At 40.8% G+C, this 69,394-nt stretch overlaps 2 protein-coding genes across 3 annotated transcripts in view; one reads left to right on the plus strand and one right to left on the minus strand.

Moving 5' to 3' along the window:
* Positions 1-546: 546 nt before the first annotated feature.
* On the plus strand, positions 547-30,500 carry CAPSL (calcyphosine like). Its single transcript, XM_053596458.1, has 5 exons — positions 547-628; positions 16,596-16,732; positions 23,881-24,058; positions 24,365-24,574; positions 30,228-30,500. Exons 2-5 carry the CDS (start codon positions 16,596-16,598, stop codon positions 30,327-30,329), a joined length of 627 nt encoding a protein of 208 aa, XP_053452433.1. The 5' UTR covers positions 547-628; the 3' UTR covers positions 30,330-30,500.
* A 27,872-nt stretch (positions 30,501-58,372) lies between these two features.
* The window catches only part of IL7R (interleukin 7 receptor), a 22,979-nt gene continuing 11,957 nt past the window's right edge, over positions 58,373-69,394 (minus strand). Inside the window, exons 4-8 of one of the 2 annotated variants that reach the window (XM_053592227.1) lie at positions 66,764-66,921; positions 64,624-64,795; positions 63,430-63,523; positions 62,458-62,533; positions 58,373-62,071 (exon numbers count right to left, since the gene is read on the minus strand). In XM_053592227.1, coding sequence (XP_053448202.1) covers positions 61,577-62,071; positions 62,458-62,533; positions 63,430-63,523; positions 64,624-64,795; positions 66,764-66,921 — 995 coding nt within the window. In that variant the 3' untranslated portion in view covers positions 58,373-61,576. Of the gene's footprint in view, positions 62,072-62,453; positions 62,534-63,429; positions 63,524-64,623; positions 64,796-66,763; positions 66,922-69,394 lie in introns of those variants that run through there. The other variant, XM_053592229.1, reaches the window with a different exon arrangement.

A 69,394-nucleotide genomic window follows, 5' to 3' on the forward strand; every position in this document is an offset into this window, starting at 1 on the left:
TACAGTAATTGCCAAGGAATGTGTAAAAAAAAAAAAGAATAAATAAGAAAAGAAGAGAAGAAACCAAGGATAGAAATAGCAGAAATGGCATTCCTTTAGTGTGTGAAGGCAGAGAAAGAAAGAGACTTTTCAATCATGTATAATTATACCTGTCTGCTCCTGAGAGTTGTGATTTTAAGTTTTACCTGGTAATAAGGCACCCTAGCAGTAGACCTTCTGGGGACCACAGAGGGACAGGAAGGGACTGCTTAAAAGAACATAAAACATAGGTGGTTAAGTTTCATGTTGTGCTAGAAACTAAACCATTTTCAGCAAAACTTCCCTCTGGCTGTTCAAACAGCTTGGGATTTCATAGTCACTGGGATTTCCTAGGCAACAAGAGTGTAAACTTGAGAAAAGGCAGGGCCAGAATAAGGACTGACAGTGAGGTAAGCCAATCAGACTGTGAGCCTGCAGCAGTGATCCCAGGCCATCCAATTAGCACTAAGAAGGTGGACCAGAGCATCTGAGAAAGACAGGTGAGAGGGAGGAGGTGAGCGGCAAGGGAGGGACCAGTTTTCCCAGGTGCAGGAGAAAGCGTCCATAGTTTCATTTCCAAGCAACTGGTGGCAACAGGTTAAGATTTAAGGTAAATCAACTTTTTAATCTCTTCTATTGATTTGATCGCTTTTGCTTGTTTTAGCCAAGAAAGTAAGACAGTAGATGTTGTTCTCCAGAAAGAAAACCTAAAATTTGTTGGGAGTTCTTGGACTAGAGAAGCAAGCCATCCCTAGGCCGTCAGTCCGTGGAGGAAATAGCTTGGTTCTGGGAGAGGCTTTTGTAATCTTTGTGAAGAGATGCTCAGGTAAAAATGTACAAAAATAAATTACACCCAGTAAAGGGCAAGGAAATACGCATTATTGAGTGATCACTGTGTACTAAGTGCTTGTGGTTGGGTGAGTTGCTGTAACTATCCTGATGATTATTGATAAAACTGAGCTTCGAGGGGTTCAGCATATCTATGTCATAAAGCACTGAAAAGATTGAGCTGTTATGCATACTGCTTTGTCTGACGTTCAAAGCATGTGTTATTTCTGACATACTCTGCTAAAATAACAATTTAGAACTAGAGTAAGAATCTGCATGCTTCTTAAAGTATACTGACATGGCTTGTTCAAAGTTGTTAGTAAAGGGCAACCCTTTTGACTCAGGTGTTCACCTGCCTTGCCTTCAGTCTGAGGAGTACTTAAATCACACTAAGCAGATGAACTTCTTTCTTGTTTTTCAAGCTCTTATTTTTTCCTCAAAATCTTACAACTATAAAAATATCGTTTTATCGAGAGATGTAAACATTGAGGTTTAAATTATGGCATTCATTTGTATTTATATTCTGATAGCAATTATCTAATAACAGTTGCAATCATCAATTCTAATAGTAATCTAGTAGCATCATGCTAAATGCTGATAATATGATGATAGGAAATACAAAGGACTCAGCCCTTTCTCTTAAGGACTTTACAGTCTAGTAGGACAGGCAGATCTGAAAACAGAGTACTGTGTCATGGTGCACTGTGGTCATGATTTGGATTTTACCATGGTGATTATACAAGGATGGGTAGGACTTTTCTAGGCCAACAAGGGAGAAGGAATATTCCTGAAAACATGGTTACATATACAAAGGCACAGAGATATAGAACACCATGTGTCTTTGAGGAATGTGAGTGGAGATGCAGGATAGATTCTAAATGCATGGAGAATTACTAGAAACAAAGCTAGAGACATAGAAAGGGCCAATGCATAAATCCAATATGAAGAATTTTCACGTTGCCTGCACATGGTGGATTTTATACTAGATGGTGAAGTTTAAGTTTCCACTTTATAGAGATTTCTCTGATAGTCATCTGAAGGATAAGCCAAGAAGGCAAAGTGAGAGGCAGGGAACTAGCTAAAAGACAGTCAAAATAGTGGAAATGAGAGGTTCTGCACTAAGTATCGATGGCAGTAGAGGTGAGGGAACAGAGGCATAGGACATGTCGAAGTACTGAAACTATATAGGATTTAGCTGCTGATTGTATATAGTGAGTGAAGAAGAGTCTAGGATAATGTTCAGTTAATGAGACAGGTAAATGGTGTTGCTCTTTTCTGAGGCAAGGAATAAGGAAGAAAGATAATGAATATGGTTCTGAAACATTAAACTTGAAGTGTCTTTAGTTCATCCAAGTACACATACTCTGTAAGAAATCTGTCTCTGAAGCTCAGGAGAGTCCATTGGTTTGAATAAAGGTTTATTAATTATAATTGTGTCAGTAGATAATGGCTGAGATTGCCATGGAATAGTGAAAGAGTGAGAATAGAATTAGTAACTAAAGCCTGGTATACAGCATTTAAGAAGCAGTCAGTAGACAAGGAAGAAACAAAGTAGGACAGACCCAAGAGGGAGGAGAAGAATCAGAGGAAATTAGATCTATAGATATTGAGAGAAAAGGGTTTTTAAGAAGAAGTAATGATTGATAGAATTAACCGTTGGGAGAACTAGGGACTAATAACTGACAAAGTTGACAATCAGGTTCACAATGAATTATTGAGAGTATGCTTATTAAAATGCAGTAGACTGAAGTGCAAATGGGGCATGAAGAAGGGGAGAAATTGGAGACCCTTTCAAGTAGTCTGACTTTGAAGGGTAGCAGCTAGAAGAAGTCCAGAGCTGAAGGACTACAGAGGATTCATGAACTAAACAGAAGCTAGTGGACAGGAGGAAAAGGGCGGAACCGATGACTGAGAATCCCAGAGGGTTTGGCATCTGTGTTGCAAGTGGGGAGGGTATCTGAAATTGCAGGACATTCAGTATTCCCTCAAGAGGAGGTAGGATGAAGTCAGGATGGTCTTAAAGCTACATCTTTATAGATTTGGAGGAAGGTGGTGTGAGTTTGTTCATATCTGGTGGCTCTGGTTTTTTTCTGTGACTTTTAAGACAGGATGTAGAGAAGAATGACAAAGGTTTGAATTAGCCTCTGAGAAGATTGGAAGAAGAACCTGACCAACATCATATTATAGTTGAGTGTTTCTGAGGGCCTAGTTGTAGTTAAAGAATAAATGCAGTGGCACCAATTTATGCTGGCATGTGAGTTTGTTCAGTTGCAATCCACAATCCGCCTTTAAGGAGGGCAAGCATGGGCAAACTGAGCCAAGTTAGGAGGCATTTGTTTGGGTGGGAGATTGACCAGTGAGGAGTGAAAAAGAGGGTGCTGGTAAGGAGTGGTTGGAATGATGTATGAAATGTGTGGGAGAGGGAAGGAAATTGATCCAGAAGGGAGAATAAAGCTTTTAATGGTTGGAGTGAAAAATACAGGGTCAAGAGAAAGAGATGAGAAGCCCCTTTAGGTCAGTGGTTCTCAACCTTCCTAATGCTGCGAACCTTTAATACAGTCCAAAGGGGTTGTGACCCATAGGTTGACAACTGCTGCTTTAGGTCATAAACAAGTTTGAATAATAGAACTGAATGGTGCATGAAAAGTTAATGCTGAATATCGAACTTTTAGAGACCTATTTTGGCTGATGACAAAACATAAAGCATGGTTTTAGAAGGGAGTTCTAAGACATTGAGCAGTTAAATTTGGTACAAATCAGAGATCTCTAGAAACATTGTGGCTGCCTGCTGGATGGGTTATCCAGATAAGTTCCAAGCGTGCCCAAATTGATGGGGGCACATAGAATGAAGTGGACTTCTCTGAGGCAAGATTTAGTCTTAGTGATTTATAAAATTATAGAGCCAAAGAGGAGCCTAGGAAGTCTTTCCAGTTGGGCTATGCATCAAAGAGGGTTGGGAGAATGGGTCATGATGAGGTCATGAACCTCCTAACCTAATGAGGTTCCTTAATGTTTTGTAGATATCCATTAGGTTCATTTGTTCTAGAGTCCTATTAATTACTGATTTTTCTGCTTTGATGATCTGTCAAGCTCTTTCAGTGAGTTGTTGAAGTCCTCAGCAATTATGACACTGCTGTTTATCTCTTTTCTTTATGGCCCAATATGATTTGCTTTATGAATCGGTGAACTCCTGTGTTAGATGCATATATATTTAGAATTGTTATATCCTCTTGCTGAATTGCTCCTTTTACTATTATATAATGACCATCTTTGTCTTTTTTTTCTTATCTCATTGTTGATTTAAAGTCAATTTTATCTGATATGAGGATAGCCACACCTGCTCTCTTTTGGTTTCTATTTGCATGGTATATTTTTTCCATCCTTTCACTTTGAGTCTATGGGGGTCCTTGTGGGTTAAATGTGTTTCCTGGAAACAGCAGATAGTTGGGTTGTGCTTTCTCATCCATTCAGCCAGTCTATGTCTTTTGAGGGCAGAATCAGACTGTTCATATTCAGTGTTAGTATTGATATGTGGGATGCTGTTCTTTCATCATGTTCGATAATATTTTATTGTTTTGTTTTTCTTTTTGTAGTATTATTTTATTACAGCTGTGAGCTTAAACTTTGGGGTGTTTTTCCACTGTCTTATCTATTGTGCTGTTCTATGTATAATGCAGTTCTGAGTATTTCCTGTAGGGCAGGTTTAGTAGTGACAAATTCCCTTAGTGTTTGCTTGTCTGGAAAAGTATTTATTTCTCCATCAATTATGAAGCTGTTTTTCAGGACACAAAATTCTAGGCTTGTAGTAGTCTGTTTCAGAAGACTAGAAGACTAAAAATGGAGCCCAATCCCTTCTGGCTTGTAAGGTTTCCACTGAAAAGTCTGCTGCTAGTCTGTTTTCCTTTATAGGTTAGTTATTGCTTTCATTTTGCTGCTTGTAGAATTTTCTCCTTCATTTTGACTTTGGCCAGGTTGATGATGATATGTCTTTGTGTCTTGGAGGTATCCTATTTGCTATGAATTTTCTTGGTTTTTGATAACATATTGTATATGGATATCTGAATCTCTGGTGATATCAGGGAAGTACTCCTTAATCATTTTCTTAAATAGATTATCCATGATTTTTGTTTTTTTCCCTCCTTCAGGGATACCTATAATTTTTATATTAGTTTGCTTTGCATAATCCCATATTTTTCTGAGTGATTGTTTATTTTTCTTTATTCTTTGTTCTGTATCTTTAATGGACTGGGTTTGTTCAAGGGCCTTGTCTTCAAGCTCTGAGATTATTTCTTCTGCTTGGTTTAGTTTACTGTTGACACTTTCCGCTGCATCTTGAAATTCCTTAAATGACTTTTTTTCTTTTTTTGCAGTTTTTGGCTGGGGCTGGGTTTGAACCCACCACCTCCGGCATATGGCGCTGGTGCCCTACTCCTTTGAGCCACAGGCACTGCCCTCCTTAAATGATTTTTTAATTTTTTAAAGTTCTATTATATCCTATCTTATGTTGTCTGCCTCTTCAGCAACCTTTTCATTTTTTTTCATGGATGTAGACAATGACTCCAAAAGAAGCATTTGTTCAAAGTAACTGCAGAATAGTTACTAAGTGATTTTTGTGACTTATAATTAGTTATGACCTCAAAAGTTTAGAGACTTATACACACATTAGCCATAGCTGTCGCTTTATCTGAATCTAAAAGGATGACAGAGGATGTAACAGTTGGGTCTTGTCCTTGCAGTGGGCTTGAAATCATTTTCTGAAGCTAAGGCTTCATGGCATCTAAAAAGTGGATATTTCGAAATTACCTGGTTGGTTTTAAGAGTATAGACATTAAAACCAAAAAGTTTGGCAAAAAATTTTTCTTTTCTCTTGATTTTTATCTATTTTGCATTTTATATACAAATCCACCAAATCTTTGATTACATTTGCATAGTTTAGATTTCTTCTTACTTTGTTTCTTTAAGATCTCGCATCTGTCTGGCTTATCTGACTCAGAATAGATTGTAAGTAATTTCCTGGTAAAAATCCCAGGGTCTTAAGGCACAGCAGAGGGAGGAGAGAAACACAGGAGACAGCAAGGAGGTTGCTAATGAGGGAGCTTATGCCTCCTGACATTTCCAGAAGATGCTTATTTTGACAAAGACCTTGTTACCTTGGGGCCTCCTGTTTTATAAACTTGGCTTTTTACCACATTGTTTTAGTTAAGTGAGTTCTTGAATATCATCCTCAGCAGTTTTTTTTTTGTTTTAATTCTTTCATAGTTAAAAGTGCTGGAGAAGCTACTAACTGAAAATAAAAATCTATTACAATTAGAAGTTAGAATGAAGTAACTTTCTCTTTCCTTTGAATTCTCAGGGGGAGCTGAGTCTCTCTTCACTCTGGAATGGTAGTTAAATTTGCCCAGGTAAAGATCTAGAATCAGCCCAAATTCTGTAGGAATGAACTTTTGCCAGTTACATCAATTTAAGTAATAGAAGACCTGACCAACATTCAGTTAAGCAAATAATACAAAGAGATTTTGTTTCTCGTGTGACAGGGATATGGATCCAGGAAGTTTTTCACATTGGTTCATCAGCTTGGGATGGCTGTGATTGCCTTGGCCTTTCTCTCATTATTTCATAGAGGTTGCCAGAGCTCCAGACATTGCATTCTCACTCAAGGCATGAGGAAGGCAAAAGAGATGAGAGAGCTGTCCCAGAGCCCTCAGCAATTTCATTTGGTTCTCTTTGGCCAGAGCTGGTTCTCATGTCCACTTAAAGGAAAGTGGAATGAAGCAGAGAAAAAGGGAAGTGGAATGACATTTGTATCAGTCAGTTGACAGTGTCTAGAAAAATCAGTTGTAATTCAAATTCTATCCCTAAGAATATAAACTTCCAAGGGTCAGAACCTTGATTTTTTCATCTATTACTATTATATGGCACATACTGGGCGTTCAGTAAACATGTTGAAGACTAGGGTGAGACAAGGTAGGTTCTTAGGGTACAATATTTAAGGAGACACACTCAGGCTTGAGCAAGTGTAGGGTGACATTTGCACCATTGTGAGACTGAGTGTCTCCTTAAACATTGCACCTTTACCTTACTTCCCAACTCTGGTTCAGTGAATAAAATGAAATACGAAGAAGTATGAAGTAAACATTTTATAAAAATGATATTTATGGGAGAGATTATTTTTAAAATGTGTCATATGGTAAACAAGTCCTTAAAATAAGGACTTAATTCACATTAAGATCAGCAGAAAGAATTACATACTGTGATTTAGCAGAAATGGGTGCTAGGAACACTTGCCAAGTGACAGTAGTTGCAACATGGATTTGAAACAGAAAACTGGTAAGGTGCCAGACTTCAGTGATGTCTTATTTCCACAGTATGTTTGTATCACTTAGGTATAGATCAAATACTGTCCTACTTTAAGTGGTATGGCATGGAAGTGGATTACACGGAAGATGGTAATCCAAATCAAAAATAGGTGTTTCATATATTCCTACATTGCTGACATAATTTAAAATAATTTGTGAAAAATAGTAAATGATATGAAAGATAATCAAATACAGGAGTTTTAAGTTTAGTTCAAGCTCCCCTACCCTCATATTACTTTATTGAAACAAAGAAACAGACAAAAATCTACTGCTACAGGAAGAGGAGATTAAGTCAAATTGTTCATTTCAACCAGAAGGAGTTGACACTGAGCCTTAAGATTTTAAAAACCCAAGCAGGGACCTGAGGGGGGTGAAGGGTCATGTTTAGGGGCCCACAAGTGGCTTGGCTTGCTCTGCGGTGCTGTCTTCACCCTCTGTTGTGGGGAAATTCTATAGCACTCTAAGGCACTCTTTCCTGAAACATTTCCTTTCCTTCAGCTTGTTGCACAGACCTTCCCTGAGTCCCCAAAGCAATTTATCAGCACCTTGACGCAGCTGTTGAGTGCCGTGACTTAGAACTGTAATTCAACCCCAGCTCTGTCACTCCCTAGTGGCATGTCCTCAGGCAAATGACCTGGGTTCTCTGGGTCTCTGCTGACCTCCAGTGATAGGTCACTGGTACTTGACAGAACCCACCACACGAGTCATGTGTTGATGTGTGCAAAGCCCTTAACTAAGGGCTTGGCCCCAGCACAGTTACAATTACTATTACCTCTTCTTTTCATTTTGTCCCTTTATCTTATCCTATTTTGTTAGTCTTTCTCCCTAAAGTCTTCCTCCTCTTAACTAGAGGGTGACTTTGTATTTCCTATAGCTTATGTTCTCAAAACTCAGGTGTGCATTATAATCAACTGAAAACATTAAAATGCCACCTGCAGCATCCAGACTTAGAGAGTTTAATTTACTGTTTTGTGAGGAGTACAGGCATCTTCATTTTTTTTAACAGTTCATGCTAGTTCCAGGTCCTTCTCAACCTCAGTACTATGGGCATCTTGGACTGGTTAACTCTGTTGCCGGGGGCTGTATTGTGTATTGCAGGATGTTTAGTAACATCCCTGGCCTCTACCCATTAGGTTCTATTAATACTCTACTGCGTTTCCTTTGTAACGAACAAAAGTGTCTCCAGACATCATCAAATGCCTCCTTGAGGACAACCACAGATTGAGCTGGGAACCACTACTCCATAATGTCACCTGAAAAACTGGCATGGTGCCGGGTGTCATTAGTGGAGCTATAAGCATGTTCAGTTGGATTCAGCTCAGATGGGCTTGATGAAATACTCTCACAAAGTCAATAACAGTGACACATGCCTCTTTCTGGGGCTTCTGTGTCCTCTACTGCAAAAACCAAGTCTCCAAACTGAATCTTCAATTTCAGTCAGAGGGTGGAGGGAGGCAATATTTGTTCACTTCCTAGCTACCTGCTAGTCTATTCTCAACACCTGGTCCTATGATTTGAATATTTGAAATTCATGTTGAAACTTAAGAGGTATAGCCTTTAGGAGGCAGTTAAGTCACAAGAGGTCCTCTGGTATGATTGAGATTAAGGCCCTTATAAAAGTGGCTTCACAAAGTGTTCAGCTTTTCCATCTTTTCTGTCATAAGAGGACACAACATTCACCGTCTCTAGAAGATACAGCGTTCAAGGCACTATCCTGAAAGTAGAGAGAGAAGCCCTCATCAGACACTAGGTACTTGTGGCCCTCGGTAGAGTGCCCTGGTGTCACAGCTCACAGCAACCTCCAGTGCTTGGGCTTAAGTGATTCTCTTGCCTCAGCCTCCCAAGTAGCTGGCACCATAGGTGCCCACCACAACACCCGGCTATTTTTTGGTTGCAGTTGTCATTGTTGTTTTAGCTGGCCCAGGCAGGGTTCAAACCCACCAGCCTGGGTGTATGTGGCTGGCACCATAACCACTGTGCTATGGGCACTAAGCAGAGAAGCTACAGCTTTTTGCCATCTACTTGATAGTAATAACTAATTTATTGAATAGACTGGAATCAGTGCAGATGGTCTAATTTTTTCTATCTATTGCCTTCAAACATGATCGGTGCATCTTTCTCCCCATCCCTGAGTGACATTTCAAGTATTAAAAGTTCCACTGAATCTAAATCAAAGTTTCAACCTTAGATCCAGTTTCCAAGTAGAGAGAGAAATAATGAAACCCACATCCTGTTTCCCTTCTCCGTGGAGGATAGGTCTTGATGCTCAGGACCAAGCCTGAGATAGCAACGATGGGGACATTTTCAATTGGGTTGAGACCTTAAGAGAAGACAAATACTGTACACCGCCTCAGAACCAGCTTGAAGCCCTTCAAGTTCAATCAACAGCTGCCTGCTCTTTATTTTGTCTTTCTCCTCTCTACATAGAATTTTAAAAAGTCACACAGAGCTACAGCAACCCCACGTCACTTGCTATTGAAAACAGTTAAGGACACAGTTATTTAACAGCTACAGAAATGCCTAAAAAGTTCTTAAAGCAAAAATCTTTACCTCATCTGGCTGTGGGGAAATGTAGCAGCCTGTATAGCCTATGGCTAGGAGGAGTGAGAGTTATAAGAAATACCTGTATAGCTAAACAATGGAACACCTTGGTTAAAAAAACGGCATGGAGAGGGATTTAGCTCTCCTAAGAAGCTCTAATGAGAGCTTGCCAGATGAGAGCAGTGGTGAATTGCAGTCTCTACACCTGTGGTGTTGAGAGGCGTGAGATCAGCCTTCTATTAGGCTGGAGGAGAAGGTAGTCAGGAGCATGCGCAGTCTATCACGGACGCGCTTACTCTGACTCAGTCTCCTCTCCTGCCTGCGGAACGCCAGCAGGTGTCTCTCTGCTGAAGATTACCAAGCTCTGCTAAAGACTATGATCTATCTATTCTAAGACGACTTCACCCTGTCTAAGACACACTGTCCCTCTCCTGCTAAAGTAGATAGCTCTCAGGCACCTAAGAGCAATTGTTCCTGAGCAAGGTTAGCTTAGCGGTCTGTGTCCAGTACCTAGTTAAGCTGGGCCGAGACCTGGCCAGTCCCGGGCCCTGACAAGCGGTGGCAGCAGTGGGCTGTGACAGGGAAAATGGGCTTGATGGGCACAAGAGGCAGGTTAGGCATTTGGAAAAACTGGACTGCTCTATAGATAATTGCTGCTTCACAGGGCTGGACTTAGATGACACCTTCAAGGACAGCTTCCTCATGGTACACGCTGTCCCCACCTCAGCGCTCCCAGCAGTGGGGTGCAAAGAAAGGATGTCCAGGCAAAACCTGGTCCAGCCATTGGGGCGCACACCTCTTCCAGCAGGGAGCCTGCTTCTGTCCTCAGCACATCTCCCCTCCGTCCCTCTGTGACACTTGTGGTGCCTTACTGTTAACCTAATGCTGTCCTCCCTTCTCCTGAACACAGATTAACTCTTCTCTTCTCCAAAATTCATTCAAGCTGACTAAACCTGCGTGAGTTCCCTTGGCTTTTTCAAGCCAACCTTCCCTTCCTGAAAGAGGAAAACCTGGAGCATAGTTTCAGAGAAACCAAAGGGAGGGCAAGTTTTTAGAAGGGGGGGTGAGTTGTATGTGGACGTCCTTGGTGTTTACAATGTCTGTATCAATGAGAGTAACTTCCTCAGCAATAAGATCCGCCTCTCTGCAGGTTGTTGACTGTAGACTTTTAATCCAGCAAGGAGAGGAATAGAGGAACAGAAAAGGGGGGAGTGGGGCGAGGGGATTATGCAATTCTGATTATAGCCACCAGGTGGCACCAAAGACAGACAAATAGAGTGCTAAATTGTAGGCTGGGGTTTCCGCTTCTAAGGGTCGGCTGAAATCTGTCCCTGAATCCTACCTTAGAACCCAAGAACCATGAAGAGATAGACCTGTATGCATTTTCGACTTTCCACATCCTGTTCTACAAGGATTTCCAAATGTAGGCAGGCCGAGAGCTTTGGTAGTGGCAGGCAAGCAGTTGTGGACAATGGAATGAGGCAGCCTTAGCTGGGACCGGAGCTACCGAGCCTCCTTTGGCTTTGCTGCTGGTGGCTTCACTCAGTCTACGCGCCAAATCTCCGGGCCTATGTGAACGTCCCCTCCCACCCGCCACTGAGAGTAGGGATGGGGGCAGCGGAAAGCCGGGCCCTGGGGGCCAGTCCTTCTCTCTCCCTCACATTGTGCGCCGTCTCCTGCCATCTTGAATGTCTCCATGTACCTCTGTCTCACGGTCCAGCAACATACTTGATCCAACAGTCTCCTGCTGGTCAGCGTGCCCCACCTTCCTATCCACGCCTACACTCGAGGATGCAAACTATCATTCCTTTTTAGAAGGCTAGGGTCTCCTGTTGCTCTCAGTACAAAATCCAGACCTCACCACGGCGCCCCAGGCCCTTCCAGATTCAGTGCTCGCTTACCTGATCAGTTCCATCCCCCCCGCCCCAATTTCCCTTTTCATACTCCCTCCCAATCTTCACTACTTTTCATGTCCCCTCCCCGCTTCTTTCTCTTTTCCAATCATACTAAAATACTTGTATTTTTCTAATTATGCTATTTTCTTTCACTTTGGCCAAAACACTTGGTACATCTTGTTCTAAAATATACGATGTCCTTCCTTTTTTCTCCCCGACGACCCCAGCCTAGATAACTTCCACCTCCCATTAGGATTGAAGTTTAGGCATCGTAGACGTCTTCAGAGCGCCCCTCTCCCAAGCCGGTTAGCTGCGCTCTGTGGTTTGTTGCGGCTCAGTGGACAGTCTGCGCCCCCCGCTCTCAGGCTGTAAGCGACGTCTTGGTCCCTCTTTCACAACTCCCTGCTGCAGTATCCGTTGCTCCCTGAGGCTCACAGGGAATGGACCCCGCACGCCCCGGGCCCTTGTGCGGACGCCGTGCCGACACGTGGTGGCGCTGCGGTCGCGCGCGTCCTGAGCGCCGCACCTCTTGGGCCCCGCGCTGGCCTGGCGGGATGAGGGCTGGTCACCGCGAAGGCTGGGTGCGCAGAGAGGCTCTTCTGGAGTCAGGGACGCTTTGCACAGGGTTGTGATGTCAGGGATGTACGTTTGGGGACAGATTCTTGCCCTGGTGACTTCAGAAGCTGCCCCATCATTCTTCTTCGCCAAGACCCTACCCAATCCTGACTTCCTCAAAACCCCCAGTTCTTGGTAAACTTTGTGTTCTGTTCAGCTTAAATATGATCGTCAGGATTTAAAGTTACTAAGATTCTAAGCTATCCAATGGCTTGATCCTCCTAATTCCTCGCACCCCCAGGCCCTGCCTTGGCACAGTGTCTTCAAATAGTACACAGTGAATGTTACACATTGGCTGTTGAACTGGGCCACTAAGTATTTAAATACAGTGGCAAGTTGACCACACAAGGGACTGTAGCAAACTGGTCAACATATAGGGGAGGTCAACATAAAGAACTAGTGGTGCATGTCTGGTCTATGAAAATAGGTCAACTTGAGGTGGTCGGAGTCGTGAGGTGGCCAACTATGGAGATTATACTGCATTTAAATAATGAAGATGGGTGGTTAATATAGGTGTTTCAAGAACCATGGTAGGGTGGCAGGAGAGAATGCAATTTAGTTTTTTTCCCTTGAATTTAGCAAATTAGACTCAAGAGGTGACTGGGAAGGGTCGGCCTCAGGACTGTTTGGGATATGTGACTCTCCATCCCTGTTTTTCCAGAGTCTGTCCTGCTTTCCTATGGGACAGCTCCATCAAACTGTACTTTGACATTCTCATACGTTATTCACAAGTGTGCTGGGGTAGAAAGAGCCCTGCCTGGGAACCAGAAGCTCTGTGTTTGGTGTTGGCCAGAACTGCTGGGCAAGTCACCTTACCAAACTGATCCTTAGTTTCCAAGTCTGCAAAATCAGGCAATTGCACCGGGTGACCTTCAAGTTTCTTGCTCTGGACAGTGTGTGGATTATTGTGAGCCACGTGGTAGTGTGACCTGCCCAAGTTATCTGACTTCTCTGCATTTCAGTACAAATAATAGTTGTGACTAACTCATGGACTCCTTCCCTCCCTTCTATCCTTCCTTCCTTCCTTCCTTAGCTAACCACCTTGGTAAGATAGATACGTATCTGTAACACTTTTTAATTTATTATTTAAATTGACAGATAAAATTACATAACATGTATTTACCTTGTACAACATACTTTGAAGTACACATAATTGTGGAATGACTAAATCTAGCTAATTAACATTTACTCATGGTTTTTTAAAAAAATTGAGATGAAGTTCACATAACATAAAATTAGTCATTTAAAATATACAAAACATTCACAATATTGACCAACTGCCACTTCTATCAAGTTCCAAAATACTTTTATCAAAGGAAACTATACACCCTTAAAGCAGTCTCTCTCCATTGCCCTCTCAGCCCCAGGCAGCTAGTAATTTGCTTTCTGTCTGTACGAATTTAGTTCTTCTGAATATTTCACAGAAATGAAAGGAAATGAAGCAATGTGTGACAGTTTGTGTTTTGGATCCTTGCACTCAGCCTAACGTGGTTAAGATTCATGCACAATGTAGCAAATATCAATACTTCATTCCTTTTGATGGCTGAATACTATTTCACTGTATGGATATACTAAAATTTGTTTATCCATTCAGCGATGGATGGATATTTGTGTTGTTTCTACCTGTTGGCTGTTGTGAATAAATGCTTCTATAAACACGGGTTTATGCGTATTTGTTTGAGTTCCTGTTTTCAGTTTGGCTCTCAGGGTTTTTGCCAGGACCAGATACATCCTCACCACCAAGAGGCCTTTCATATTCTGAAGGTGTTCAAAGAAGGCCCGGCTCGGAATCTGTCTTGGATCTGGGACCCAGGGCTTACTTTCCTCCTCCTGCTAGTTTTTGGTCTATGTTTCTTTTCGTTCCTCACTAACTATCATGGGTGGTGTGGAAAAACAAGAACAAACGGAGTAGAGTGAACACGGCAGGGGAACCATAGCGGGAAATGAGGCTGGGAGGGGGACGGCTGGGAACCACCAATGGGCAAAGACCACAAGGCGAAGTGAAGGGGCAGGAAGGAAAAACAATGGAGGCCCCAGGATTGCGCGGCCCCGAGTGGGTTCAGAGAATGAGGAAGGCATGCCGTTGGTGCCAGTTTCTGCTTCCATAGCAGGAGGGTGGGGCTAGCACTGCTGCCACTACCAGAATATGGTCAGGGCAGGAGGTGGCTTAGGTGAGGACTAGTAAAGGAGCAGGAGATGGCTGGATGAGTGAATTGTGTCCTTGTACGTGAATACAGGATCCTGGCTTAGCTTAAGGATGTCATGGGCATAGAGTTAGGAATGGAAGCCAGCTGGAGACCAAGTGACAAACCAATAATAAGCAAATGCCAGTTTTGGAAAGCTGATGCTACCAGAAGGCAAACGATCTGGGCTACAGGTATCCTTGCTGGCTGAGAACTGAGCATGCTCTTTGTATGCTCCTGACATGACCAGAGACAGAGGTCTCCAGGAGCAGTGTGTGCTGCCATCTGGAATTCCAGGGAACCTCTGCTGAGGAGCCAGAGAATGCAGAGGAAGGCTCTGTGTAGCTTCAGACAAAGCAATTTTTTTTTCCTAATAAGGAACAAAGTGGCAGAGGTTCAGGTAGGCAAAGGCCTCCTTGGCCCTGGGTCCAAGAGAACTGAGAGGAATTACTCCCTTCTTCACCCATACAGTGGGGATTGAGATGAAGGGCAAGAGGCCGGATCCTGTATGCTGGCTGGGGGAAGGCTGCAAGTGGGCCACGTTAAGGGTATGAGTCCCTCAATTGTCTATTCCAGTTTCATTTTTTGGCTTTAGATTCCCTTTCCCAAAGGTTACTTTTGGGTACTTTGCATGGGAAACCCTTTGACGTGCATTCAGGGAGCAAGAGCTTTGGCACAGGAGAGGCACAAATCTGAGGGTTGCCATCCTTGATGGAACAAATTCATCCTCATGTAGCACTCAGGGGAAGTGCCATGATTTGGCCAGGGAGGTAGCCTTTGACCCAAGAGTGGAACTGTTCTAATATCCCTTTTCAACACTTTGAATTCTGTTCTTTGCCTGTACTTCAAGACCTCTCACTCCTTGGTCTTTCCATTCATAGTTCACATTGAAGTAATGTTCAGGGTCCTCCATTTACCGGAGGACTTGTGAGGATTAGTGTTCTTTGGAGCTGGGATGGAATTTAAAGACCATCTAACTCAATCTTCCCATTTAGCACAGGTGGAGACAAAGGCCTTAAGATCCACTTAGCTGTCACTGGACTAGGGGGTGGGGAAATGGCAGGTGGGACTGAAGAGTCAGGACTAGAACCTGCGACTCCAGGTTCCCAGTCCAGTGCTTTGCCCACTGTTGTGGGAGTTGTGAGAAACTCAAGTCCAGCTGCCGCAGTTGGTACATTCCTCAGGGACCACCTGGGAGGCAGTATTTCATAGTATCCATTCTCTCTCCTGTTTCTTAATGGTTAAAACACAAAAGCCAAAGTGTAGAAAAAAGAGATCTTGTACATATTTGTCAGAAGAGAGAGGATGTCTTTTTTACCATTTTTTTTTCTGTCCTGAGAACTTTGTTGGGTGTTAATGGACACTAACCTGTTAATCAAGAAGATGATACTAATTACTGGTAGTAATCGTTAAGGCCCCAATGTTGAGAATCTCAGTAGAGAAGGGATAGAAATTAATGCTTAGATCAAAGGGGAGAATATTAAATGTGGGGTCAAGAAAATATGTAAAATTCTAAATAGAAGAACATGGCATATAAACTTGACTCAAAAAAGAGACTATAGAAGAACAGACAACATTTCTTTTTTCTTTCTTTCTTTCTTTTTTGTTTTTTGAGACGGATTCTCAAACTGTCACCCTGGGTAGAGTGCTGTGCATAGTTCACAGCAACCTCCAACTCTTGGGCTCAAGTGATTCTCTTGCCTCAGGTTTTTCATTTTTAGTAGAGATTGTGTCTTGCTCTTGCTCAGGCTGGTCTTGAACTTGTGAGCTCAAGCTATCCACCTGCCTCAGCCTCCCAGAGTGTTAGGATTATAGGTGTGAGCCACTATGCCCAACCTAACTTTTTTTTTTTTTTAATAGAGGGAAGAGGTTTCAGAAAGATTAAAGATTATTGGGAAATGGTGGTATATTTAAGACTAATGCCTGGGCTGGAGAAAACAGATGTCGTCAAGACTAGATAAATAAGTAATGGATATGCCAGGTACACAGTTAGTATAGATAAAAATGAGAAATTCTGGGAGATTTGAGGCTGTTCCTGGGAGGTTTGGTGACAGAGTGGGCTGTAAATATTTTTCTCAGTGGGGCTGTTGTCACTTTTTTAGCCAGAGGCAGGCGGTGAGGCCTGAGTTCTGATAACTTGCTGTGAATTCACCCCTCAGATGGCGGGGACAGCACGCCACGACAGAGAGATGGCAATTCAGGCCAAGAAAAAGCTCACCACGGCCACCGACCCCATTGAAAGACTCCGACTACAATGCTTGGCCAGGGGTTCTGCTGGCATCAAAGGACTCGGCAGGTAGGAATGGCCATGCGGTGGCAGGGAGGGGGAAGAGAGGCAGGGCACACGTGGCCTCGTGGGGCTGACGTTGGCTGTGTGGTCTTGGGCTAGTTGTTTCCTCCTAGGGGCTTATTTCTTTATTTGCAAAATGTAGGGTTTGGAGGAATTTATCTCTGAAGTCTCTTGTCACAGTTTTTGGTTCTTAGTCCCAGATTCAGCCCTTCCACCCATGTCTGCTATAAGAGTGTGCAGCTGCTGGGACAATGTGGGGTAAAGGAGAAGTGTGCCCAGTGATGCCCAGGAGGACAATGAGAGAGAAGCTTCCCAAAGCTGTGATAGAAGAGGCGTGTTGGAAAAAGGAGGAACTGCGATTTAGTGATTGCAGGGTTTCGAGTTTTGCGCTCAGGCAGTCATGTCTCACTCACCTCCAGGGTCTCACTCACTGGAATTACTTCTCAGAGAACTGACAGCTCACTGCCACTGGGTTTCTCCCAGCTGGGTAGGTCTTGTTTCTGGCTTTCTGATAGTGCAAGGTCCAAAGTACTGAGAAGCCCAAGGAGCAAGCCTCCCAAGGGCAGTCCTTGTGCATTATAATACTTTATCGAGCTTGCTGTGGGCCTGGACTTGTACACATATCAGGGGATTTGTGGGAGAACAAAGCTTCTTCAGTGCCTGTGAAGGATGTAGACTAAGAAGAGTTAGCATGGAGTAAAGGCCCTCTCAGTGGTGTGGGAAGTTGTATGGTAGGGGAGTACGGGATGCCCATGGGAGGGAAATCAACCTTGCACTCAGAGATTTGGAAGACTTCCCTCCAGTGAGGTACTGAGCATCTGGGATGCCATTTGGAACAGTACAAGTTTCAGACTAAGCCCAGCTCTGTGAGAAGCCCAGGCTGTTTGTATATGGACCCTGGTGGCCAGGCAGTCACAGTCCAAGGGAAAGACCAGCCAGCTTCCCCTTAATATTGTGTCAACTTCAACCTCATCTGGTTTTGTCCTGGATCCACATAATTGCGCTTGGCACAATCTCTGGAGGGAAATTGCCCTCCCTTACACGCCCTGGTCTGCTCAAGCGGATCCCTCCTGCTGGCTGTGCCATCCCCACCCGACACCCTCTGAACCCTGCAGCTACACCAGCCCTTCCACCGTGAACCAGTGTATTGTGAACAGACACCATCTCATCCTCAGCCTTTGGCTTGAATGAGCCCTCTGCCTGCATTACTGGCCTTGTCTTTCCCCAAGTCTCTTCTCAACTCTAGGGGGACTGCTCTTTCCCCTCTACCCCTGCCTTGGAGTCAGTTAAACCCTAAACACCCTTTTTCAGTAAAACCTGACCCCGAGTAATATCCACACCTCCTGTCCCTTTGTTCATTTACCCTTTCCCCCATGAATCCTGCCATTGAAGGACATTGCTTCAGGACTGGCTCTACCACCTGTTCATTGCCAGGATACTTGACATTCTGTGAAGTGTTGGCTGCTGGAACTATCTTTCCACCTTTTTTTTCTTTTTTAAGTTCATCCATTCCAGTTTTTTTTTTTTTTTTTAATTTCAGGTTAATGTGAGGGCATAAACAACCAGGTCACAATATTTGAATTGTTAGGTAGAATCCATCTTGTACTTGTGTCCCATGTCCAGAAGGTGTGCCATGTACCCCTGCATTGTGCCCATTAAGTGAGGACGCACCCGTCCCCCTGCTGCTTCCCTTCTTCCCCCGTCTTGACTTGAATTGAGTTTTACTCCTGTGTGGGTATGTATTAGATCATCTACTGGCTTCAGATTAGTATTGAGTACACTGAGTATTTGCTTTTCTATTCTTGTGATACTTTACTAAGAAAAATGTGCTTCACCTCCATCCAGGTTAATACAAAGATGTAAAGTCCCCATATTTTTTTATGATGGAATAGTGTTCCATGGTATACATATACCAGAGTTTATTAATCTGTTTCTGAGTTGATGGGAATTTAGATTGTTTCCACATCTTGGCAAATGTAAATTTAGCTGTGATAAACAATCCAGTGCAAATGCTTTCATGATAACATGATTTTTTTTCCTTCTGGGTAGATGCCTAGCACTGGCATTGCAGGGTCAAATGGGAGATCTGATTTGAGTTCATTGAGGATTCTTCACTTCTTTCCAAAGATGCTGTATGAGTTTATAATCCCACCACCAGTGTAAAAGCAATTCCCTCTCTCTACATCAATGCCAACATCTACCACTTTGGGATTTTGTGATGTGGGGTAATCTTACTGAGGTCAGGTGATATCTCAGAATGGTTTTGATTTGCATTTCTCTGATGGTCAGGGACAATGAGCATTTTTTTCATATTATTTGCCTCTTCATTTTAGGCATTCATCTGTCTTCTTCAGAAGATTCTGTTCATGTCTCTTGCCCAGTGATAGATGGGATTGTTTGTTCTTTTTTTGTTGATTAATTTGAGTTCTCTGTAGATCCTGGTTATCAAGCCTTTGTCAGATTTGTAACATGCAAATGTTTTTTCTCATTCTGAAGGTTGTCTATTTCCTTTCATTGTTGTGTCCTTAGCTGTGCAGAAGCTTTTCGGCTTATTTAAGTTCCATTTGTTTATTTTTATTGTTGCTGCTGATTTTTATTTTTCCTGCAATTTCTGCTGAAGCCTTCTTCATAAAATATTTCCTTAGGCCAACATCCTCAAGAGTTTTACCAAACTTTTCTTCTAGGATTTTTTTTCCAGTTCTTAAAAGTATGATTTTTTTCTTTTGCAGTTTTTGTGTGGGGCCAGGTTTGAACCCTCCATATCTGGTATATAGGGCCAGTGTCCTACTCCTTTGAGCTACAGGCACCACCCTATGATGTTGGTATTTTAATGGGGATTGCATTGAATCTGGAGATTGCTTTAGGTAGTATAAACATTTTAATTTTAGTTATTTATTTTCTTCTGCTAGGCTTGGGGTTGGATTGCTCTTTCTTTTCCATTTCCTTAAGATGATTCATAGGTTGTTGATGTGCTCTCTTTCTGTTTTTTAGATGTATGCACCTAATGCAATAAATTTCCTTCTAAGGATTGCTTTTGCAGTATTCTACAAGTTTTGGTAACTTATAGATTCATTGTCGTTATGTTCAAGAAATTTAACAATTTCCTCCTTTATCTCTTCCTTGATCCAAATGTCATTCAGCATAAAGTTGTTTAATTTACGTGCTTTTGTGTGGGGATGAAAATTTTTGTTTGAGTTGAGTTTCACCTTTCTTGCTTTGTAGTCCGAGAAGATACAAGGTATAATTTCAATTCTTTTCATTTCATTGATGTTTGATTTGTATCCTAGGATATGATCTATTTTGGAGTATGTTCCATGGGCTGCTGAGAAGAACATATATTCCTTAGCTTTGGGATGGTGTATTCTGTGTTTGACTATTAATTCCATTTGTTCTAGGGTCACGTTTAAATCCCTTATGCTTTTGTTTAGTTTCTATTTAGAGGATTTGTCTAGTTTTTCCAGAAGGGTGTTTAAATGACCAGCTATTATGATGTTATAGGGTATCACATTGTTCAGAGCAATCACGGTCTGTTTCATGAATCTGAGAGCATTTAAGTTGGGTACATACATATTTAGAATTAAAATGTCCTCTTATATTGTTACTTTGATCAGAATGAAGTGAACATCTTTATCTTTCTTAACTTTAGTTGCTTTAAATCCACTTGTATCTGAAAATAGGATTGCGGCTTCTCCTTTCTTCTGATTTCCATTTGCTCAAAATATTGTTTTCCATTCCTGGACCTTGAATCTCTTTTTTTCCTTCAAGGTTAAGTGTGTTTCCTGGAGATAGCATATAGATAACTTGTGATTTTTTTTACCCAATCTGTTAGCCTGTTCCTCTTCAGTGGAGAATCCAAGTCATTAACATTTAGTGAGAGAATTGATAAGTATGGTTGAGCTCTATCCATTTTATATTGTGAAAGTCTGTTGCTTAGTTTTATTCTTTGTGCCACCGTGGAAACTGTTTTGTCCTTTGGTTTCTGAGTGTTTACTTTGCTGGTGTTGCATTGTGATGATTAGTGTGGAGAATAGATCTAAGTATTTTCTCTAGAGCTGGTCATGTTAAGGTGAATTTCCTCAATGTTTGCCTATCAGTAAAAGATTTGATTTCTCTATTCTTAGGAGGCACATTGAACAGTGCCTCCGACAACAACATGGCCTTCCAAGGGGTGCAGGGTCTGCTCTACTCACCCCAAGGATGCTTGCCCAAGCTCAACAAGTGTGCCAGATTTGGCCATGCACTAGGAGCCTGAGAACTTTCTCTGGTGGAATCTTCCCATGATAGTGGTGCCCAGTTAGTAGCCAAGCTTTTGGGAGATCCACCCTGCCTGGCATTCACTCTTGGTTGTTGGATGCTATTCAAGTCACCACTCTTGTCGAAGTGTTTTAAACTGCTTCCTGGACGTGTTCAGTCCAAAATCAATAAACTGCATGTGGGTTGGTCCCCTGGCCCCTGCCTGTACATAAGCACTTGCCTTCTGTGACAGCTGTCCTCATCTCCAGACAGCCTCCTTAGCTCCTGGAGTTCACCACTGCTTCACTGTGTCCTAGAAGTGATGTTCCTGTGTAAGTTTCCCCAGCCAAAGGTGGCTGGAGTTCTGGTTCCCCTGTCCCACTGTGAATGGCTAGTACGGAGCTCTTTCTAATCTGCCATCTTTTTCCTCCCTCTCTCCACTTTGTCTTGAGTCCTTATCCTGGGTTAGATTGGGATGACTTTATATTTTCCTTGATATCTTCATTTTTAACACCAAATTCTGGTGGTTTCAATAGTATTAATGTTCTTTCTCAGTCATTTCCAATTATCTTGTAAATATAAATATTGTTCAAGATTCTACTGTCAGTCTCTTTAATTCACCATTCCACTCTTAAATTAAGTCATCTTTACCTTGGCCCCTTGCTTCATTCTTGCTGAGTTCTCTCCTGAGTGCCAAAGTTATTTTACAATTTATTCTTTTCTTTTATCTGTAAGGACTCTAGGTAACTAACCAACCATCCAGTAAATTCCTCTATGTAGTTGGATTACTAGTCAAGACAAAACAAAAATCATCATCCTGTCTTGCAAACAGAGCTTCCCCGAAAGCCCTTACTCTTTTAACGATATCTCCATTTTTGCACATAGTGCCTTGGGTTGGAAACTTTATAACTATCTTTGTTAATCCACCCCATTGACTCCTCTTTTCTTACAATATCTTGCAATCTCTTTTCTTATTTTCATTTCCACTGATCAAGTATAGAAACTCAGCATTTTTTCCTTTGACTCTTGTTAAAGGATTCTTTTTTAATGTTTAATTTGTTTCATGTACATTTAAAAAAATTTCAGATTAATGTGGGGATATAAACAATTAGGTTACAATGTTTGCATTTGTTAGGCAGAATTCCTCTTGTAGTTGTTTCCCACATCTAAGAGATGTGTCATATACCCTTACATTGTGCTCATCAAGTGGGAGCACATCCATCAACTTCCCTCCTCCCATGGTGACTTGAGTTTTTCTCTGGTGTTGGGTGTGTATTAGATGGTCCCCTGGCTTCATATTAGTATTGAATACATTGAATACTTGCTTTTCCATTCTTGTTATACTTTACTAAGAAGACTGTGTTCCAACTCCATCCAGGTTAATGTGAAAGATATAACTTCTCCATCTGTTTTTATGGATGAATAGTATTCCATGGTTTACATATATCACAGTTTGTTAATCCTTTCCTGAGTTGATGGGCAATTAGATTGTTTCTACATCATGGCAATTGTAAATTGAACTGTGATAAACAATCTAGTGCAAATGCCTTTATGATAAAATGATTTTCTTTTCTTCTGGGTAGATGCCTGGTAATGGGATTGTAGGATCACATGGAAGGTCTATTTTGAATTCTTTGAGGATTCTTACTTTGCCTCCAAGTAAGGTTCCTTTGCCTTCAAACTGTCAGTTCTTAAGTCGTTCAATCCACAATTGCTAAAGCTTACTTAAACTGTTATTCTGATAATATCTCTTTTCCTGAAAACCATTTAAATGATTTCCAAAAAATTTATGAGAAAGCTTATACTTTTTAGCATTTTAGCACACTTAAAATTCTTTAGATAATGCCATTTACCCCACTTTTCATCTTATTTTTAAAATTTCGGATGAATATAAGGATACATATAATTAGGTTACATTGTTTGTGTTTGTTAGGTAAACTCCAAGTTGCAGTTGAGCCTGTGACCCCCCCAACATTGTTCCTGATAGGTGAAAGCTTACTACACCCCCCTCCAACATTTTTATCTTAATTTCATTATTTCTCTCTTTGGAACAGTCCTCCAGCTTTCTCACATGCCCCAAGAGTTTCCTAGAAACTGGTATCAGGTATTGGTCTGAAATGAGTTGTTTCTTCATTCAGTCAAAACCACTGATCATTTTTCTTAGTGTCTCTTCTGTCTCTCTCAGTCTCTTATCTCTCTCTCTCTCTCAACTCATTTCCAAAGTTATTTGAATCAGCACCTTTCCCTCCCATTTCTTTCAGTGAGGTTGTTTCATACTTTTGTGATATAGTGAGATTCTCTTGTCACAATGTGCATTCCTTCCTTGGATCCCCTGACTCCCCGTTGTTTTTAAATTCATGTATATTAAAGTTTATTCTTTGTGCTGTAAAGTTCTATGGGTTTTGGCAGACACATGTCAGTATCCACCATCAGAGAATAGTTTCATTGCCACATGTAGATTATGTGAAGACTTTTGTTTTTGCTAATTAGATTTTCTTAGTGTTTGTGTATTTAATGTGTGCCCCCACCCCCAATTCTTCTTTTTCCAGTGTGGTGCAGAGAAGCCAAAAGGCTGGACACCCCTGCCTGCACTTTACCAGTTCAACTCTCTCCTCTCCCCCTCATCTTTGTACTATCTTCATAGTTTAGTTTTACCATTTTCAGAATGTTGCGTAATTAGAATCATATTTTTTTTGTGTGTGTGTATGTGTTTAGAAGTTTATTTTCCTTTATGATAGGCTGGGAAGAGGCTCTTCCATTTTGGAAGGAATGGTGCAGAGAAGAATCCAAGACTTTTGTACATTACTTAGGAAAATATTGAGAGTAGTTTTCTTTTTAAATCTTTACAGTTATACCTTGTTCTTTGTGAGTTTCTTCCTTGTATGTGTGTGTTTTTGTCTTTTTTTAAAAATTTTCTCCAGAGTGTTTCGAATTATGGATGACAATAATAACCGAACTCTTGATTTCAAAGAATTTGTGAAGGGGTTAAATGATTATGCTGTGGTCATGGAAAAAGAAGAGGCAGAAGAGCTTTTCCGGAGGTTTGATAGAGATGGAAATGGAACAATAGACTTCAATGAATTTCTTCTCACACTAAGAGTAAGTGGCCTCCTGAATCAGTGCATCTGCTGAGTTTGGCTTTCATGTGTTTTGGGTTGGCTATTATGAGGTTTTGTTGTCAGAAGTTGTTAGTGCATTGCTGGGGGGATGAGCAGAAGACTGTGAACAGGTTTAGGGTTTTTTTAAAGCATTCATAATGCACATTATTTATTGAGTGGGACATAATTTCTCATCTTTGAGGGGAAAAAGATTTTTCATGATATATAATATCAAAAAAACCACACTTGACTGTGTATGTTTCTATGTGTTTTTTTCTGTTTATCTGTTTATTTTCTGTTTATCTAGCCTCCAATGTCCAGAGCCAGAAAAGAGGTAATTATGCAAGCTTTTAGAAAGTTAGACAAGACTGGAGATGGTGTTATAACAATTGAAGACCTTCGCGAGGTGTATAACGTCAAACACCATCCAAAATACCAAAATGGGGAGTGGACCGAGGAGCAAGTATTCAGGAAATTTCTGGATAACTTTGATTCACCCTATGACAAAGATGGAGTAGTAAGTAAAAGAGTTTAATCTAAGAGATTTTTTTTTTTCTATTCAGGTTGAAGTTATAAATGGGAAAGAGGTTCCAAACCTTAACAATCTCTACATGTCGTTAGTACATTTGTTATAAATAAATAACAAAAATAGAAGCAAAATATTCTTTAGGAACCATCTGCAAAGTTGAAAACTGAAGTAATAAAATATGTATGTGTGTGCTCACACAGTCATATAATGAGTCTATGTTGGTATGAGGTCCACACAAGCTGACTACCTAGCATCTAGGCAACGTGGCATTTCGTAAATACCATATGCATAACACTCAGCTAGTCACGTTTCAATGAACTAGACTATAATAAAGCACATTTACCCTCAAATGGGTTATAATTCAGTTTTTGGGAACAGATTTACAAAGCCTCTGCATTCATTCCTCTGAGCATCATTTGTCATCACACTTCATTCTGTGGAAATGCCATTTAAAAGTAGCTTTTGACAAGGGAACACCAGATTGCAGAAGTTACTCTGATTTATTCTTTAGTGTACTTTGAGGTTAATTTACAATTCTAAAGTGAGCTTGAAAACAAAAGCAACCACTTTATCTCCATTAAGTTTTCCCTTCAAGTTATATACAAATGTATAGCTTGGTAGGGTTTAAGAATTTTATTTCCATGACTGTGTCTAGGCTAAGATGAAAATGTCATCTGTTTTTTATCAACAGCCATAAATGGATTTTTTTTTTTTAACCCAGGGCCAGCTCTGCTCTTAGAAGACCTAAGTAAGGGTTTTGTGATAAGGGAAGAGGATGTCTCCTTGGCGACAGTAGGCAGCAGCAGAACCCCAGGGTTTGTTATCTTCCATCTCATTTGCCACACAGGAAGAGATTAGTGGAACAGTGGAAGGGAATGAGAGGGTGGTTATGGGAAGAGAAAATAAACCTTCCCCTTTGGAAGGAAGGGATTTTCCCTCAATTGTTTTCATGAAACTTTACGATGCACCCTGTAAGAAGGGGTAGGGGACAGGAAGGGAACCTTTCTTTCCTTCCTGCTGACATCCTTCAGTCAGGGATGGAGAAATGTCGTCTGGGGCTAAGGGATGTGCAGGTAGATTTAAAGACGGCGTCCTAAATTCTGCAGGGCAGCCAAATGCTTGGGGCCAGAAATAACAGAACTTCATGTTTTCTTTCGGTATTGCTGGCCTTTGATCTCTCAGATGTCAGTGGAAAAATAGCCAACTGCCATTTCCCCAAATTAGCCCAACTCTACATGAATCCCAGAGTATCTTTGCTTTCTTTCTGCAGGTGGTTCCTCCTCATTGCCAGGGGAAACCTCAGCTGCCATTGTCTCTAACCCAAGTCACAGTGGCCAGGGGTTGTGATTCAGCTCATTTAAAATCCCCACTTCGCCTCTTTTGACATTTATCTTAATAAGGCACATTAAGCTCTCAAGTACTCATAAAGGTTATCGAGATTTTTAGCAAAGATATTTGATGATACCTGAATATCATAGATCTTGTATTGACACCCAACTCTGGCTGTTCATGACCATCATCATACATATTAGTATTAATAATGCAGATTGCTAGCCACATTGTAGATCTGCAGAGTCTGAAGTTTTTTTTTTTTTGGGGGGGGTGGAGCTCGAGGGTTTACATTTTTAATAAGTATGCCAGAAGACTTATACACATTCATAATTGAGGTCTTTAGCTTTAAAAGATTCAAAAGTGCCTATTTTCAATTACTAAATATAATATACATGTGAACCTCATTTAACATAATATTAAATCTGTGCAACATTTGTTGAGTACCTATTGACCGGGCATTGTGCTAAGGTTTAGCAGGAATATCTCATTTCATGGAAATAAAAATGTTTCTGAAAAGTGACATGTGATTCAAACATTTGTACGTTGAGTCATATTGTAAGTGTAAAGAAGTAAATTCTTTTATGAAGAGAATAATTAGCTCTTAACTTACCTTTCGGAAATTGAGTTATTTTGTATATGACAATTTCTATGGTGAAACGTGGTTATTCTTAGAAGCCAGTGTGCTCATTTATGGTTAAAAAATACCCAAACAAGACAGAATTTAGAATAATGCAAAATATTAGCATGGTCCCTAGCCAAGGATGATATTCAAATTTATGAACTTTTAATAATCTAGGCTAAGCTCTCAACTACTCATTAAGGTTCTAGGGTTTACAGCAGTCATGAAATTTGATCTCATAAACACTGTATTAATGCCCCACACAGCTCCCATGGCAGTCTGTGCATCTGAAGATGTTTGGGTGGAGGTATGAAAGCAGTCAAATAAGGCGTGAAACAGACCTTCCTCACCCTTATGCTACCCTTAACCCCACTTCTTATCTTTTTAAATATCTATATTGTGAATTTTTCATGGGTATATATTGTAATCACATTTAAAAATGTCTCTTAGAACTTTAGCATTTCAGAGGATATGAGTCTTACAGCCTCATCCATCTCATATAAGATTTTTAGGTAGGTAAATATATTTTAGGTATTTTACTGAGCATATGTAGTAACCTACACTTGTTTTAGGATTCTGCTAATGAGTCTAGAGCTGAGAAAAAGGGACTGAATTGTGACTTAGATATTTCCATTGACCTTCCCCTCTACTAACATAAACCTTTTCAAATAAATGGAATAGCTTAGTCAGGAGGCCTACTAAAAGAAGGAGTTCTTTCATTCTTTCATTATTCTAATGTCAAATAAAATAAGTAATAATAGCAATTATTGATGAATAGTAATTTTCTATGATGAAGACAAACATACAGGAGATTAGAGATTTTCTGATTTAGGCCATTCCCAATATAAGTTGAGTCTCAGGAAAAAGACACCTAGGTTAACTGGTGGCTTTTTCAGTAACGATGTAATACGTTAGTTCTAACTTCTGGTTTGATGTGGTCTGACTTGCAGGTGAGGTTTGCTGCTGCCCTTATCTTTTTCCCTTCTTGGATGCCTTCTCCATTCTCCCTTCAGAGCCAACTCACGATCAGGTCACCCCAACCCACTGAGGGAGTTTGGGATTGAGGGATGGGGTGACAATATCCTTCGGAAATGTATCTCAGTGTATCAGTTAGGGTTTGCAGTCAATTGAAAGTAATAATGGAAAATCTTATTAAACCGTGGAATAAATGAATTAGGTTTTTTTTTAATTCTACATAATGTCCTAAGTCAAGTGGTTAAAGAATAGAAGACTTGAGGTCTCTGTGTTTCTCTTGGCCTTTCCTTCATTATCTCAAGATTACTGCTTAACTTCTGGCAGCACGTCTGAGTTTTAGGCAGCAGAACAAAGGGAGGGAGGAGAAAACATTGAGAAAGAAGCAGATACTCTGTCAAGAAAGTAAAGGATTCCCTAGAAATTCCTATCAGATTTCTGGTTGTATCTTATTGGTGAAGAGTCTATTACTTGACCATCCTTAGCTGTAGCTTGAAGAGAGTCTGAGAAAGTGAATCTTTTATTTTTCAACTCTAGTAGTAGGAAAAGCCAGGTGCAGGAGTATTTCAATGGATGTGATGTAGGTCTCATTCAATGTCTGCCCATTGGTAAATAAATGATAATAACAACAAAATATTAGGAGTTTGATAATTTTTGAATTTTAGCTATAGAAAGTGTTCCTCAAATTGTCAAGTTGAAGGGCACCATCAAAATGGCTCATGGGTCTGTGCATGACTCTATCACTGTACTTGATATTTACTTTTGGAATTATCCATTACATGCTCTAGTCTACACCAACCTATGAGCTCTTTGAGGACTAAGACTATCTTAATTATCTTTGATATTCCCAAACATTGGTGTGCCCAGTAATTAATTAGGGTGTTGAATTAAAAAAATACATTTTACCCCCACTTGCTTCATAGAATCTAATTCACTAGGTGGTGGGCATGGCCTGGGAATCTGCATTTATGTCAGTATGTCAGGTGATTCTGACACACCTGGTGTGGACTTCCCTGAGAAACATTGCCCTGGGACCTCACACTGCACTAGAAATATAGGAAGAAGGCAATAATTATACATAGAACTTTATGACTTGCTAGGGGAATTTAGAAAACAGAGGTCAGAGGCTGAGGAATCCAAAGGAGGAAAAGAATAAAGAAATTCAAGAAAGGAGAACACTATCTGTATTCTAATTTTAACAAAAGCTCTGTGGATGTATTATTTATTTGTATCTTAGACTCTACTAACTACAGTTCAACTCTTAGCTCAGTCCAAACGCATTTCTACTACTGCCTTTTGTTGTTGTTGTTGTTTTTTCCTGGGAAAAGGTGCAAAAGAGAACTGTAGATCCTGTGGACTATTTTTCCTGTTTACTTATAATTTAATCAAAAAGACAAGTGGCTCATTAAAGGGGTCTGGTGGTGTACCCAAAGATGAGACTGGAAGAATTTCAGGACAAGTTTAATGAAAGGAGACTAAGAGCTGCCCTGGCAAAGGTGGTGGCTGTACTGAGAGTGGTTGGGGGCTTGTTTTTATACTATGCATAGGGGAAGAAGATTCCACAGGTTGCTGGAAGGTTTTGGTGGACAAGGATCTTTCTGGGGGAACTTTTGTTCTGGGAGGGGAGGAGGGAGATGGGGTTAGGCCTCTAACAGGGTTAGGATTTATGAGCTGAGTTCATAATTCAGTTCATGGATTCTTGAAGGGCATAGATATGTTCCCAAAGACTTGCTGGGAGAAGAGTTTGCTGTCATGGACTAGAAGGAGGTTTTGAATTATGTGTGGATTTCCCTCCTTACGATGTTCTTAATCCCTCATAGGCACTGAAAATTGAGGGATCTCCCAAATGGCCCTCATCATTGCATGTGTGCCCCCCTATATAAGCAGAGCCATACTCTGGGCTATATTGCCTGGCTTAGAAACCAGTTAAATAAGAGGATGATTCTTTCTCTGTTACCAAGTAAACATGACAGCCAATATAGTTAAACTGAAGTGTATATATCATCTACTAAAAAAGAAGACTAATAACTGCTTTTCTTCTTTCCAAAAGGAAAGTAATATGAAATCCTAGCATAGATAAACACATCAGTTGAAATCCCACAGAAGACAGTCCTAGTTATAAAGTGGAGAGAGAACATGGGGTGGGAGGGAGGCGTGGAGCTGAGGGTCACTTTTTACTCACTCTGGGCTTTTAATGAATATTTTGTATCTTAGAAAATCTTTCAACCCAGGAGTGCTTATCTGGAAATCTGTTTCTTTACCCACAGGACAGAACTCCAGTTTTTGAAAGATAAAACATCACTAATCTTGACAAAAGAACATGACATGCTGTTTCTGATGTGTCACAGAAAGACAGAATTAACTGCAGTTAAAGAACACTTGCTTCTTTCTCAGGGTTTCATTCTCTCTTATCAGAACCCACCAGCTCCTGCTCTCAAGGACAAGATGACAACCTGTGTCTCACTTTCCATTTAGGTTGGCTTGGAAATTTGCGTGCCTTTCTTCCTCTCTTCCCCTGTGCCACCCTCCCTGACATCCCCAGCTTTACTTTTTCTCTTGTTTTAGCCCCATTGCTTTCCACAAAACAAAACAAATGAAGAAACAAAATTCAAGACATCCCCCAAAGCCCTCTTGACTGACATTTCCCTTCTATTGCAGGCCTCTATTGAAGGGGCGAGATGCAAAGTTTTGTTTTTGTTTCTAACTTTTCCCCTGCAGGTGACCCCTGAGGAGTTTATGAACTACTATGCGGGTGTGAGTGCGTCCATTGACACCGATGTGTACTTCATCATCATGATGAGAACCGCTTGGAAGCTCTAAGAGTAGGATCTGGGGACCTGGGGGCAGCCATGTAGCTCCGAATGATTACATCTCAGCTCATAAACCAGGATTATATTTGAATTCATGTTCATCTCAGTGTTTCTTTCAGATCAGCGTACTGTATTTTCTAAGGCTAAAAAACAGACAGAAATAAAGACACTAAGTGGTCAACTGTGAGCTTCCATTCTCTGAGGCTTTTTTTTTTTTTTGCTCTAAAACAGGAATTAAATAAATGAGATTTTCAAAGCTCTTCCAGCTTTGTTTGATAGACTTATGTATCTAAACAATTTCAGGTTTTCTTCTTGACCACTAATGAAAGTTTAAATATTTAGTTGTAACATTCATTCATGCACCCACAATCTGTCTTCACTTCTTTTTAGATGGTCCATTTGTAGTGGGAGAATTTATCTATTTTTATGACTTACTATAAATCTTAACATTTTTCAGTTCTAATTTGGGGCCCAGAAGGAGAACATGTATTAGCCTCAATTTCTACAACTAAAGCATGAGTTTCATTGTCCAGGGTTTAGGGCAGTAATTTTCAACCCATGTACCGTGATACACCGATGTGCCTAGAGAGGATCTAAGCTGTACTGCAAAATTTTAAAAGATCATTAATTAAATTATTTTTGGAAGAAGTTCAAAGCACAGTATATGTATTCTTCTTCTTTTTCTTTTTCTTTTCTTTTTTTTTTTTTTTGAGCAACATAATTTAATTGTGCTATGGAACTTTACCTATATGTTCAAGTGTGCCATGAGATAAAAAATAGGTTGACCACCACTCTGGTTTAGGGGAAACTTCACTTACCTTGGCAAATAGGTTAAAAATGACATTTTTCTCTTTGTTGTCATTTTAAAGATTGGTGTGAGTAGAGGTCATTTGTTTGAGGAGTCGCTCCATGACTGTTCAAAGTATTTCTGTAGCTAAAGTTTTGAGGCTTGTCTGTGCTTTCTGGTTTCACATAGGCCATCTTGCCCCGTGAGTGGCCAGACCATAACCATAAGCTTTCACCAGGTGGAATGTTCATCTCTTCCCTTCCTGCTTCCAGCCAATCATGTTGAAGTTCCTACCATCACAAGGAGGTTGGGTGTGTCATGGAATAGGATCACAGGCATATTCCAAAGCAGATTTTCCTTCTTGACACATACTTCATGTTTCAAAGCCTATATTTCCAATCATTAAGCTTTGTCTTCATATTGCTGCTGTGGGAATCTCCCCATGAAAGGCAACTAGAAGCAAAGGCACCCCCAGCTGCTGGGGAATAGTGAAACTACAGCTCTGCTAGGTGTCTGGGCCAGAGCTAGAACACAGTGACTGGCCTCTGGTTATGGTGCTGGAGGCAATGCCCACCCTGTCTTATTGCTGAGGAACATCCCTTTTTGCATCCTCTGATCCAGACTGCATTCATTCCCCCTGCTTTGGGGACATGAATTGGGTTAATGGTCTCTTTTTAAGATCTGATGTGTATAAGTGGCTCTGACTCAAAGTCTGCACACACTTTGCCATGTTTTGTACCAGTTATTTTGTAGACTTGGAAGTTCATATCAGGATATGTATTGATTGAAAAATTGTAGAAACATCTGCTGCCAGATCAGAATTATAGATGTCATTGAATAAGGCACTGTGCCTTGTTTCAAGCTCAACTCTCCCTTATTCTGGCAACAGGATAGACAAGGGGCCCTTTTGTGTTGGGAAAATATATAGTCAATTTAAAGAAAATGATATATCAAGGCAATGCATCCTCATATCATAGGAAACTAATATTTTTTAATTATATAAGTCTAGTTTTTATTGGATTCATTATCTAGGCTGATATAGAGGTTGGTGGGCCAAGGATACTAAGTATTATGAAGACATATATAGAAATTTTGTAGAAAGCCAGAAGAAATTATAAAGAAATGCATAGGAAAAAAATCCATGTTTTTTTGCAGCCTTACACCTTGCAGATTGTGGTGTAAGAGAGCTCCCCTGAAGAGAGCTCCCCTGCTTCCTGGGCACGGTGGGTTTCAAGCCTCTTGCTCTAGATAGATCTGTGTCTTTGATTCTGGGTATGACTCATGCCTCTGCTTAACTGGGGCCATGGAATAGCATGTGATTCTGAGTGAGGGCTGGGTTACATTTATCAGCTTGGTCTTCCTCAGGGGCACTTAACTTCCCATCTAAAGAGGGCACAGGGCACAGCTCTCCGATTGCAGGTAACCCATGCCCTGCTGTGTATTTGGTTGCATCTAAGTTGTAACCCACTTAGCAGTTTGGGTTCTGGGCCCATCAGCAAGATTCCACCAGGCCCTTTCACCCTCTGGAAACAAACCCTCAGTAACCTGATGGTCAAGGATCCTTCCACTCCTATTCCCAGTCTCTTCTGTGGTTTCAGGCATAGCCAGGAGTCACTCATTTAGCTCTACTCCCAACAGCAGTAGGAGGCACGGAGATGAGTCATTAAAGAAAAAGTCATTTGCTAACACTCTTCTGGGTATACTTTCTGTTTATTTAACTTAAAGATTTTAAACCTTTCTCAGTTTACAAATTTAAAAGTAAGCACTTAGGTCAGGAGAAAAAACAATAAAAAGCTTTCAAAGCTCACTCGCTGGGTGTGCATCCCAGATAGTAAATTAAACAGACAAGTAAACCCAGGAAAAGAGGATGGAATCAGTAGCTTTTTAATGAAGCAGGAATGATGTGTGAAAACATTCTAAGAATCAGGGTTTGTCAGAACAAGCCAACCGTGCAATACTGAGCCTGAGTTTGAGGCGAACCTGTGCAAGAGCGGCCCAGGACCCTACTCAGCCCCTGCCCAGCGATGCTGCACATCGTATTGAATCACGTGGACTCATTCACAGCACACACAAGAAACCCAAGATGTGCGAGCTGAATGGTAGACTTACAGGATTCTCCTCACCAGTCTGTGGGGGTGGTTTTTATAGTCATCCAAGCCTTGATGAGACCTTCCACAGCCCAGATGGCACCCTGGAGGACGACGTACTTGTTCTTTGTGAGCTGGCAGTGGGCGTGGAGTCACGTTGCACATCCTCAGGGCAGCTTTTTAAGGTACAACTGGGTGTTCTCTATGTTGGCTGCAGATTGAGTTGGCACACCTCAGAGTTTGAGGGTGGAAATACATCCCATTAATATTTATTGAGGTGTCTGCCATTTCCTAGACTGTGGGGATAGAGCAGTAAATTAGAATAAATTCAAATAAAACCATTGGCTTTCCAACTAAAATAGAAAGGCACAGTTTAGAGAGAAGAAGGGGAAACCCCTCCTCCCGGCATCTTACTCACTCATGGCACTGTGTTGGGGAACTACGTAGCAAATTTGATGAACACAGTCTGTCAAGGCAATGCAAGGAAAAACCCCTCTGTGTCTGGAGGCAGAGAACTGTCTTGGCTCATCAGTTCTCTCGGCCAATGTAGATTGTCTCACTGACTCATGAGAATAAACCAGTCCACCCCTCACTAAGCTGCCCACCCATGCAGTCCGCTATGCTGAGAGAGTAACCGAATCTTTCTCATCTCCTGTATGTACGTGGGCCACTTCCACTGTACTTCCACTGCAGCTTCGTGAAATTCTGTTTACATCTTCTGAGTGGTTTACCTTTTTGGACTTATGTATATGTATTTTGAATACAGAATGAAGGCCCTTGCAACCTCCAGTTTTCCAAACTGGTCAACAAACTTGCTTCCCTGGAAATGATCAGTTGTTCTTTTAAATGAAGTTCTTATTGAATGAAGCAGCAACATTTTAAATCTTAGAAATACTTATGACTCAAAAGAAAAACAGCAGTGCCAAAAGGTCTGATAGATTCTCATAAAAACTTAATAATTTTCATGTAATTGATTCTTTTGAAAGCCAGTGTTTCTCAGCATGGTTTTTCTCCTCCAAGTCATGTGTATGAAAACCATATAACCTTGATAGGTGTAGCTAGTTATTCTATTGTTAAAAAAAAAGTAAAGCCCCTGCAGTCATTCCCTAAAATTATTTGTTTTGTTCTAAAACAGATGGCAGGTGAATTCTGTTGAAAGAAACACAAACAAATGATTGATGGGGGTTCTGAGAACACCACTGTGTGAGAATTCTTTTTGCCATCTCAGTTGGTGTGGTGGGACGTTGTGGTGAAACAGCTCTTCCTCTCTGAGAATAGCATAACCTTCTTGTTGAATTCTCACACCTGCATTGTCAAAGCCAGTTTTTTTTTTCCTCAGCAAAATACAGTGGAAGATCCTCTGAAACCCACTGAAAAAGTGAGTTACCAACCAGTAGCTGAGGTTTTCATAATGGACCTTGACACTACCAGAAATGTTATAGTGCATCAGGGAAAGAAAAATCTCAAAGTGCAAGGACTTTCTTACTTTGGATCAGTTTCTTCTCCCAATTCTTCATAACGGAATTTATCTATTGTTTCTCTGAAGTATTGTAAACCTCCCAGCAGCCACTGGACGGTGCTGATGCAACTTGAGTTTTACCCAAGTCCTGGTGAGCACCATAGGCTTCCAGCTCTGTCTCTTGCTGCAAACACTAGAGGTGCCGAGGGCCACACCTGGTTTTTACCTTATGCGACCCATGTAACTATCACTCATTTCCAATTTCATTCTTTTCCAGACCCTGTAATAAATTTTCCACAATTCAAGCACTTGAGATTTGAATCAAGATCTGAGTATGTAGTGGTTTGTTATCCTGTCATCAAAGATTTAAGTAACTTTTCCCTCACTGACCTGAATGCTTGGCATTCAGGGACTAATATTGACTTGGGAACATCTTGATCTTGAGTTTGAAAGGTTTGAGCTGCTGGTCTCCTAGAAACGTTCAGGCCACATGCGGTGCTGATGGCCCTAAGCACTCAGAGAGAGCCTTGGAATGGATCAGGGACCTGGAATTGAGAGAAAAAGACAGATGGCAGAGTGGCTGGCTCCTTCCAGGGTTATAGTCAGTTTCAGAGTGCTTCCACATTGATGAGATAAAGTGCTGCACAAACGCAGGCTATTATCAAATATTAGCCATTATCTGACCAAACCCAGATCACTCTTTTAGTTTCCAAGGGAATGGGGAAATAGAGTACCATTCCATGAGGTTTGTTTAAGGTTAATCATGCCTTAGATCTCATTTGGTGATATCACTCAAAATCCATTCACTTAAGATTATTACTGAAGCTGCAAAGTATGGATAGTAATCACCATGAATTAAGACTCTACTAATCGAGGTCTTTTATATGGAGTTTGAGTGTAAATTTATTTCATCTATACAAGAAAAAAATGGATGGAGGTTAAGTCAGTTAGTAATATAAAGAAGATTATAGGGACTGTGCCTACCTATATTTATATATGTTTTGTAGGTACTTGGGGGTACCTATTTGCATATCAATGTATTTAGTTTGCTAGTCATAGAAAGTTCTCATATATCTTTTAAAAGACTCCCAGGTTAATTGCTAGTTGACAACATTTCATTGTACAACTTAACTATAGCTCAAACTATTTTCTAGTGAGGTGTTTGTATATGCAAATCCTATGTTGATAGTGTTTTAAAATAGAAACTGAATAGAAATTAAGGATCAAGGGCGGCGCCTGTGGCTCAGTGAGTAGGGCGCCGGCCCCATATGCCGAGGTTGGCGGGTTCAAACCCAGCCCCGGCCAAATTGCAACAAAAAAATAGCCGGGCGTTGTGGCAGGCGCCTGTAGTCCCAGCTGCTCGGGAGGCTGAGGCAAGAGAATCGCGTAAACCCAAGAGTTAGAGGTTGCTGTGAGCTGTGTGATGCCACGGCACTCTACCTGAGGGCGGTATGTGAGAAACTGTGTCTCTACAAAAAAAAAAAAAAAGAAATTAAGGATCAAAATAACATTCTGTTTTATAAAGAAGAATTTGCATGCTATTTGTGACACAAATTTTAAAATTATTTAAGAAGCTATAGATACTTCTGGTGGTAAATTGTATGTGCTTTGAAAACAAGAACTTTTCTTAATGGCAATAGTTGGGATATCATTTCTAGGAATAAGAAATTGAGAAGTTTTTGAGTCGCAGCTTTAGTTATGGTTTACTTTATAATACCAAATTTGTCATTTTATTACATTACCAGACTGTGCCTTGTCACAAGCATGGTTCTGATTTAATTGAATTTCTTTACTTGAAGGCTTCAAACATTAGCAATATTTGAATATTGCCACCTCATGTTATAATAAAAGGGTACATCTAGCTTTTGTTTTTCAGTTTTAAAGTGTTCCCAAAAGATATTTCTCCTTATTAGCTAACATGTTATATTTCATGCTTCCTTAAACATTTACTTCCCTGATGGTGCTTTTGATTCATTCAAAAATACCATTGGTGTGATGTTTCTGTTATAGGTGATGAAATTTCCTCTTTGCAAATGATAAGGCCCTCTTCACATTGTATTAATACTTTCTCATGCTCTTAAAAGAACAAAACGTAATTACTCATAAAACTGTTATTTTGACAGGCAAGAATGAAAGCTTGAAAATTTGATGTTAATATCCCTTTTTCTACAGGAATGAACTACTTCCATCTAGCTGGTCGAGCAAGTTCCTGGAGTGTCCAGCCTCTAAGTGGTGCTTCTAGAACTCTGGGGGATAGTATTACTCTGTGGCTGGTATTAAGGAATGGGGGATGTGGAGAAGGGGAAGAGATAGATGGAATTTAGGGGCTGATTCAAGCTCTTTAATCTTTGTTCTTAACTTCATTGTCCAGCATAGGAAGAATAGGTCTAACCCTGAAATACTACCATATATCTTGGCCAAACTGAGAATTCAGGAGAATTGGCTTCCCAACACTCCCCCCACCCCATGGCTAGTTTCTTTGCCTTCTGCCCTTGAGTGTCAGGCATAGTGTAATTCTGGGTGTCCAAGATCCTGGGATGTTCCCCATTGTTTAATTCCATCCCTACTTACCTGTGTGTTGTTTCCAGATGCCTTTCCCAAAAGTACCCCCCACCTTTTTTTTTTGAGACAGAAAAAAAGTATGCCCTGGGTAGAGTGCCATGGCATACTAGCTCACAAACAACCTCAAAGTCTTGGGCTCAAGCAATCCTCTTGCCTCAGCCTTCTGAGTAGCTGGGACTACAGGTACCCACTGTAACACTGGCTATTTTTAGAAATGGGGTCTTGCTCTAGCTCAGGCTGGTCTCAAACTCCTGAGCTCAGGTGATCCAGATGCCTGGCCTTCCTGAGTGCTGGGATACAGGTGTGAGCCACTGTGCCCAGCTCAAAAGAACTTTTTATCTTTTCATTTATGCTATAAATTTCTCTATCCTAAAGTAATAATACAATGCGTCCTCTAGAGCAGTCCTGTCCCATAAAAGTTTGTGTGGTGATGGAAATGTTCTATGTCTGTGTTCTCCAACATGGCAGCCACTAGCCACATATGATTAATGCGCAGTTAAAATGTGGCTAGTATGACAAAGAAAAGTGATTTTTTTATTGTACTTATTTTTAAAATTTTTATTCATTTAGTTCATTATACTTAATTTCATTGAGTATAAATTTAAATAATCACATGCAGCCAGTGGCTACCATATTGGATAGTGAGGTAGGGATGTAGCGATCTTACCTTAATGCAAAAAAATGATGGCATTAGGGGAACTGTGGCTGGACAGTGGGCAGGTGAACCTGTGGGCTATCCTTGCAGGTATCCCTTCTCAGAGAGCCACCTTAGAAGGGAAAGTTAAGTAGGCTCTCCCTGTGTAACTTCTTGATCGACAATTAAAATCACTCTTAATAGAAAATATTTCAGGAAGAAAGTAAAATGCTATACTGTGACTCACGTATTTTGACACAATTTCCATGTTCTCTGCCTATTTTTTCCTTCAGGTTTCCAAAGATGATTTTTTGAACTACTATGCAGGTGTTAGCGCTTCTATTGACACTGATGCCTATTTCATTTTGATGATGAGAAAATCTTGGAGATTATGAATTTTGACTATTCATTCTTTTGGAAATCAGGGACTCACAGAGCATGGAATAAGTTTGAAAGAAATCCCAATGCTATGGATTTTGATAAGGTATACACCGAAGTTTCTGAATGATCTGGAATTTTACAAGCAATAGATCTTTGGTCATCTTACTTAATTACCTGAGAATTTATTTTTAAATTAGAAAGGAAGGAAGAAGGAAGAAAAAAAGAAAGGAAACCAATGAAGCGAGACTGGAAAGTGATTCTTAAGTAAAATAATGTACTTGTTCTTATAGGTGTTCCCATGATGGGTGTAAATGTAGCTGTTTCTTCACATCTTCACTTAATCTACTGTCTTGGAACTCTTTAGCAGATGGTGATAATATAATAAAAGAATTGGAGAACCTTCTACTGTGTAAAATGCCCTGGGATTATTTATTTTATTCTTTCTCTTGGTGAATACTCTAAATAAAAGAAAATGAATTTTATTCTGTAATTTATGAATCTTTTTCTATTTTTATATTTTAATGCAGGGATTTAAACTCAGCAAATTCCCACACCTGCATGAGCAGGGACATAAGTGTCTCTGGTGAGGAAAGAAAGGTGAGCTCAGCTGGCCCACTTGGTTAAAGGCTGTATTTTTATAGAGTAGGCTCACATGTTGGATCAGCCAGCTAGGATGAAAGACAGTGAAAAGCAAAGAAGTGTCTGTGACAAGCCTTGGGGGCTTTCTGAAGATTCAGGGTAAATTGAAGAGGATGACTTTAAATTTGTTTTGGGGGATTCATCTTTTTGAACCCACTTCCAGGCTCCTGTACAAGGCAGATGATGTGAGGTTTCCTGTCTGATTATCTCCTAATAACTGCTTCACAGCTGACAAATACAGGTATAGGTTGATTGCACATACCCGTAGGCCCTTCTCCTTGGAAAGAGGTAGAAGTGAGGGTGGGAGAAGCTATGGAAAGTAAAAGTTATACTTCACAAACTTACTGAACCCATAGATCATTTGGGATCTTGTTAGCATGCTAATAGTGATGCAGAAGTCTGGGCTAGGCAGTGAACTTTTGCCTAACATACTTACCTACCTGTGTGATGTTCATGACTCTGGTCTTCAGATAGCACTTTGAGAAGTGAGGGGTAAAGAGAAACCAGCTTGTATATTTCCAGTATGTTTGGTTTATTATTTTGCCCACTTTTCATTGACCATCATAGTTTGTGATTTTTTGCTGCTGAACCATTCTTTCCTTGCCTTTAAAGTCATGAAAGTACAAGGGAAATATCTAAATAGCAAAGAAATCATGTCTGCCTCCAAGGTATGTGCAGGAGAAAAATAACATTTCCAGCTGAAGAATTTCTCATAGTTCAGGACTGAGTCCTGCCTCAAAGATTTGAATCTGTCAGAGTAGATCCATCTCTTAAAAGAGACCTACATTGAGCAAGCTCATACCCATTGATAGTAAAACTAGAAGGCCAAGCCATTGATCTACCATGGAGAATATAATCCTCATTTGCTGACTAGATTGAAGAATCTCATCTGAGTTTGAGGCTGTGAGAGAATGACAGCTTAGCTCTCAGTTCAGGGATGTTTTTAGTAGTTTATCCTCAGACACTACAAAGCTGTACAGAGGATATTAGGATAAGGCTAGTTAACAAATGCATCCTTGAATGTATAAAAACTCAAACACAATGTATTATAAACAGTATCTCCATGTAGTGATTTTGGTTCTCAGAACTCCATTTTTTTTTTTGTGGTTCTGTTGTTTTCTAGAACTTCACAGTCACAACAATATCCATGTGACTGTAGAGGATGAGGGTGCTGAGAAGGCTGAAGCTTTTCAGCCTGAAAATAACACAGGTTATATGTCTTGAATTCCATTTGATGACAACTGGTCATGTGATTACATTTAAAACCAATGAGGCTAAGAAATGTAGTCTTTGCAAGGAAACATCTTGCCAGTGAAAATATACTTAATAGGAGGAGAATATAAATGTTGGCAGCTATTTTGTCCTAGCTTTCTCTGCCACTTGAAGTAGTAGTCGTCATTGTTTTTCTTTCTTTCTTTTTTGGCTGGGGCTGGGCTTGAACCCCTCCCCCCCCACCTCCAGCATATGGGGCCGGTGCCCTACTCCTTTGAGCCACAGGCACTGCTGTACCCATTGCTTTTCATTTTATCTTGGAGGTATACTTGGTGGTCACAGGAGTCCATGTGGAGTAAGACTCCTGCCAGGTTGTTGGAGGATAGTAGAAATGATGTCTTTCTATCCTCAGCCATGATAGGAGCCAAGAAAACAACCTATACAACCATTATAAGGCAATGATTCTCTAATCAGAAAGCCCTGTCACCTGGGCCTCAAGGTCTTATTCAAGGCCTTGAAATTTATGCCACAACAACTCATCCTTTATCTATCTCATAACATGAGGCCTAGGAAATTCCCATCTATGTCCACGTAGGGACTTTCTGTGGGAAGTTGAAGCTATGTTCTGTCATGTATATTGGAACCAAGTTATTTATTCACATTGGTAAATGAACAAAAAATTTATCCTAAAGGCATATCTCTTCTTGGGATTGTAATTATAATTTTGAGGCTATTTTGTCATTGAAATCAAAACATGGGGCATGAAGACTGGATGTTTAATGAAATTGTATGACAGTTTAATGCGTTCATCTTGCCATTGAGATCACAATATTTTTTTCACAAAATTCCTGGAGAGGACTAAAAAAGATGTCCTCTCCAACCTTTCTTTTCCAATGCTTCATAGTTGAGGGACATACTCTTTACTTTAAATTTGTTAATTATACATTTTAGTGGAATCACTCAGGATCTGGGTTTGATGTTTGTTTCTTTAGGATGCTTTTATATGTCTCTTGCTATGGTCTGAATGTTTGTGTCCCCCCCCAAGATTCACATGGTGAACTCCTAGCCTCCAAGGTGATAGCCTAAGAGGTGGGGCTTTCGGGAGGTGATAGGGGATGGGGGTAGAGCCCTCATGAATGAGATCAGTGTCCTTATAAAATAGGCCCAAGGAAGCTTATTTTACTCTGTGATGTCACAGTGAGACTAGGAAGTGCACCTTCAATAGGTACCAAACTCGTCAATGCCTTGATCTTGGACTTCCCAGCCTCCAGAAATGAGAATCAATTTCTGCTATTTATAAGCCACCCAGACCTCCCATTCGATCCTGCAATCCCATTACTGGGCATCTACCCAGAAGGAAAAAAATCCTTTTATCATAAGGACACTTGTACTAGACTGTTTATTGCAGCTCAATTTACCATTGCCAAAATGTGGAAACAGCCTAAATGCCCACCAACCCAGGAATGGATTAACAAGCTGTGGTATATGTATACCATGGAATACTATTCAGCTATTAAAAAAAATGGAGACTTTACATCCTTCGTATTAACCTGGATGGAAGTGGAAGACATTATTCTTAGTAAAGCATCACAAAAATGGAGAAGCATGAATCCTATGTACTCAATCTTGATATGAGGACAATTAATGACAATTATGGTTATGGGGGGGGAAGCAGAAAGAGGGATGGAGGGAGGAGGGTGGGGCCTTAGTGTGTGTCACACTTTATGGGGGCAAGACATGATTGCAAGAGGGACTTTACCTAACAATTGCAATCAGTGTAACTGGCTTATTGTACCCTCAATGAATCCCCAACAATAAAAAAAAAAATAAATAAAATAAAGAGGCAAAAAAAAAAAATCATAATAATGGAAAAGAAAACTAAGACTTATGCATGTTATGTATGATTATGACTTTCTGGACATATTAAAATTAATCTTTATTACAGTGGATGAATATATAATACACAAAATTACTTTAGAATAAGGTGGATACAATGAAAATATATCCAAAGAATAATATTTTACATGCTGAGTGCATTTTATGTTTTGTTTTTAATCCAAATTTTTGTAGAATTATTCAAGAATACTTTAAAAATTAAACTACTTGTAAAGAATACAAATTACAGGCGGTGCCTGTGGTTCAAGGAGTAGGGTGCTGGCCCCATATACCGGGGGTGGCAGGTTCAAACCCAGCCCTGGCCAAAACTGCAAAAAAAAAAAAAAAAAAAAGAATACAAATTACAGTCATTCTCAGGATTTGTTTTAAAAAGAGATCATTACAGCTTAAATAAGTTTCATGTGAAAAAATATCAATGACAATTCAAAAGGCAAAAGAAAGTATTGAGAAAACAATCTCAGTGTGATATAAGCAGATATATTTTACTTCTGAACCTGAGATAAAATGTCAAATGAAATTATCTTTTTAAAGTATGAACTTTTATGAGATTATTTTTAAATTAGTTGACTTCTTAAACCTCCGTTTCTCATCTGTTAAGTGGAGATAAAATAGTGACTACATAATAGGATGAAGATTAAAAATGTTAATGTATGGAAAGATCTTAGAACTATACCTTGAACTAAATTGGCTCTGTAGAAGTGTTTGCTGTTATGTAATGTCACTTTACAGAGTCAGCTGATTGTGTTTGTGAATGAGCTTTCTTTCCCTCCCATTGTACAGGTTCAGTTCACTTACTTCATAAATAGAAAAGGTCCCTGCATGATTCCCCTGCCTACATTTTTGTATCTTCTAACCAATCTTTCACACTAACTCCAGAATGACATTTTCTATGCCTCACTTCTAAAGACATTCAATAGCTCCCTAACCCTCACTAAAATGTTCAGACATCTTAACATGGCATTTAAAACATCCACATTATTCCCTGACCTATACTTCCAGACAGATCTCTCATGACATTCTTCAAATTTCCCATGCTTTGCATATATAAGTGTGGAGTGATAAAGAATCTGGAGAGCTTGGATGGCTGAAGAAGCAAGGTTCTGCAGTGGGAGGGAGGGTTAGAGTTAAGGGCATTAATGGTTGGTTTGGTCTTGTGCAGTTGGAGGGTCATCTTATTCTTAGGCGGGGGGTATCGTTTGTAGGGATTTATGGATGTTCTGGGATTTGAAGAGAAAGATAGGAAATAGAGGAAACATGAGTTATCACCCCAATTTTTTTTCAAAGTATAGGCAAAATCATATGCTTGGAAAAAGACAGGCTGAGATTCAATGGAGGACTCGAAGCAAAAGGTGGAGGTTTGACAGTAATCATTGAAGACCTTGGGAAAGGGTGCTGCCAAACATAATAAAGGAAAGAACAAATTTATATGGACATCATTTGGCAAAATTATGTAATTTTTCACCTATAGTTTAGCAGGTAGGTTGCAGAAGCAGAGATGTTAATTGTGGGACCTGCTGTATCATCTTGTCCCATAGCAAGTTGCACATAAGAGGTGCTGAGGAAACTGATGAAATTTAACAGTTATTTAAAAAATGGGAGGATAGAGAATCTCGAATGTACCATTGTATTGTCCATATCACAAGGGAGATATCAGATTATGACTCCAGAAAATCAAAATCACAGTATCAAGGTAATTCTACTATAGATTATATAGAAAAAAAAGTTAATGTTAATTCCAAGCAAGAATTACATTAAAAATATTTTATTTTCTTATTAGTTTATACTGTATAAGGATAATAATACATACATACTCCCTCCATGCTCCCCCAAATGGAAAAAAAGTCAAAAGAATAAAAAAGTCCACCAACCTGCCCATTCTTCTCCATAATAATAACCACTAAACATTTTGAGTACTGTCTTGGAATTTTTTTAAAGCAGGTTCTCATTCTAACATTCTCTCTTTGTCTTTCTAATTACAAAAAATTATTCTTTTAGCTAATACTTTTGTTTGCTTCTCCAATGTCCTTTATTTCCTTTGTTCTTTGTCTTCCTTATTTTGACCAGGTGCTCATTTCATCCCCAATTCTGGAGAAATTGAGCAATTTCTACACCAGTTGGTACATGATGTTCTTCTAATGAATATTATTGGCCTGAAGACATGCACACAGTTTCGATTGGATTAATCATGCTAAAGAGGAAAGCTACCATTTCATGTTTAGAAGAGTAATATTTCTTTTTCTAAATTTACAACAATTTATGTAAGAAGTGGTGACTTTTTTGCCAGATTTTTAGATTAAAAAATCTTTTAGATTAAAAGATCCGTAAATATCAAAAAACCTTCATGAACCAACTAATTTCATTTTCTTCCCCAAAGGTTTTCTGTACAGGTGTAGACAAACATTATTTCACTAAGCAATGGAAAGAAGATAGTTATAGTCCCACCACAGTATGATGACATATGGAGAGCTTTTTTTGATAGGGGCAACATCTGTGTTCTGCAAATGTGGCTTGAGACATCCTCTTATCTGACTGTAGGAGATTCCATTAATAGCTTAATTCTCTTTCCATCCTGTCCACATACTTTACTATGTGATTTGGAGTTCTCACACAAGGGGGTGGTATATTTCTTCACTCTTTGATTCTGGATTTTGGTAATTTTATCTGCTTGGGCAATAAAATGAGGTGGAACCTGACTGATGGGGCAGCCTGGCACTTTTCTACTTGCCCTTTTGTGCCTCTGCCATGAAAAGAACAAGATAGATTAGTTTGCTAGTCTCAGGAGAAAGACAGGAAATTCTTGGGACAAAGGTATTCCCAGTTGAAGCCAGGTGACACCAGCTGACTTCCCTCCAGTTTCAGATTCCTGAGTCATCTTAGCTGATAGCAGAACCACCCAGCAAAGCACAATATAAATCATTCAACTCCCATACAGCAGACAATTTGTGAGAATAAATGTTTCTTAAAGCCACTGAGTTTTGGTCTGGTTTGTTTTTTGAGCATCAGTGTAGAAATAGCTAATGGAAACAATGAACAAATTGGCATTTTCTCCCCCTGGAAGTGATAGGTGAAGGAGTAAGAAAGGGGAAGAGGAGAGTTTCCTTTTCTTAGAAACTTTTGACAAAAATGGCATAGATATTCTTCTTTATCAGTACATGTAGTACTCCCGTAGTTCTTTTAATGACTTTATTAGTATTCTGTAGTATGGATATACTACAATTTATCTAAATTTGTAATTTTTCTCAAATACAAGCAAAAGTGTCTACACATTTTAATACATATATTTTAGTTCCTTATGAGATTATTTCCATACGAAATTCTTGAAAATGGGATTTCTGGATACACACATTTAAATTTTAGCTACATATTTCCAAATTGCCCTCTTAAAAGTTTGTACTAATCTATACTTCTACTAACAGTATTTGAGAAAGCCTATTTTCCCATACCGTTTTTGGCATCAAAGTTTAATAATCTTTTTAATCTTCACAATTTTGTAGGCAACTTCACATTCAAATCTATGAAAGTTTATTATTATGTGAAAAATAGACTTTACGATATGTTTATCAGTCTCACGGTATAGCATTTACTGAACCTCTGTCTAATTAAACTAATGATTCCTTAGTTTCTAAAAGTAGTATTTTAGTCTATCAGGGAATAAACTTAATATTAAAATATTTTCTGATTATTGCATTTTTTTCCTAAGGAGTAGTGCAGTTAACAATTTGCAGCAACAATTAATACTTTGACATAAAAATGTTCTTGTCAGTCTGTTCAAGTTCTTCTGCATGTCTTGATGAGAAATCTTTAAATTTATGGTTGAGGGGTCTTCCATATTAACTCAAATGTTTCATCACAATTCAGCATTTAAACTTTATTTTTCAAACCTCAGGGGCTTTGCATGTTAGTTCACATTCGGTTTTTACCAGCATCTTGAGGAGCGTTACTTGTTCCTTGAGCCTAAAAGATTTTATACATCACATTTTCTTGGTTTAACAGCTGTGTCATTGCAAGCTAAGCACGAATGCCACAAACCATTGTAATTTAGAAGTTAGGATAGACTTTAATGTGGATCTAAACCAAACTAATAAATCAACAAACAAAATTAAAGGCAGATATTTATCAGAGAAATGAAGCTTTGGAAAATTGTCTCCCTGCCCCACCGGCCTATTGTTTCCCCACTTCTGAGGTTATGGTGGTTAGGCATGCAGCTGGGGAGGTAACTGTGAATGGGGAAGGCAACTGACTTCTTACACGTGGCTGCCCAGATGTGCTTTTCTCCCCAGGGCAGTGCTGCCTGTGTCTGAACAGTCTATCTTGGCAATCTTCTGTCCTGAACAGTGATGAGGAAACAATTTGACTAATACAACATCATTCACTCGTATGTTTATTCATTCATGTTTATGAGTGAACTCATAAATTTTAGGTACCATGTTTCGTACAAGACCCAGGAGTCATAGTCCTCTATGCCAGAATACTAGAAAGGCTATAGAGGAGTCTGACAAATCACGTAATTACAAATAAGTGTGGTGACAACAGGAATCAGCCTATGGTGTTACTAGGAATATTTGGATGAACTGTATCCTAGCCTGTGAGAGGATGTCTTCCCAGAAGTGGTAACGCCTGAGGCTAGTCTAGAGGGTCTAGGATGAGTTAGCCAGGTTATGGCTGTAGTAAGTGCAAAGGCCAGTGATTGGGACCTGTGGGTGAGAGTGAGCAAGGCAAGGAGCTAAGAAAGAAGGTAAGGCAGAAAATAGGGAAATGAAGCTGAACTATCCTCCCACCCACAAAGGACATCCACTTCTGATCTGGGGAACATATGTTGCTTTACATGGTAAAAGGGACTTGGTAGATGTAATTATGTACAGATATTGGGATGGAGAGATTATCCTTGACTATCAGGGTGGACCCAGGTTGGATGGTTAGAGTGAAAGAAGGCATTGTGATGACAGAAAGAGAGGTTGGGATGATCCACTTTGGAGATGGAGGAAGGGGCCATGAGGTAGGGAATATTGGTGGCCTCTAGTTGGTGAGAAAAGCAAGGACATAGATTCTCTCCTGCAGCCTCCAGAAGTAGTGCAGCCCTGCTGGCACCAAGACTCATTTCCAACTTCTGACCGCCTAATCAATGTGTGTTATTTTAAGTCACTATATTTGTGATAATTTGTTACAGCAGCCACAAGAAACTAATATGCTACATCATCAAGAGCCTTCCATATCATGTTGGAAAGACACAAAGGATTTTAGTTAGGAAAGTGGCTTGATTAGATTTCCTTGTTAGAATGATGCCCTTAGGGGGGTTGGAGAATAGATCAGATCTATTCTATTGTGACCTCTCTAACTGCTTAGGGATGCCACAACCTGGTCCAAAGTGAGCCTGAGGCTAAGATAAAGTAGGTCTCTGCACCAAGTTTCTCTCCTTTTCAGCAAAGCTCCCTCTTCCACCATTCATCTACTAGAACTTACTAACTACCCATTTTATTCCAAGAATAAAAAAGATAATGGAATTTGCGCAGACTTGTATTTTAGAATTGGAGAGAGATAATAACAACAATCAACAAAAAACAAGTGAGGTAATTAATGTTGCGAAGGGCTTGTGGAGGGAATACACAGGGAAACATGGTAGACAGTGAGAGGAGGGTCTTGCCCTCATCACTGCTCTTGTGAGGAGGCAGCAGAGAAGACAGGATCTGGGGAAGAAGAAGGAGCTGGTCACACAAAGATCTAGGGAAATCACATTTCAGGCAGAGAGAATAACAAGTGCAAAGGTTGGGAAAACTTTTAACACTTGAAGAATAGGAGGTGATTTTTTATGCAGACCAAAGTCTGAGAACCATTTTTTAAACATTATCTTTTTTTTGTTAGCACTGTGAAAAGGCTGATTACTTGATGAATGGTTTGCAAATTAATGATTCACATGCTGAGTATGCTCTGTTTCTTATCTGTGCCCACAGAAATTCAGCATTTGAACCAAGAAGGATTTTCTAGGTACCACCATAAATTTGATGAATGTTGCTGAAATTTCCCACATATGGTCAAATTGGAGGAAATACCTAACCTTTGTCAAAGTGGTTCTCAAGTGTGACTGTACATATGAGTAACCTGGAGGATTTTTAAAAATAATATACATACTCAGGGTCCATACCAGATCAATTAAATCAGACTCCTAAGAATGGGGCTAGGGGACCATAGCAGAAAAGAAAAGAAAAAGCAGGAGGAGGTTGGAAGAGGAAAGATGGCCAAGAAATGTGCAGTGGGGACTCTTGGACAACACCCCACACACCCACGCCACACACATACACCTCACACATGTCCAATTAGTGTTTGATGCTAGGTACACGGAAGGCACTGATGGCCAGTTAGTGTTAACCAGAGAAGCAATGACAATCAATGAAAACTCAATGAACCTAAATCAAAGAATAAGGAGAAGGATGTGGGGGAGGGGAAGGAGAATGAATGGGGGATGGGAAAGCGGGAGGAGAAAGAGGCTTTGAGCCTCAAGGAGCATAGTACCTAGGCACTAGAGCAGCAGCAACTGAGGAATGGACCTGGGCATTCTTAGATATTCCAGGGCATTTCTGAGTGATACTCCTGAGGCTATCAGCATAATGTTCCCATAATTCCAAGGACAGAGAGGTCTGGAGAATGAAAGAGGCTTCATGGACAACACACGTAGACCCAGTTGACAGGCAGTACGTGGATTATCCAAGTTAGAAGAAACACGATTTGACCTTGTACTTTAGCAGCAGACACAATAGAGGACATCATCCAAAAACCAGGCAGGATACGGCCACCTCAGGGGAGTCCAGAGATGTCACATTACCCCAGACACCCCTCCCCCAGCACCATGCAAATTAGTTTTCTAAGGCTGCCATAACAAAGTACCACAAAATGGATGGCTTGAACAAGAGAAATGTATTGTTTCACAGTTCTGGAAGCAGGATATTAGCCATGTTGGATTGGGGTCTGCCCTAATGACCTCACTTGAACTTGATTAGCTCCACAAGAAACCTGGCTCCAAAAAGATCACCTTCTGAGTTATTGGGTATTAAGAATTCAACATATGGGGGTGGCGCCCATGGCTCAGTCGGTAAGGCGCCGGCCCCATATACCGAGGGTGGCGGGTTCAACCCGGCCCCGGCTGAACTGCAACCAAAAAATAGCCGGGCGTTGTGGCGGGCGCCTGTAGTCCCAGCTACTCAGGAGGCTGAGGCAAGAGAATCGCTTAAGCCCAGGAGTTGGAGGTTGCTGTGAGCTATGTGATGTCATGGCACTCTAGAGGGCCATAAAGTGAGACTGTCTCTACAAAAAGAAAAAAAAAAAAAGGAATTCTACATATGAATTTTGGACGAGACAATTCAACTTATAATGCCATGTCTATAAAACTCTAGGGAGAATAGAAGAAAAAGAAATCTGACTTCGACTGGAGTTAACTAAGAGACTGAGTTGAAACTGGCACAATTGTGTTACCTTGCATACCCAACATGCTTTAACATGGCCACATGATCCCCACCTCCTGATAATCATGTCTTCATATAGTCTCTTTCCCTTGAGTGTGGGCAGGACCTCTGACTTACTTCTAACCAATACAATTTGGCAAAGGTGATGGGCTCTCCCTCCTGGGACCATATCACTTGCACATGACTCCATCTTGCCAGTAAACTCTGCCTCCTCGATGGCTCTGAGGCAGCAAACTGCCAGGTGGTAGGGAGCTTATGGCGAGGCTGCATAGGAGCTATGTGTGTAGGGGTGTCAGGAGCTGAGCATGACGGCCAGTAAGAAGACAGAGCTCTCAGTCTTACAGCCTCAAGGAAATGGATTCTGCCACAACCTTGGCCAGCCCCCTGAGTGCAGCCTTGAAGAAGAATTGGCAAAACTACGCCCAGACTTCTACCCACAGACACTGTGAGATAAGGAGTGTGTGTTGTAAATCTGTCCAAAAAGGAAAGGGAGTGGAAGAGAAAAAAAAACGGAGATGGAGAAGGAGTGGGAGGATGGGGCCAGGAGCAGGAGGAGAAGGGGAGATGTAGAGAAAACAGAAGCTATTATCTTTCTTTTTTTCTAAGTCCCTCTTGCCACAAACCAACGATGGAGAAGTGTGTGGCTCTGATTCAAATATGAGACTGCATTTTTAAACAAGATTGAGTTAAATTTTGGCCCTAGAAAGGACCATGAATGAACTCATGAATGGGTGTTCAACAGAGTACCTCTGGAGATGAATAATTAGAGAAATACCAAACATGTTTCATATTAATATCCTACTGAATTAAGACTCCTTCCTAAAACCTGATACACCCATACATCAAATTTATTATGCTACATTCATAATTGAAATTTTGCCACATTCCCTCCACCTTTTGCAGATTAGGTCCCAACTTCTTAGACTGGAATATCAAATGCTTAACCATTGCTCCCCATCAATTCTGCCAAGCCTCATTGGTAGCCACTACTCTGCAGACTTTCTGGACTAGGAATGCTTAGTTAAATGAATTTGTGCAGACAGCTTCCACCAAACCATCTGCTGAATGAACTGGCACTCTCCATTCTCTTGATTAAGTATGTTGACACCCACATTGAGATAGCCCTTGGCTTTCCTCTAATGTCTATACTTCTGCTCCCACTAAGTAACATGTAAACTCACAACTGACTCGAGTCAGTTGTATGTGTCTCCAGACTTATCTAAGCTCATAGGACATGTTTTTGTAATTATTTTATACAATCTTATAGAATATGGATGTGCAAAGAAAGAGAGCTATTGGATCTATGGAAACTACTTTGGTTTGAAAAGACTTAATAATGATAGGTTGAAAGAATATTGCCATAAATTGGTGAGTCCCAGCTACTCGGGAGGCTGAGGCAAGAGAATCGCTTAAGCCCAGGAGTTGGAGGTTGCTGTGAGCTGTGTGATGCCATGGCACTCTACTGAGGGCCATAAAGTGAGACTCTGTCTCTACAAAAAAAAAAAAAATAATAATAAAATAAAATGTTTAAAAAAATAAAATGTTTAAAAAATAAATAAATAAATAAAAATAAAGATCTGGAAACAGAAAAATCTTTAAAAAGCTAGACCTATTGTACCCTCAATGAATCCCCAACAATAAAAAAAAAAAAAAAAGCTAGACCTGTTCTTTTAGGTTTTTTTTTGCAAGAATTCTAAAGTCCTTTCTCATCTTAAAAAAAAACAAAACAAAACTAGAAAGAGTAGATGGTGTGTTATTGGTGTGTGTTACCTAAAAAAGACAAAGTGTATCTGTAATCAATAATCCCACCACACTCAAAAGAATGGCCTTGGCCTTATAACATGCCATGGTCTGAATGTTTCAGACCCATTCATATGGTTGAAACTCTCAAGGTGGTGGTATTAGGAGGTGGGACTCCAGGGAGGTGATTAGTGCGTGAGAGGAGAGCCCTCATAAATGAGACTAGACCTCCTTTATCCCTTCCACCATGTATAGGACCCAAGAGAAGTTGGAAGTCTGCAACCTGGAAAAGGTCCTCACCCAAACCCAACCACGCTGACACCGTGAGCTGGGACTTCCCAGCTTCCAGCACTGTGAGAAACATATTTGTGCTGTAAGTTATAAGTTAGCCAGTATATGGTATTTTTTCAGAACAGCCAGGATGGACTATAATGGATGCTGATGTAACAAATGAATGGTGAATGAATACATAGCTGTAAGTTTAAAATTGAAGTCAACTATTCAAGGTAAGCACATGTGTTTTTTAAATGAAAGCACCCTTTATCTGCTCCAACAATTACTGTTCCCAATTGAGACAGGCAAGGAGGTGACTCCCCGACATTCCACCTGCTCTCATAACTCCATTACTTAAAATGTGCACTTCCTCTGCCAGCAGATGCCCTCCCCTACTCCAGGCTCTGTTACCTGGCACAGTCTGGCTTATCCTGTGCTATCATGTCAATTATGACTTCCTTCACATTGCCCTGTCTTGGCATTTCCCCGTACTGCATCTTTCAGCTGTTTTTGTCCTTTTTTCCCCTCACACAGCAGGTGAACCTCTTTCCTATGTTTCAGGTATGTCCCACTCCAAGAGACAGTGCCTCCCTCATCCACAGAAGAGTTACTCTTTTCACTTCTCATTGCGAAGCCCAGGCGTGCCAGCTAGGTATTATTGCCACCAGCCTCAGGTGCAGCCAGGGGTGTGAAGTCCCCAGGCACTGCTGCTAAGACTACCTGGGCTGGGCAGGTGCAAAAGGGGTGGTGCCAATGGCAGGGACATGGAGACTGGTTGTTTGACCTTTCCAGATACTCTGTGACCCCCTAAAACCCTTTATTAAATTCTTTTTCTGCACAAAATAGCCAAAATTGATTTCTCTTGTTGAAAGCTAAAAATCCTGGCTGATATTTTTCCTTAAAACAATGGTATGACATTTGTAATTATTCCTACATGTGTTTTTCCCCATAGGATTTTAAGCTGGAAGTGTCCCACTTCATCTCTGTAACCCCAATGCCCGACATAGAGCATAATAGTGCAAAACGGATCCTCAAAAAGTTGGTATTAATTAATTTGCTAATTAACTACTTAATTCATAGGCAAAAAAGACTCCTCTGACTTTCCAAGCCCTAAAAGTGAAAGCAAAATTATTGTTGCATCCCCAGGAGGACCTAGGCGCCTCAGTTGTAGCCTTTGTCACAGCTGTTGTCTCTGTCACAGACTTTGTCTCTCTGACCTGCTGGTACTGGGAGATCTGAAGGAAGGACATCGGGACACCCCAGAAACTGGGAAATGGGACTGTTGACATTCAAGAACATGTCTATAGAATTCTCCATGGATGAGTGGGCCTGCCTGAACCCTGCTCAGCAGAATTTGTATCAGGATGTCATGTTGGAGACCTAGAGAAACCTGGTCTTCCTAGGGCTTGCTGTCTCTAAGCCAGACATCATCACCTGTCTGGAGCAAAGCAAAAAACCCTGCAATGTGAAGACACACCAGACAGTAGTCAAGCACACAGCACCAACATTCTGGCATAGTTGGCAGGATAGCAGACGTGGACCGAAGGGGAATATCACTCTGAATTCTAAAAGATCAGGGAGGAGACAAGATGGCTGACTGAAGCCGGCTTTCCACAGAGGCTCCCATTCAGAAGGAGAGTTAAAGGACAGAAATTTAGCAAGTAACCTGGTGGATTAGAGCTGCACCAAGAGAGAAGGTTGAAGAACGCACATCAACCCTGCTGAGGTGAGCTGCGACCCCAAGGATACAAACAAAAGGTACAAAATCCATCACCAAGTGGACGGGAGTCCCCTCCCCCATGAGAATGGCTTGGAGTGCCCCACAAACAAATGAACAGAGTTCAAAGGTCCTCACACTACACTCCATAGGAGACACCCTCTAAAAACTGGACCTATGTCCCCTACTAGGGTGCTATGGCATTTTACTGCCAGGCATAAAACTGTATAAAACTGTATATATTCTCTACCTGTAATTCTGAGCTCCCAGCACTCCCCTCCACTCTCACTCTGAGGTCTGGAGGCCTGTCCCCCAGGAGTCCAGATTCCTGGGTGATTTCTCCAGGGGTGTGGAAAGGGCCTGAACTGCAGCTGGTCTAATGCTGATTCTGTGGCACGGGAGTGAGGAGAGGATAGTCGGCTGAGAGGGAACCATGACAGAGTGGTGGAGCCCTGAGGTACAGAGCAGCAGCCATTATTGGTAACAATAGGGCTCACCCCCAGATATTCCAAAGTCACACCCCCGTCTCTCTGGGCAACCAGAGGAGGCCAGGCATCTTCTCAGGTGGCAACTACCGGGGAACAGATCTGGGACGGAAATGCAGGCCCCGTGAGTAAAGGGTTTGCCTGAGGTAGTACTGGCCTAGGTGGAGTGCAGGGACTAGAAAACACACGCGCAATGCCGGCTGACTCCCAGGATGAGGCTGACCCAGAGGACTGCTTTACTTAGGCTAAGACGCACCCGGCCCTCAGGGGATCGTCAGCCTAGACAAAGGAGTGCAGGAGGCTAGAACTGACAGTTAACCGAGCTGCGAATACAAACCTTGCAGTAGCAAAGGCAGGGCCTGAGGCACAGGTTCTGTGTACTCAAAACAGTTTCTCTTCTGCAGGGGAATTTAGCTGGGACAGAAACAAATTCCACAAAGTTGTTCTGTTCAGTCAGTAACATCAATCAGGGGTGGGGCTGGAACTGAGTGAACACCCCGCAGCTTTCATCAAGCGCCCGAGGTTATCAGGCCTCACCACCCACTGCTGGATAGAGGCAGAGAGCAGTGGCCTGGTTGAGCAGATATAGATTTCCTTGTGATTCTGGCAGGTGCAAACCCCTGGAGTATCTGCTCATGGGAGGCAACTGGGTCACAGCCCTGCAGGGCTATCAGTGACTGAGTGTGACAGAGGTGCAAGGTGGGGAAGGAGGCATCAACCTTCCCAGACTAATCTATTTGCTGGATGGGTCCTCCTGACTTCACAGAGCACTGCAGCAAGTTATACTTGAGTTGTCAGCTGATCCCTGCGATCTAGTTGCCAGAGACCTTTTAAACTCTCCCACCTGAGACAGGTGCTGATTGAGACAATTGATTTGGACCTTTTGAACTGAGCCAATTGTCCGAGGACTATCCAAGTGGTGCTCTGGGTGTGTGGTTGTTGGAAGGTTTGATTTTTCTTTTCCAATTGTTGCCTGTGGGGGGCAGGGTGACTTAATTGCTGGTATTTCTCCACAGCTGAGACTTCAACACAGAGTAACTGTTTCACTAGGGTCGGACAGATACCAGCTGAAAACAAGACAGAACCACTTAGCCCCACCACACCAAATAGGCCCCAGTTTCTCAGGCCGTAGAGCTGTACAGGTCCTCAACAAAGCATACAAGAGTCATATCTTACCTTAAAAGATAAACATAGACTCAGGGTGAAAGGATGGTCGTCCATATTTCAGGCAAATGAAAAAATCAGAAAAAAGCAGGTGTTGCAATTCTATTTGCAGATACAATAGGCTTTAAACCAACAAAAGTAAGGAAGGATAAGAATGGTCATTTCATATTTGTTAAGAGTAATACTCAATACGATGAGATTTCAATTATGACTATTATGCACCCAACCAGAATGTGCCTCAATTTATAAGAGAAACTCTAACAGACGTGAGCAACTTGATCTCCTCCAGCTCCATAATAGTTGGAAATTTCAATACTCCTTTGGCAGTGTTGGATCAATCCTCCAATAAGAAGCTGAGCAAAGAAATATTAGATTTAAACCTAACCATCCAACATTTGGATTTAGCATACATCTACAGAACATTTCATCCCAACAAAACTGAATACATCAGCTCATGGAACATACTCCAAAATCGATCACATCTTAGGTCACAAGTCTAACCTCAGTAAATTTAAAGGAATGGAAATTATTCCATGCATCTTCTTGGACCACCATGAAATAAAAGTTGAACTCAGTAACAACAAGAATCTGCATACTCATACAAAAACATGGAAGTTAAATAACCTTATGCTGAATGATAGCTGGGTCAGAGATGAGATTAAGAAGGAAATTGCCAAATTTTTGGAACAAAACGACAATGAAGACATGAATTATCAGAACCTGTGGGATACCGCAAAGGCAGTCCTAAGAGGGAAATTTATAGCACTGCAAGCCTTCCTCAAGAGAGCGGAAAGTGAGGAAGTTAACAACTTAATGGGACATCTCAAGCAACTGGAAAAGGAAGAATAACCAAAATTAGAGCAGAATTAAATGAAATTGAAAACAAAAGAATTATACAACATATCAATAAATCAAAAAGTTGGTTTTTTGATAAGGTCAATAACACAGATAAACCTTTAGCTAACCTAACCAGGAAAAAAAGAGTAAAATCTCTAATCTCATCAATCAGAAACGACAAAGATGAAATAACAACAGACTCCTCAGAAATTCAAAAAATCCTTAATGAATATTGCAAGAAACTTTATTCTCAGAAATATGAAAATCTGGAGGTAATTGACCAATACTTGGAAGCACGTCACCTTCCAACACTTAGCCAGAATTGAGTGGAAATGTTGAACAGGCCAATATCAAGTTCTGAAATAGCATCAACCATACAAAATCTCTGTAAAAACAAAAGCCTGGGACCAGATGGCTTCATGTCAGAATTCTACCAAACCTTTAACGAGGAACTAGTACCTATATTACTCAACCTGTTCCAAAGTATAGAAAAAGAAGAAATAATACACAACACATTCTATGAAGCAAACATCACCCTGATCCCCAAACCAGGAAAAAACCCAACAAGAAAAGAAAATTGTAGACCAATATCACTAATGAATATAGATGCAAAAATATTCAACAAGATCCTAAAAAACAGAATCCAGCATCATATCAAACAAATTATACATCATGACCAAGTCAGTTTTATCCCAGGGTCACAAAGCTGGTTCAATATACGTAAATCTGTAAGTATAATTCAGCACATAAACAAATTAAAAAACAAAGACCATATGATTCTCTCAGTTGATGCAGAAAAAGCTTTTGATAATATCCAGCATTCCTTCATGATCAGAACACTTTAGAAAATTGGTATAGAAGGGACATTTCTTAAACTGATAGAAGCCATCTACAGCAAACCCACAGCCAATATCTTATTAAATGGAGTTAAATTGAAATCATTTCCCCTCAGATCAGGAACCAGACAAGGCTGCCCATTGTCTCCACTGCTTTTTAACATTGTAATGGAAGTTTTAGCCACCGCAATTAGGGAAGAAAAGGCGATCAAGGGTATCCATATAGGGTCAGAAGAGATCAAACTTTTGCTCTTCGCAGATGATATGATTGTATATCTGGAAAACACCAGGGATTCTACCACAAAACTCTTAGAAGTGATCAAGGAATACAGCAGCATCTCAGGTTACAAAATCAACATTCATAAATCGGTAGCCTTTATATATACCAACAATAGTCAAGTTGAAAAAACAGTTAAGGACTCTATTCCATTCACAGTAGTGCCAAAGAAGATGAAATATTTCGGAGTTTTTCTAACAAAGGACATGAAAGATCTCTATAAAGAGAACTATGAAACTCTAAGAAAAGAAATAGCTGAAAATGTTAACAAATGGAAAAATATACCATGCTCATGGCTGGGAAGAATCAACATTGTTAAAATGTCCATATTACCCCAAGAAATATACAATTTTAATGCAATTCCTATTAAAGCTCCACTGTCATACTTTAAAGATCTTGAAAAATAATACTTTGTTTTACATGGAATCAGAAAAAACCTCGAATAGCCAAGACATTACTCAGAAATAAAAACAAAGCAGGAGGACTCACGCTACTGGACCTCAGACTACACTATAAATCGATAGTGATCAAAACAGCATGGTACTGGCACAAAAACAGAGAGGCAGATGTATGGAACAGAATAGAGATCCAAGAGATGAATCTAGCTACTTACCATTATTTGATCTTTGACAAGCGAGTTAAAAACATTCAGTGGGGAAAAGATTCACTATTTAACAAATGGTGGTGAACTGGCTGGCAACCTGTAGAAGACTGAAACTGGACCCACACCTTTCACCATTAACTAAGATAGACTCTCACTGGATTAAAGATTTAAACTTAAGACATGAAACTATAAAAATACTAGAAGAGAGTGCAGGGAAAACCCTTGAAGAAATCACCCTGGGTGAGTATTTTATGAGGAGGAACCCCCGGGCAATTGAAGCAGCTTCAAAAATACGCTATTGAGACTTGATCAAACTAAAAAGCTTCTGCACAGCCAAGAACACAGTAAGTAAAGCAAGCAAACAGCCCTCAGAATGGGAGAAGATATTTGCAGTTTATGTCTCCGATAAAGGTTTAATAACCAGAATCCACAGAGAACTCAAATGTATAATCAAGAAAAGAACAAGTGATCCCATATCACAGGCTGGGCAAGGGACTTCTGAAGAAGACAGGCGCACGGCCTACAGACATATGAAAAAATGCTCATCATCCTTAATCATCAGAGAAATGCAAATCAAAGCTACTTTGAGATATCATCTAACTCTAGTAAGATTAGCCCATATCACAAAATCCCAAGACCAGAGATGTTGGTGTGGATGTGGAGAAAAGGGAACATTTCTATACTGCTGGTGGGAATGCAAATTAATACATTCCTTTTGGAAAGATGTTTGAAGAACATTTAGAGATCTAAAAATAGATCTGCCATTCAATCCTATAATTCCTCTACTAGGTATATACTCAGAAGACCAAAAATCACATTATAACAAAGATATTTGTACCATAATGTTTATTGCAGCCCAATTCATAATTACTAAGTCATGGAAAAAGCCCAAGTGCCCGGCGATCCACGAATGGATTAATAAATTGTGGTATATATACACCATGGAATATTATGCAGCCTTAAAGAAAGATGGAGACTTTACCTCTTTCATGTTTACATGGATGGAGCTGGAACATATTCTTCTTAGTAAAGTATCTCAAGAATGGAAGAAAAAGGATCCAATGTACTCAGCCCTGCTATGAAACTAATTTATGGCTTTCATATGAGAACTATAACTCAGTTATAACCTAAGAATAGTGGGAGAGGGAGGGGAGCAAGGGGGGAGGATGGCTGGAGGGAGGGTGATTGGTGGGATTACACCTGCAGTGCATCTTACAAGGGTATAGGTGAAACTTAGTAAGTGTAGAATATAAATGTCTTAACACAGTAACTAAGAAAATGCCAGGAAGGCTATGTTAACCAGTGTGATGAAAATGTGTCAAATGGTCTATAAAACCAGTGTATGGTGCCCTATGATTGCATTAATGTACACAGCTATGATTTAGTAAAAAAAAAAAAGTGAAAGCAAATGACATCAGCCTGTCTCCAGTGGCTGAGGAGACGTGTGGTCCATTCTGAGGATCCCTCTACCCACAGTTGTCACAGAAGACAAGGACAGTCATGAAGAGTTTTGGAGCATTTAATTAAATATGAGATGGTAACACACATCATATACTTATATACTTAGCAGCTCTGCAAAATGTTTGTAATGCATGTGGAAAGTACGCAGTCAAATCAGAGACCTCCCTGTAGTGAATGATGGATATTTTTAGGAACAACCCCTAAGAGAAACCACCAAGCTGGTGAAAATGCCACCTGATCTAAATCATTTCCATGCTCTTTACCATGAATTTTTCCTGGCCAGTTGCAAGTCTTGTGGCCTCTCCAGAAGAACTGAGAAAACACAAGTATGCACGTCTGAAACAGGCCATGCTGGCTTTTCTGTTGCTAATTCCTACAAAAACCACATTAAAGGAAAAGGCAAAGGCAGATAGAAAATGAACCGAATCAGCGAGGGTGCCCCAGGCACAGACATGGCTGCTTGACCAAACTAGCTGCCAATTTCTGTTGTCTTTTCCTTTCATGCTATACAGAAATGGCAATTTACATCTCTGATTTATACATGGTCTCTGGCCAGTTTTTCTTTCTTAATAAGATCCAGTAAGGGCTTAGGCAGAACCAATTTGTAATCTTACATTACACATTGTCCTTAAGTACATAATGAAGCATTAGGAGCAGTTATGGTGACAAGAGTATAATGTGTGGATTTTAAATGCCTCCAATACAGATAGACACTAAATTTCAGCGATGACATCTGTCAGACAGCACAGAAGCAGAGGATTTTAGAGCTGGAGGGACCTCGATGTTTCTTCCTCTATAGTCATCTGTCTGTTTACATCGGGGATAGGAAATTATGGCTCCCAATTCAGACTTCATGTGAAGTTGATCACTTTACCTGTCCTCTCTGGGTCCAAAATTTCCCAAAGATAATAATAAAATGTTTAAAAGAACCTCTGTGAATGAGGTACCAGGGACAGTGGTTGGGCAGGAGATCTTTTGTAACCTTCTCTTTGAGACCTATTTCCCACCTGTTGGAAATGTCTTCTGCTACTTCACACCAAGAAGGTTCTTTTCCTCCAGGCAAATCTGTGTTATTTAGTGGTATTTTTCGTGACTATCTCCAACAGGGCACTTTCAATATACTTCTGTTATAGCATCTTGTATTATGATGATAACTTGTTTACAAAGCTGTCACTTTATGAGGCAGGGTGCCATCCTTATCTATCTTTAGATCTCCTGTGCCTAACACTATGGCTGGCACATAGCAGGCTTTTCATAAATACCAACCAAGGAGATGGAAAAGAATGCTTAGGGAAGTACTTTAGAAATCACAAAAGCCCTAAGCAAATCTAAGGAATTATGATGTTGTGCTTGTTACTACTGATGCAGAGGAGAGCACTTTGGAAAGTGAAACATTCATTGAAGAACAACATGGCCTGATTGCCAACAGACAAGGCCCATTAGTCTGCAAATTAAAACCCTATTCACACACAGCACAAAACAAAACAAATAACAAAATTAAAATATTGAAAACATTGTCTTTCTAAAGAAGAAGATTTAACATAAAAACAATGACAACCCCCAAACAAAACCCTGGAAGAACCTTTCTTCAGTTCTGTGAACAGCCAGGGTCTGGGGGATGAGGGAGTAGGGGTCAATTATACTCCCCCGAGATGACTTTGCTCAGCTGCCTTGACTTGGTTTGAGCTAGTCACTAGAAATCATCTAGACCAAGGAAGGTAAGAAGACAAATCTCAAATGTTCATAATGCATCTCTTCTCTGTATCTCAGTAACACGGTCTCAGTGGGTTCTCTCATTGCATATATAACTCCTTATCCCTGAGGTTTGTGGTAACATCTAGGGCTGTTAGAACTTAGGAAAATTTGGGGATACATTGAATTGGGGAAATGTCTATAAACATGTGAAGGATTAGTCCCCCCTCATTGTTCAAAAGTGCCAGTGTGGTGGCAGGAAGACGAGTGTGGTCTTGAAAACTAGCAAGAGAAATACTGGGCTTCTAATTTATTCCCTCTTGAACTTGTTTTCAGACAAATGAAATCAAATGGGCTTTGTGGCTTCTCCTTGCCTTCTTTTCACATAGCTAGCTATAATACTTTCACACCTAGTTTGGATAATAAATTATGTGATCACCCTGTGTACTCACAAATGGGGTAATGCCTAGTGAAGAGGAAGGGTCGTGGCTCAGGGAACTGCAGCTGGACTCTCAGCCATCAGATCTTGGCTCTATCCCCTGCCAAGTGAGCAATATAGGTGAGTTACTTAATCCCTTAATTCTCAATTTCTTTATCTATTAAAAGAGAATAAGAATTGCCTCCACTTCCCAGGACTATGGTGATGATGAAGACAGATAAGGCGTGTAGAGCACTTGCATAGCACTGGGGAGATGGCAAGTCCTAATAATGGCAACTATCATTCTCATTTCCCTTTCCTGCTTTTGTCTTGCCTTCCTCACCCTTCCATTTTTTCCTTGGCTCTTCTCTTTCTTGCTTTTTTTTTTTTTTTTTAAATAACTGAATCACTGAGTCACCTTGTGACCAAATCAACAAGATAGAAGCAGGATGTTTCTTGTCATGTTGAAGGTCACTAAACCAGGCTGGCATGGTCAAAGCTATGTTTCAGAGTCCTCTAGACCATCCAGTGGGGTTTTGTCAATTTTCTCTTCTTTGTGCTGTGAGGGAGAGTGGGAGTTCTAGAACTCGCAGTCACCTTTGTTGGTCATGGTGGGCTCAGTCTTGTCTTCTCACAACTTATTTACTGGTTTTGGTAGAAACTGGACATGGTGACATAGGCTTCTTCTGGACTTGGTCCCAGGGAAGTGAGGACGGGTTGCCCCTGAACGATTGGGTTCAATGTCAGGATTCCAGACTGGAGAGGAAATGGAGGGGTTAGGCAGCTGTTTGTAGTCCCAGGGCTAAGCAGGAGCCCCTGGTACACATGAGGCCCATTCTGGCCAGTCTCTGGGGACCTGGAGGAGGGGAGTACAGGGGCATCACATGCACTGCCATTCCCGGCCAGGCACCCAAGGGGTGACTCTCCTCTAACAGTTTCTGGAGTGATGACTGTATGCTCAGATGGCCAGCAGGGGCCCTGCACACCCCCTCCAAACCTCTGCTTCTCAGACTCCTCTAGCTGTGGAGAAAACACTTCTTGTAGAAAGCTTTCTGCCTCATCTCTAGACTGAATGCCATCCACCTTGTGAATCTGACAGTCCAGGAAACTTTCAGGATTGAAACTCACATTCAAATTCTGCACAGAAAAAGAGAGAAGGCATTTAGACGGTACAAGAGAGAGATGGATCACCAAATGTCCAGTTCAGGAAAAGGACTAGACACCTTCAGACAGGGAACATCAGAGAATCTCCCATGTGTCTCTCAGTTTGCTTCTGGAGGTGCTGCAACACTTCAGGGTTGTGGTGTCCACTGGCTGTGCCCTCCAGCCCTGGGAAGCCCAGAAGGTCTGAGACTTGTATCTCATTTTAGTTCCCCACTACAGCCAGGGGTTATGATAGACCCTAGTTATGGGATGCACAAAAGACCCAACGTTGAGACTCACCTTTTCCTTGTCCTGGAAGAGCATTCTTGGTGACTGTGATACTGCCAACTAGTGCTTTTGTAAGACCACAAAACACTCACCTTTCCTGGTTTCTTACACAGTTGTTCCAGCGTCTTCTTATGATCTGGGAGATTGGGCCATACAACAGGCTTAATCCTGAAATCAGAGGACATCAGTAAATGAAGTGAATGTCACAGAGTCCAGGAAGTAGTGGAGCATATTTAGTCTTGGCTGTCCTGCTAAAGTTGGTCACTATAGCCAAGTGACTTGCTTTCTCTGGGCCTAGGTTCCCTATTAATCCAAGGAGGGTTGTACCTGAGACCGCTGCCAGTAATCTACTCTGTGAATACAACATGACATCAACACACCTCTGGGAAAGAGCCCTAGAGGGAAGAGGCTGTGATGAGGTGTCTTTTGTGGTGCTCTGGAGCTATAATTTGGCTGGTCATTTATTCCAATTGAGGGCTGTTGTCTTAGTCCTTCTCTTTAGGGCAGCAATTCCTTTGCCCTAATTTAGTGGAAGTGGGGGATATTTCCTAATTTGTCCAGAGGAAATTGCTTAGTACTTTACAAATTAGGGTATTTGTAATGCTGCGATTATATAGCCCTGTGCTGAGGGCATATTCCTGGAACATTAAATAAATGGTGCATAATTAAAACATAATTTTTATGATGAAACAAACAGCGCCCTATCATGGCAAAAGTTCTATAAATTTGTGTGCTGAATATCAGGACTTAAGTGAATCCTACATTTGCCATGGGTGGTGCCTTCTATACCTGTTAGAATACTTTGGAGGAAAATCTTGGGAAACACTGCCTTAAAGAATTCCCTATTTGGGAAAAAGGTTTGCCTTATGCCCAGTTTATATATTTTTGCCTCTTATGAAATCAACTGTGGAAATTCACTGATGCCAAAGGATGGAGAGTGATACTGGGCACTAGATTCCTTATTCCTTATTCCTCTTTGCAGTTTTCATGTCAATAAATGGGGCTCAAGTTCTGAAGTCTGGGATCCCACATAATCATCCTATTGAATAGATGAAGGAAGTCACCTTCTTTTCCATAACACACAGGCCAGAATGACCAAGAGAGCCACAGAGAAGAAGCTCGAAATGCTGATAGTTAGTAGCACCAGATCCATCTCCTCTGGAATACAAGGATAGAACATAGTTAGCATTGAGTAAGAAGGCATTGGGATAGACGTTCAGGACGCTCTGACTTTATATAGTTATGGGGGCCCATTTATTATTTTTTAAAAGTTGCTCATCAATAGACAGGATGATGTGCTAGATTTATTGGGAAATAAAGAGTCCAATGTACTCAATTCTAATATGAAGATAGTAGACGAGCTAATACAAGGGGAGGGTAGGGGAATAAGCAAGTGGGGAGAGGGGAGCAGGGAGGGAGATGGGGGGCCATGGTATACAGCACACCTCTTGGGGCTAGGACACAATTATATGAGGGACTTTATCTAACAAATGCAATCAGTGTAACCTAATTCTTTGTGCCCTCAATGAATTCCAAACAACAAAAATAAGCAAAATTTTGGCTTAAGTGGCACTGACTTGGGTGGCCAAGCCCAGAATATCTGCCACTTGAAATGTAAAATAATCTAGCATCAGAGGTACCACCAGCTCTTCTCTTCTCAACTTTCCACCAAAGGAAAGAGGCCAAACCAGAGCAGGGGAAAAGGAGATAGATGGTCACCCTGTAGTCATAGCAAGTTCCAGGGATGGGAAGCTGGTATGATAGAAGACTCTCTCATCTGCCCCCTCCTAGGAAAGGTAAACGTGGGGTTCTAGGGCTGCTTGAGCCATGTTCTCTGGCTCTCCTGGCCATCTCAATTCCTAGCCCTTAAGTATGTCATCATCATTCTGAAAAATGAGACCCAAGACAGTCACAACAGCCTGTTCACTTGCATCAACAAAGGTATTCTCCAGTGGGGTCCTAGGGATACCAGCTATTAGGATTCCATGTTAACATGATTAGCTGGAGGTGGTGGGTGAGGATTTTGTTCAGACTTATTAGCAGCTCCCAGGAATGCCCAGGACATTGCTCTAGACAGCCTGCACTAATCAGCTGTTAAGGACCCCCACCTCCTACTTCCATATTTTTCAAAAAAGGAGTGAAACCGGTATAGGCTGATCTACAAAGAAAGTGTAAGAAGACAACGGGGAAGGGTGCCGACTCCCACAGTTTGACACACAAAACTCTGTAGGGGAATAAAAACTACCCCCACTCCTCACCTGGAAGAGTCACTGGAGGAGTTCTGAAGTGGTAACTAGGACTCCATTCACTCCAGATGCCTTCAAAATAGTCGAGGGAGTAAGGGATGGATCGAACTTTAACTTCATATATTGCATCATGTTGTAGCTTTCTCTGCAGGAGTGTCAGCCTTGTGCTGGACAAATTCACGTGCTAAAGAGTAAAAAGCGCCATTGCATTTTCAGGATGGAAACGAGAGGAGGTGTTGCCTAGATCTCCCAAATCATTTCAAGTGGAACCCCTGTAGTCAAATACACACTGTCTTGAGGTTCTCTCATATTTGTTACAACATGAGTTTTACTATGTGGAGGAGTCAGCAGTAGAGTTAGTGCCAGAGTCCATGAGCTCATAGATAATACTGAGAATGGCCGAGGAGGAGAGTGATGTGATGGGATTTTAGTCCAGTGAATTGGGCACTCCTACTTCAGGTGGGTATAAATCACCCCCAGGCTCCCACTTTCCTTTCTATGTTCCAATTTCTCCTTTTGTTTCCTCTCCCCTTTCACATGCCAAAGATGAAAGGTTAGGTTATTGATCAGAAATCCTTTCCCTCTAGAAAGATACCTTTCTGCATTGCGAGTAGTAATATACAGACAATAGTCTTCCTAACATTGTGTATTATGCTTAAAAGAAAAATAAGCTCTATCAATGTGGTAGATGAAAAGTACTCCATTTAATTTATATTTGTATGTATTTTATAATCAATTTTCTTATGTTTATGAAATATATGAATGCATATATTATTTTTGAGACTTTTCCAAATTTTTTGTTCATTTTTCTATTGTGATATTTGTCTTTTTAAAAATGATTTATAAAAACTCTTTATGTATTAAAGATATTGACCATCCCTGAGCTGCATATGTGGAAATTTAATCCTAATTTTCAATTTGGCTCACGATTTTGATTATTGTGTGTGTTGACATGTGTAAGCCTTTACTTTTTATGTAGTTATATGTATCTATCTTTCCCTTTCTTCTATAGATTTGATGCTTAGAATGTTCTTTTTCATGTCAAGATTAAATAAACACGTGCTGATATTCTTTTTAGCTTGTTTAGAGTTTCACTTTTATACAATTTCCTTAAATCATCTATTGTTGTTAGAAGAAGGGTGTTAGGCATTTAATTTTGCCCTCCAGTGAAACCCCCACCTCAGGGATTATTCTGGCACCATTTATTCAATTCTTTTTAGCACTAAAGCTGCTTTTTCATTGGTATGATTTTCAGATGAATAATGAAAAAGGGCAGGTCAAGTTCACCTAGTTCGTGCATGTGCAGGGGTGGGGCATGTGGGTCATGGGGGAGAGCAGGTAGATGGGGCAGGCCTTCTCTTGACATGAGCAGCATGCTGCACATAGGCAAAGATGGTCTTGGCTTGAGAAAAGAAAGCGGACAGTAGGAATAAGTGAGCAGTCTGCTGGCTTTGAGAAAGAAACCGGCCTTGTGAAAGAGAAACTATTATCTATTTTCTATCCCTGTGGCACAGAAAGGCCAGAAGTTATTCTAGAAATCTGATAATCCAGGACATTCATCTATTCCCTTACCTCCTCCTCAAAATATATATTAGGGTCTTCTCAGTCATTCTAATATCAAGGAATCATAACCCTCCACATTATGATTGGTAAAAATTAAGTTGTTATATAAAGAACTAAGACCTTGGACTTGAAAATAAAAACAGAACAAAGGGAAACATTTCACATCTCCTCATACCTCACGTTCCCACAAATCCTACTGTGACTGTGACTAGGTGATTATACCCTGAGATATTTTTTTGCCTGATTTGCCTGTGAAAGTGGCATAAAGCCATCACACTTTTTGAGGCTCACACATAAAGAGGATCAATTTAGTCTCAATCCATATTGTTATCCAGCTAACTAACTTTGAAATACCCTAAAGACAAAAAATAGAGCAAGAAAAAAAAAATCAGAGCTAGAACAGTTTGTGCCAGGGAAGATCCAGGTTTTTGCGAGGCCTGAAGCCCACACAAGGTTGGGAGCTTCTTTCAGTAGAGGTACATTATGAAAACAAAATTGGTAGGCCCTCCCAGTGCAAATGCATGTCTAGGACAATAACACGTGTCACATTAAAAAGGTCTTATTTTATAAATGTGCTCAATCTACATACCATCCAGTTGTTTTCAACCTTTTCCTGGCGGTAGGCGACATCATGCATTAATTTTTTTACATACTTCTTTTGCAAATGTGATGTATTAAATGTCACCACAAAGTCATGTGCTCCATCACGATAGACAACATTTACATCAAAAGGAGCCTCTGGTTTAACTGGGAAAAGAAGAACAAATGGAGTCTGTATAAAGGGCAGTCAAAGAAATAATTGTAATATTTGAAACCCATCTTCTCTGAAGATCACTCTGACCCTTTCTTCTGCAACTGGCTAACTCTTCAGAAAATCACCTCTTCTTGCAGGATGCAAATTCAGGCCCTGCTTCCCAGCCTCCCTTGCAGGTGAGTGCACCCCTACTCCTAGCCCAGCCTAGAGACACTCCCAGGTGTGACTCCTGTGCTCCGTCCCCTCCCAGCACACGGAGTCCTGCACCAAAGATGGTGAAGCTGCAAGATGGAAGGGGGCCCTGGACGCTGGCTGGAGGAGCTCCATCCACAGCTTAGAAACACTGATTTTGACTCTGATATGAGTGAGAAATAAATTCACGGTGTGTGGGAAATATGTTTGGGAGCTTTTTTGTTATAGCAGTTAGTATTCATTTTACACTAAGACTCACTCTCTTTTCTCTTTTCAATACTGGAGAACTTTGTTATTAACTATCCTGAATGCAGCAGTATTTAAACTTTGAGTCTTCATTCTTCCAATAAAATTGGGCTCTATCCCGGAGGCCTTGCACCTCATGCCACGTCCTCACTTGTAACTTTTGGAGTGGCCTCAGGGAGTCTCCTCTGTCAGCCTCAGCTGTGTTCACTCTGGATTGCTCTTGGGCTCTGTCTGCCTGCCTTGCAAACTTGACCTTAGGATCCAACGTGCCACATGTGCTATGCTGTTGGAGTGACCGGGGTATCATTTAAGGCAGAGCAAACCCTGAGAAAGGTACTGATTTCCTACACAAGCATTGAGATGTCCGTGTTCTGGCCCCATGGCAGCTCATCAACCACAGCCTGGGAAGTTAGTTTTCTGGGGATGGGGTCCCTATTTTTTTCATGTCACTTGTCTCAGGCTCAGTCATTAATGAGAAGGTATGTGCTTATCAAACTTGCACTCAGTAGACAGAGCTGCATTCTAGGCTATCTGATCTGGACTTTAGGCTGACTTAATGGCCCCATAAAATGAAGCCTTGGTGGCAGAGTTTGGCCTAATTACTGAAGTCACTTTTTCATTATGGTGACTCCCTAAGTTGCTCTTGCCTTGCCCTACAGGTACTGAAAATAAGTGACTTCTTCTTTACCCTTAGGTGTCCCATAAAAGGGCACATTTATCCTTTTTTACCCTTACACGGGTCACCCAAAGGGAAGGTAAAGGGAGCAGGAGGAAAGGCTGTGGGTGGCAGTGGTTCTCAACCTTCCTAATGCCATGGCCCTTTAATATAGTTCCTGTGGGTCGCGACCCACAGGTTGAGAACTCCTGGTGTAGAGGAACAGCCCAACAAAGAACCGTGGCCACCCTCCCACATCTGCCCGACCATTTCTACTCTTCATTCCATTTTCAGCAAGACCTTCTGACACTGATGCCTGTGCCCTCTCTGAATAGTGAATGAACTGAGGGAAGAACACACCTACTAAGTGCTGAGTGGTTTGCTTATCCTGCCTTTCGACAATCACTTCTCACCACCATGCTGAGAAGGAAACTCTGTCTCAGAGAAGTTAGTTAACTTACGTTCAGGCCCTTGCAAAACGGTTTAACAGAATTTAAATCTGTCTGATTCTGAGGCTCGTTCTTCATTTAGCTTTTGTTTCTATACCCTGTAATTTCACATGGATTATCCAAGAACTCTCTGGACAGGCCTGTCTCTATCCCAACAATATCTTTGAACAAATTAGAAAATGGTGCTCGTTCCTTAAGCAATATTGTTAAAAGATAATATAATCTTTTACAATCTGAACAATCGTAGCTATTCTACCAAGAAAAGTAGGAAGGCAGGGTGCTGCCCCCGCAAGCCTCACAAGGGCAAGTATATGAGGGAGCAGGTGGTTGCAGTGGGGGGTTCTGGCTCTGGGGTTCAATCAGGAGCATCCAGCTTAAATTCAGTTAAATAGTAGGCAGTTCCATTGATGAAATGTCACATTAGGACCAGGAGAAGATGCTGCCGTGAGACTGACCTGCCCCACCTCTCATCTTGGTTGCCTAGGGTGCTTTCTGAAGCCCCAGAAGACTCACACCACCCCTTCCTCTCAGGCCTGTGCTCCCAGCAGAATGCACACCTGATCTCTTCCCCTCACCTCTCAGATGAGGCATGTCAGGTTTGTAGTCTGCTGTGGGGTGCACAGTGTTGACCTCTGAGAGCACTGGGTGTGTAATAGCTGGGTGTTTGGATGTGGCAGGGTGTCACCTGGAGGCTCTGAGTATGCTGTGCTCATGTGCATGCCAGGGCTTGTGTGCTGGTGTGAGTTTGTGTGAGAAAGGGCTCTCCCCTGATGTTGTAGGACTTTGTCAGAAGACCAAAAATCTCTGCCTCCTCTGCTCGCTCTCAGAGAAAGCAATATATGTTTGCAATGCAAATGGTGAACATTTAGATGTTCCCTCACTCTGTGCAGTGAACAAATTGAACATCCGTCCATAGAAGGCTAG

The sequence above is a fragment of the Nycticebus coucang genome, chromosome 1 (genome assembly GCF_027406575.1).
Source record: "Nycticebus coucang isolate mNycCou1 chromosome 1, mNycCou1.pri, whole genome shotgun sequence".
NCBI classification, from domain to species: domain Eukaryota; kingdom Metazoa; phylum Chordata; class Mammalia; order Primates; family Lorisidae; genus Nycticebus; species Nycticebus coucang.

Coding starts and splice junctions, on each gene's coding strand:
- CAPSL (XM_053596458.1), top strand. CDS start 16,596: ATGGCGGGGACAGCACGCCACGACAGAGAGATGGCAATTCAGGCCAAG. Junction 16,733..23,880: donor GGCATCAAAGGACTCGGCAG/GTAGGAATGGCC, acceptor AATTTTCTCCAG/AGTGTTTCGAATTATGGATG. Junction 24,575..30,227: donor CCTATGACAAAGATGGAGTA/GTAAGTAAAAGA, acceptor TTTCCCCTGCAG/GTGACCCCTGAGGAGTTTAT.